The sequence below is a fragment of the Tachyglossus aculeatus genome, unplaced genomic scaffold (assembly GCF_015852505.1).
Source record: "Tachyglossus aculeatus isolate mTacAcu1 unplaced genomic scaffold, mTacAcu1.pri scaffold_75_arrow_ctg1, whole genome shotgun sequence".
NCBI classification, from domain to species: domain Eukaryota; kingdom Metazoa; phylum Chordata; class Mammalia; order Monotremata; family Tachyglossidae; genus Tachyglossus; species Tachyglossus aculeatus.
The window spans coordinates 945268-1017356 of record NW_024045092.1 but is presented as its reverse complement, the minus strand read 5'-3'; the positions used below and the strand labels follow the sequence as shown (position 1 = coordinate 1017356).

The 72089-nt window shown below is 48.2% G+C and overlaps 1 non-coding gene and 1 pseudogene across 1 annotated transcript; one reads left to right on the top strand and one right to left on the bottom strand.

Annotated features, from left to right (window-relative positions):
• The first annotated feature begins 19810 nt into the window (after positions 1-19810).
• On the top strand, positions 19811-20744 carry LOC119923980 (annotated as a pseudogene).
• Positions 20745-46934: 26190 nt separating this feature from the next.
• LOC119924008 lies at positions 46935-47072 on the bottom strand. The gene has a single exon (XR_005449022.1). It is a non-coding gene; the product is annotated as a small nucleolar RNA SNORA7 (small nucleolar RNA).
• Between the last annotated feature and the right edge of the window lie 25017 nt (positions 47073-72089).

Sequence of the window (72089 nt, the reverse complement as noted above, 5' to 3'; positions counted from 1 at the left end):
CCTGTTTATATGTTTGTACATATTTATTACTCTATTTATTTTATTTGTATATATCTATTCTATTTATTTTATTTTGTTAATATGTTTTGTTTTGTTGCCTGTCTCCCCCTTCTAGACTGTGAACCCGCTGTTGGGTAGAGACGGCCCGGGACCGTCTCTATATGTTGCCAACTTGTACTTCCCAAGCACTTAGTACAGTGCTCTGCACACAGTAAGCGCTCAATAAATCTGATTGAATGAATGAATGAAAGAGGGGCATCTGGGCTGGGAGACAGGTGGACTAGGGCCGGTAGGCAGAGGGGTACCTGAGCTGGGGGACAAGGGGACCAGGGACAAGAGTGAGAGGGGAACCAGGGCTGAGAGGCGGGGGGCGGGGGACCATGGCCGGGAGGTAGATGTGGACCATGGCGGAGAGGCAGAGGGGAATCAAGGCTAAGAGGCAGAGGGGTACCTGGATCCGGAGACGGGACCAGCGCTGTGAGGTAAGGGGATCTTCTAGACGGTGAGCCCGCTGTTGGGTAGGGACCCTCTCTATATGTTGCTAACTTGTACTTCCCAAGTGCTTAATACATTGCTCTACACACAGTAAGCGCTCAATAAATGCGATTGAATGAATGAGTGACCCAGGGCTGGGAGCTACAAGGTGACGAGGGCTGGGAAGAACCACAGCACCATGCCGGTAGGCAGAGAGGGATCAGGTACGGGTGGAAAATAAGGACCAAGGCCGGGAGGTAGAGGGGACCTAGGGCTGGAGGGAGAAGGGGGCCAGGAGGCAGAGGAGTACTAGGGCCGAGGGACAGGGGGACCAGGGCCAGGAATGAGAGAGTGACCAGGGCCTGGAGGTAGAGGGAGACCAGGGTCGAGAGGGCGGGGGCGAAAATGTCTGGGAGGTAGAGGGGGACCAGGGCCAGGAGGTAGAGTGTTACCCAGGTCCGGAAACAGGGGGACCAGCGCCTGGAGGTAGAGGGGACCCAGGAACGGGATAGAGAGAAGGGCCAGGGCCAGGAGGTAGAGGGTGACCAGGGCTGGCAGGCACAGGGCGACCAGGGCCCGGAGGTACAAGGCATCAAAGGCTCGAAGAATTAGGGCATCCTGCCCGTAGGCAGGGAGGGACTAGGCCCGGACAGAAGATGTGGACCAAGGCTGGGAGATACAGGTGAACCAGGGCCCAAGGGAGAAGGGGACAAGGGCCAGAAGGTCGGGGGCGATCAGAGCCAGATAGCAAAGTGGGACCAGGGCTGAAAGGCATCAAGGGACAAGGGCCGGGAGGCAGAGGGCGACCAGGGCCTAGAGGTAGAGGGGGACCAGGGCCAGGAGGCAGAGGGGTACCTGGGCCGGGAGACAGAGGGGGACCGGCCCAAGAGTCATTCTCAGTCTCTTTTGCAGGCTCCTCCTCCCCCTCCCATCCCCTTACCGTGGGGGTTCCCCAAGGTTCAGTGCTTGGTCCCCTTCTGTTCTCGCCCTACATGCACTCCCTTGGTGACCTCATTCGCTCCCACGGCTTCAACTATCATCTCTATGCTTATGACACCCAGATCTACATCTCTGCCCCTGCTCTCTCCCCCTCTCTCCAGGCTTGCATCGCCTCCTGCCTTCAGGATATTCTCCATCAGGATGTTTGCCCGCCACCTAAAACTCAACATGTCCAAGACTGAACTCCTTGTCTTCCCTCCCAAACCCTGCCCTCTCCCTGACTTTCCCATCTCTGTTGACGGCACTACCATCCTTCCCGTCTCACAAGCCCGCAACCTTGGTGTCATCCTCGACTCCGCTCTCTCGTTCACCCCTCACATCCAAGCCGTCACCAAAATCTGCCGGTCTCAGCTCCGCAACATTGCCAAGATCCGCCTTTTCCTCTCCATCCAAACCACTACCCTGCTCGTTCAAGCTCTCATCCTATCCCGTCTGGACTACTGCATCAGCCTTCTCTCTGATCTCCCATCCTCCTGTCTCTCCCCACTTCAATCCATACTTCATGCTTCTGCCCGGATTGTATTTGTCCAGAAACGCTCTGGGCATATTACTCCCCTCCTCAAAAATCTCCAGTGGCTACCAATCAATCTGCGCATCAGGCAGAAACTCCTCACCCTGGGCTTCAAGGCTCTCCATCACCTCGCCCCCTCCTACCTCACCTCCCTTCTCTCCTTCTACAGCCCAGTCCGCACCCTCCACTCCTCCACCGCTGATCTCCTCACCTTACCTCGCTCTCGCCTGTCACACCATCGACCCCCGGCCCACGTCATCCCCCGGGCCTGGAATGCCCTCCCTCTCCCCATCCGCCAAGCTAGCTCTCTTCCTCCCTTCAAGGCCCTGCTGAGAGCTCACCTCCTCCAGGAGGCCTTCCCAGACTGAGCCCCTTCCTTCCTCTCCCCCTCGTCCCCCTCTCCATCCCCCCATCTTACCTCCTTCCCTTCCCCACAGCACCTGTATATATGTATATATGTTTGTACATATTTTTTACTCTATTTATTTATTTATTTTATTTGTACATATCTATTCTATTTATTTTATTTTGTTAGTATGTTTGGTTTTGTTCTCTGTCTCCCCCTTTTAGACTGTGAGCCCAGTGTTGGATAGGGACTGTCTCTATATGTTGCCAATTTGTACTTCCCAAGCGCTTAGTACAGTGCTCTGCACATAGTAAGCGCTCACTAAATACGATTGATTGATTGATAAGAGCTGTGGGGCCGAGGCAGAGGTGAATTAAGGAAGCAAATCAGGGCAAGGCAAAAGGGAGAGGGAGAAGAGGAAATGAGGGCTTAGTTTGGGAAGGCCTCACGGAGGAAATGTCCCTTCAGTAAGGCTTTGAAGAGGGCAGGGTCATTGTCTTTTGGATTTGAGGAGGGAGGCTGTTCCAGGCCAGAGGCAGGACCCGGGGGAGAGGTTGTCGGTGTGACTGACGAGACTGAGGTACGGTGAGAAGGTTGGCGTTAGTGGAGTGAAGTGTGTCGGCTGGGTTTTAGTCCAGTGCTCAAGACAGAGTAAAGGAATATCAAATGCCCAAAGGTGGCAGATACAGGCGCGAAGATTGCAAAGAAGGGAGAAGGAGCTGGAGAAATGGGGGCTTAGTCGAGGAAGATCACTTGGAGAAGATGGGATTTTAATGAATCTTTGAAGGTGGGGAGGGTGATGGTCTGTTGGATATGAAGGGGGAAGGTGTTCTAGGCCAGAGGCAGGTTATGGGCTTAGCAATAATAATAATAGTGATGACATTTGTTAAGTACTTACTACGTGCAAAGCACTGTTCTAAGTGCCGGGGAGTTACAAGGTGATCTGCTGTGGGACTCACAGTCTTAAACCCCATTTTACAGATTAAATAATTGAGGGTCAGAGAAGTTAAGTGACTTGCTTAAGGTCACAAAGCAGATATGTGGCATGGTCAGGATTAGAACCCATGACTCCCAAGAACTCTGACTCCCAAGCCCGGGCTCTTTCCACTGAGCCACGCTTAGTACAGTGATGACGATGTGATAATGGTATTTGTTTAGCGCTTACTATGTGGCAAGCACTGTTCTAAGCACTGGGGCAGATAAAAGGTAAGGAGGTTGTCCAATGTGGGGCTCACAGTCTTCATCTCCATTTTGCAGACGAGGGAACTGAGGCACAGAGAAGTTAAGTGACTGGCCCAAAGTCACACAGCTGATTAGTGGCGGAGGCAGCATTAGAACATATGTCTTCTGACTCTCTGGCCCAGGTTCTTTCCACTGATCCACGCTGCTTCTCATACAGTGCTCTGCACACAGTAAGCGCTCAATAAATACGATTGAATGAATATGGGTGAGGGTTTGGCGGTGAGATAGGCAAGACCGAGAAACAAATTGTACTACTTGAATCAGTCAATCGGTGGTATTTATTAGTGCTTACTAAGTGCAGAGCACTGTACTAAGTGTTTAAGAGAGGACATTACAATAGAGGTGATACATATGTTCCCTTTCTACCACTAACTATCGTAATCTAGCAGGAGGGTATTTTTGTTTTTTATTGCAGTGCTTGACTCTCAGTAAATATGACAAGGGTTCTAATTCCGGCTGTGCAATTCGTCTGCTGTAAGATTTTGGGCAATCCACTTAACTTCTCTATGCCTCAGTTACATCATCTGTCAAATAGTGATTAAGACTGTGAGCTTAATTTACCCTAGTGCTTAGAGCAGAGACTGGCATTCATTCATTCAATCATATTTATTGAGCGCTTACTCTGTGCAGAGCACTATCCTTAGCGCTTGGGAAGTACACGTCAGCAACATATAGAGATGGTCCCTACCCAACAGCGGGCTCACATTCTAGAAGGAGGAGACAGACCACAAAACAAAACATGTAGACAGGTGTCAAAATCGTCAGAACAAATAGAATTAAAGCTTTATGCACATCATTAACAAAATAAATAGAATAGTAAAAATGTTCAAGTAAAATAGAGTAATAAATCTGTACAAATATATATACAGGTGCTGTGGAGAGGGGAAGAAGGTAGGGCGGAGGGGATGGGGATGAGGAGAGGAAAAAGGGGGCTCAGTCTGGGAAGGCCTCCTGGAGGAGATGAGCTCTCAGCAGGGCTTTGAAGGGAGAAAGAGAGCTAGCTTGGCGGATGTGTGGGACGGCATTCCAAGCCAGGAATATAGTAAGAGCTTAACAAATATCATTACAACAATTACAGCACTCAATAAATACGATTAATTGAATATCTGGGTGCCAAAATATTCAGATCGCACATATCTCTGTTCTCCAATGGATCAAATGAATGAGAAACACCGTGGCTAAGTGGAAAGAGTCTGGGCTTTGATGTCAGAGGTCATGGGTTCAAATTCCTACTCTGACTATTCCCAGCTGTGTGACTTTGGGCAAGTCACTTCACATCTCTGTGCCTCAGTTACCTCACCTGTAAAATTAAGACTGTGAGCCCGCCGTGGGACAACCTGATCACCTTGTAACACCCCAGCGCTTAGAACAGTGCTTTGCACATAGTAAGCGCTTAATAAATGCTATTATTATTATTATTATTATCTACGCTTGGTACAGTGCTCTGCATACAGGCAGCACTCAATAAATACTGATGATTGATTGGTAGATAGAGTCAATGCTGATCTTCCACTTTTGAACAGACTAAAGGTATTCCATTCTATGTGAAAAATTTCCACCTCAGGACCATCGCCAGGGCGGCCTTCATGTCCCAGTTCCTCAGGCTGTAGATGAGGGGGTTCAGGGCGGGGGTGCCACAGCGTAGAACACAGACAACAGCAGGTCCATCGTCGAGGTGGAGTCTGAGGGAGGCTTAAGATGGGTAGAGAAGGAAGTAGAGAGAAACAAGATGACGATGACGAGGTGAAGCAGGTAGGTGGAGAAGACTTGGGCCCGGACCTCAGCGGCCGACATCCTCAGCACGGCCCTGAAGATGTGCACCTACGAGACAACGATGCCGACGAAACAACCGAGACCCAGAAAGGCGATCTCCTCACTCTCGGCTTCAAGTGTCTCCATCACCTCACCCCCTCCTACCTCACTTCCCTTCTCTCCTTCTACAGCCCAGCCCGCACCCTCCGCTCCTCTGCCGCTAATCTCCTCACTGTGCCGTGTTCCCGCCTGTCCCGCCGTCGACCCTCGGCCCACATCATCCTCCTGGCCTGGAATGCCCTCCCTCCGCACATCCAACAAGCTAGCTCTCTTCCTCCCTTCAAAGCCCTACTGAGAGTTCACCTCTTCCAGGAGGCCTTCCCAGACTTAGCACCCTCCTTCCTCTCCCTCTCCTCCCGCTCCCCATCCCCCACGCCTTTCATCCTTCCTCTCCCCACAGCACCTGCATATATGTATATATGTCTGTACATATTTATTACTCTATTTATTTATTTATTTTATTTCTACATATTTATTCTATTCATTTTATTTTGTTAATATGTTTTGTTTTGTTGTCTGTCTCCCCCTTCTAGACTGTGAGCCCGCTGTTGGGTAGGGACCGTCTCTATATGTTGCCAACTTGTACTTCCCAAGCGCTTAGTACAGTACTCTGCACACAGTAAGCGCTTAATAAATACAATTGAATGAATGAATGAATGATCCCGTCGATGTAGCTTCTGGAACAGGAGAGCCGGATGAGGGAAGGGATATCGCAGAAGAACTGATGGATGACGTTGGTGTCACAGAGGAGGAGGGAGAATGTCACGGAGGAGTGGATGACTCCATTCAGCCCCCCGCCGAGCCATGAGGTGGCGGCCATATTCCCACAGGCCCCTCGGTCCATAATGACCTCGTAGCGTAGGGGAAGGCAGAAGGCGGTGTAGCAGTCGTAGGACATGGCCGTAAAAAGGAACATCTCTGAGACGACATGCAGGACCACCAAGAAGAGCTGGGTGGCACAGGCCAGGAAGGAAATGGATATACGGTCGGTCAGGGAGTTGTGGATGGATTTGGGGGCAGTGACGGAGATGTAGAAGCAGCGTGGCTCAGTGGAAAGAGCATGGGCTTTGGAGTCTAAAGTCATGGGTTCGAGTCCTGGCTCCACCACATGTCTGCCTTGTGACCTTGGGCAAGTCACTTAACTTCCCTGAGCCTCACTTACCTCATCTGCAAAATGGGGATGAAGACTGTGAGCCCCACGTTGGACAACCTGATCTCCTTTATCCCCCAGCGCTTAGAATGGTGTTTTGCACATAGTAAGAGCTTAACAAATGCCATCATCATCAGCATTATTATTATTATGTAGCAGAGGTCGAGGACAGACAGGTTCCTGAGGAAGAAGTATATGAGATTCCTGAAGTGCCACTTGAGGGCGGTGACGGCGACAATGTGGAGATTCACCATCAGGGCCGCCAGGTAGACCAGGAGGAACAGTGCATCCTGGACAAGGTGCAGCTCCCGGAAATCCGAGAATCCCAGGAGCAGAAATTCCCTCAATGTCGTGTGGTTGGCCATTTCTTCCTTGTGGGGAAATAGGAAACTGAGTCCTGTGGGATGGATGGAAGTGAAAATATTATGTTATCCAAGCAGTGTGGTCTAGTGACTAGAGCATGAGCCTGGGAGTCAGACGACCTGGGCTTTAATCCCGGTTATGCTAATTGCCTGCTGTGTGTCCTTGGGCTAGACACTTCACTTCTCTGGACGCCAGTTACCTTAACTGGAAAATGAGGATTAAATCCTACTCTTTCTTCCTTTGCATTTTCTCCTCTGCACCCAGGACGTGACGTCTACAGATGAAAGACATTCAATCAATATTATTGATTGATTGATGGATTAGACTTTTGGGAAATGCTTACCAGGAAGGGAAATATTTAAGAAAAATCCCAACAGCTTTAGTTTTTCTCCAAAATGAGGAAAGCTGCAACTACAGCTGAACCCAAGCTCCTCCAGTTTTCATTATAAAAATAATAATAATAATAATGGCATTTGTTAAGCGCTTACTATGTGCCGAGCACTGTTCTAAGTCCTGGGGTAGATCCAAGGTAATCAGGTTGATCCACGTGGGGCTCACCGTCTTAATCCCCATTTTACCGATAAGGCAAATGAGGCACAGACAAGTTAAGTGATTTGCCCAAAGTCACACAGCTGATAAGTGGCAGAGGCCGTATTAAAACCCATGACTTCTGACTCCCAAGCCCACACTCTTTCCACTAAGCCATGATGCTCGTCTTAATCAATCAATGAATGAGTCAATCGATCAACGACATTTATTGGCTATTTGCAGAGCACTGTACTAAATGCTGGGGAAAGTACAGTTCAACAGAATTAACAGACATGTTCCCTGCCCACAGTGGGCTTTCAGTCTAGCGGGAAGACAGACATTAATTTAAATAAAGAAATATGGTACAAGGCCCCCTATCACGGGCCACGGCAGGATGGAGGGCAGGTTAAGACTTCATTCATTCACTCAGTCGTATTTATTGAGAAAGGGGGTAGAGCAGAGGGAGGGAGTTGGGTCCATGGGGAGGGGAGGAAGAGCATAGGAAAAGGGGGGCTCAGTCCGGGAAGGCCTCCTGAAGTTGGTGAGCTCTCAGCAGGGCTTTGAAGTGAGGAAGAGAGCTAGCTTGGTGGATGTGTGGATGGGGGGCATTCCGGGCCAGGGTAAGGACGTAATAAATTATCTTACATTGGACTATTCCAATCGCTCATTCAGTGCTCTGTACACCGTAAGCGCTGGATAATATCACTGATTCTTTGACTAACGTCTGCCTCTAATTCCAGATCATAAACTCGTTCATCCCTTCATTCAGTCGCATTTATTGAGCGCTTACCGTGTGCAAAGCACTGGAGTAAGCGCTTGGAAAGTCCAATTCGGCTACAGACAGAGACAATCCCTACCCAACAACGGGCTCACAGTCTAGAAGGGGGAGACAGACAACAAAATAAAGCAAGGAGACAGGCAAAAGCAAACCAAGTAGCCAGGCAGTGGGCAGCGAACGTGTCTACCCACGCTGTACTAGTGTGCTCTCCCAAGGTCTAAGTGCAGTTCTCTACACCCAGTAAGACCCCATCGATTGATGGATTCCCTCCTTAGCTCTCACAGTTAGCCGGGTCCCAGCCACCGCACTCACGATGGCCAGAAAGTGCTCTAGATCTCTGATGGTCTTCCCATCTGAGCCCAGAACTGGTGGCCAATAAGCTCAGAACAATTGTTAAGCAATATTACTATTATTCTTATTATGGCATTTGTTAAGTACTCACTATGCCATTATTATGGCATTATGGAATTTCCTGAGCACTTACTATATTCTTATTATCGTTGTGAAATCTTCTTCGAGGATGAAGGACAATTATCAATCAATCAATGGTATCTACTAAGGAATGAAGTGCTGAGTGCAGTGCTGTGCACATGGTAGGCACTCAATAAATACTATTGATGATTATGATGATGCAGAGCACTGTACTAAGCGCTTGCGAGCATTCGATACAACAGAGTTGGTAGATGTGATTTCTGTCCACTTTTAGATTGTAATCTGTATGAGGAACAGGGACTGTGTTTAATTCCCCATCCGTGTATTTTCTCCTATTATTTATGACAATAATCATAATAATGATGGCATTTGTTAAGCGCTTACTATGTGCCAAGCACTGTTCTAAGCGCTAAGGAATACAAGGTCATCAGGTTATCCCACGTGGGGCTTACAGTCTTCATTCCCATTTTTCCAGACAAGGTAACTGAAAAGTTACCTAAGAAAAGTTAAGTGATTTGCCCAAAATCACACAGATGACATGTGGCGAAGCCGGGATTAGAAACTACGACCTCTGACTCCCAAGCCCGGGCTCTTTCCACTGAGCCATGCTGCTTCTCTTATTCATTCATTCATTCATTCAATCGTATTCATTGAGCGCGTATGGTGTGCAGAGGGCTATACTAAGCGCTTGGGAAGTACAAGTCTTCATTCAGCCGTATTAAGTGAGATTTTACTATGTGCAGAGCACTCCACTAAGCGCTTAGTACAGTGCTCTGCACTCAGTAAGCACTTAATACAATTAAGACTTCTACTACGTACCTATGAGAAGTACATAATACCTATGTACTATGAGAAGCAGCGTGGATAAGTGGAAAGAGCAGGGGCTTGGGTGTCAGAGATCATGGGTTCAAATTCTGCCTCGGTCACTTGTCAGCTGTGTGACTTTGGGAAAGTCACTTCACTTCTCTGGGCCTCAGTTCCCTCACCTGTAAAATGGTGATGAAGGCTGGGAGCCCCACATAGGACAACCTGTTTACCTTGTATCCTCCCCAGCTTTTAGAATAGTGCTTTGCACATAGTAAGCACTTTACAAATGTCATTACTATTATTGTTATCATTATTATTATTATTATTGTTATTCTTACCTGAACGTGAATCCCTGGACCACAGGTTAAGTGGATTGTCCAAACACTGCTTAGAATAGCGTTTGACGCCTAGTAAGCACTTAACAAATGCCATCAAAACAAACCAACAAAATTCCTGGTGTGCCAGGAGATTAGCGAAGGCCTGGCAGGAAGTGCAGTGTCCCAGGTGGTTTCACTCTGTCTCTGAACTCCTTGGCCTTCCCTAGACAAGCACCCCAACTAGTAAAAGCGGTGACGGGGGTGGACACAGTGATACAACGATGGCCCGCAACACCTCCCAATAGGAGAGGGATAAAATATCCCACTCCCTCCACGGCTCGGCTCGTTCCGGCTTCTAGTCGAAAGGAGAGGAGGTGACCAACAGATATTTGCTCTTGGGTTCCAGCTTTCGGAGAAGAGGAGGTGGACGTGATTGGTTTACTCAATCCCTCCCATCTCAGTTGGTGACCGGTACGTGAGAACTCTATGTGCCATTCTATCCTTTGTGGTTGTCAGGAAAAGTGTTTGGTGTGGGGTTTAGTGGGCACAGCGGAGAAGCAGTGTGGCCTATTGGAAAGATCCCGGGCCTGGAAGCCAGAAGGACCTGGGTTCTAATGCCGGCTCTGATGCTTGTCTACTGTCTGCCTTGGACAAATCACTTGGCTTCTCTGTGCCTCAGTGACCTCAACTGTAAAATGGGGATTAAGACTGTGAGCCTCATGTGGGACAGGGACAGTGTCCAACTTGATTAGCTTGAATCTATCCCAGCGCTTAGTATAGCACTGGGCACACAGTAAGAGCTAAACGTATACCATAAAAAATACATTTTTCCTGAAAGGAGACAGTCTCCATGCATCCCTAGACTGCATGCTCGTCTATTTGTTTATTTTTATTTATTTATTATTTATTAAGCACTCCCCATGTGTCAAGTACAGTTCTATGCACTGGGGTAATAATAATAATAATAATGATAATGGCATTTATTAAGCGCTTACTATGTTCAAGGTACTGGGGAGTCTACAAAGTTATCAGGTAAGCCCACGGGGGGTTTACAGTTAATCCCCATTTTACAGATAAGGCAACTGGGGCACAAAGAAGTTAGGCGACTTGCCCAAAGTCACACAGCTGACAATTGGTGGACCCGGGATTTGAACACATGACCCCTGGTTCCAAAGCCCGGGCTCTTTCCACTGAGCCACGCCGCTTCTCATGGGTCTTGTATATTCTCGTAGATACAATTTAATCTGGATGCAGTTCATATTTATTTATTTATTTTCTAATTTTTATTTATTTATTATGTATTACATTTATTATGTATTTATTGTGTATTAAGTGCTCCCTTAATATTTGTCAAGCACTGTTCTAAGCACTGGGGTAGATACAGGTTAATCTCTTTGGATGCAGTTCCGGTCCCACATAAGGCTTACAGTTTAAGTATGTGGTAAGACAATCTCAGTGAGGTCAGGGAATGTGTCTATCAATTCTGTTGTACTCTCCATGTGCTTAGTATAGCACACAGTGAGCTCCCAATAATTACCACTGGATGATCAATATTGATGTGGGGATAAATTGTGCGTACTAATGGAAAGAGCAGAGGGCTGGGAGTCACTTCCCTGTTGTGTGATCTTGGACAAATCACTTAAATTTTCTATGACTCAGTTTCCTCATCTATAAAATGGGCATAAAAATATCTGTTTTCCTTCCTCTTAGACTATGAGCCCCGTCTGGGACAGGAACTGCACCTGATCTAGTAATAATAATAATAATAATAATGGTATTTGTTAAGCACTTACTATGTGCCAAGCACTGGTCTAAGCACTAAGGTAGATAAAAGACAATCAGGTTGTCCCACGTGGGGCTTCCATTCTTAATCCCCATTTTACAGATGAGGGAATTGAGGCACAGAGAACTGAAGTGACTTGTCCAAAGTCACACAGCTGAAAAGTGGAAGAGCCGGCATTAGAACCCACGACCTCTGACTCTCTAGCCCGGGCTATTTCCACCAAGCCACGACTGGACCTTATCCATTCCAGGGCTTGGAACATAGTATGTGCTCACCAAATGCCACAAGTAATAATAATGATGGCATTTGTTAAGCACTTACTATGTGCAAAACACTGTTCTAAGCGCTAGGGGATGCAAGGTGATCAGGTTGTCCCACGTGGTGTTCACAATCTTAATCCCCATTTTCCAGTTGAGGGAACTGAGGCACAGAGAAGTTAAGTGTCTTGCCCAAAGTCACACAGCTGACAATTGACAGAGCCGGGATTTGAACCTGTGACCTCTGACTCCAAAGCCACTGAGCCACCCTGCTTCTCTCTGAGCCACACTGCTCTGGTGATTCGAACTTATTATTATTATTATGGTATTTACAGTCTAACAGAAAATGGGTAACCTCAAACACTGTATGTCATCAATCAATTGATCAATCAATGGTATTTATTGAGCCTATTAATTAATCATATTTATTATGATTGGCCCAGCCAGAGCACTGTACTAAGCTCTAGGGAGAGCATAGTACAACAGAGGTGGTTGAAATGTTCCTTGTCCACAAGGAGTTTATAGTCTAGAAGGGGAATCAACCATTGATTAATCCAGCCATCAATCAATGGCATGTATTGAGCGCTGACCATGCACAGAGAACTGTACTAAGCACTTGGGAGAGTCAAATACATGTCACCATGATCTTGCACATCAGAAGAAAGTAGGAATATTAGTAAATGTATTTACCAAGAGCTGACTGTGTGATGAATTGACACATTTGTAATAGCTAAAAATTGTCTTCTCCTACACAGCTAGGACATCTTATCTCTGGAAAGGAAATGGCCAACGGCACGGCAGTGTCGGGATTCCTCCTGTTGGGATTCTCGGTTGTCCAGGAGCTGCAGCTGGTCCCGGCTGCACTGTTCCTCCTGGTCTACCTGGCGGCCCTGATGGAGAAGCTCCTCATCGTCGCCGTCACCGCCCTCTATCGGCGCCTCCACACCTCCATGTACTTCTTCCTTAGGAACCTGTCTGTCCTCGACCTCTCCTACATCTCCGTCACGGTCCCCAAATCCATCCACAACTCCCTGACCGACCGCAGGGAAATCTCTTTCCCTGGTTGTATCTCTCAAGTCTTCTTAGTAATTTCTCCTGCGGGTATCGAAGTGACCCTGCTCACTACGATGTTCTATGAGAGTTATGCACTCATCTGCTGCCCCCTGCGCTTCGAGGTCATCATGGACCGAGGGGCCTGCGGGAAGATGGCCGTCGCCTCCTCGCTGGGTGGTACCGTGAGCGCCTCCATGCACGCGACCACCACCTTCTCTGTCTGCTTCGGCAGGTCCAACGTGATCCGCCATTTCTTCTGTGACGCTCCCTCAAATGATGGAACTTTCAAGCTCCAGTGGGAGCCTCCAGGAGATTGGAGTCACGGTCTTCGCCGTTCTGAACATCTCACGTCTCGTCTCCATCATCGTCCCGGATGTGCAAATCTTCCGGGCCGTGCTGAGGATGCCGGCCGCCAAAGGCCGGGCCAAAGCCTTCTCCACCTGCCTGCCCAACCTCGCCGTGGTGATTTTACTTATCTCCACGGAAACTGTCGCCAACCTCGAACCTCCCTCAGACTCCTCCTCCACGCTGGACCTGCTGGTGTCCGTGTTGTACACGGTGGTGCCCCCCGCCATGAACTCCCTCATCTACAGCCTGAGAAACTGGGATTTGAAGGCCGCCCTAAGGAGGGTGATACGAGTGAGATGATGGCTCTGAGAAACAGGGACACAGGGACGGGTACCTTTGGGGGAAACATCCTGTAGGAAACACATCACCTTCTTAATAATAATAATGTTGATATTTGTTAAGTGCTTACTATGTGCCAAGAACTGTTCTAAGCGCTGGGGTAGATACAAGGTCATCAGGTTGTTCCACGTGGAGCTCACAGTCTTATTCCCCATTTTACAGATGAGGAAACTGAGGTCTAGAGACGTGAAGTGACTTGTCCAAAGTCACACAGCTGGCAAGTGACACAGCTGGGATTTGAACCCACGAACTCTGACTCCCAAGCCCGGGATGTTTCCACTATGTTTCCACGATGCTTATCTTCTCTTCTTCTAGGGACGGCTCAGACAATCAATCACTAAATTAATCTACCAATTTTTTTAATGGTAGTTGCTGAGCACTTACTATTTGCCAGGTTCTGAACTGAGCGCCGGGGTAGATACAAACTCATCAGGTTGGACACAGCCCCTGTCCCACATGGTAATCACTCCCAGTTCGCTAGTGGAACCCTGAAACAAACTTCATTTAACGGTATAAATGGTACTTAGCGAGTACGTACTGCGCGGAGCACTGTACTAAGCACTCGGGACAATACAACACTATTGGTAGAAACGTTCCCTGCCCACATCGAGTTCACAAACTATGTAAGCAGGAACCCCTGAACTAAACCACCCAGACCTGCAATTCTAGAGCAAAGCATACAAGCCTGAGTAGCAGTGTGAAGAGTGGAAAGCGCACACGGCACGGTGTCAGAAGGCCCTGAGTTCTAATTCCGGCTCCACCGCTTCCCCACTGTGTGACCTGGGGCAAGTCACTTCCCTTCCCCGGGCCTCAGTTACCTCATCTGAAAAATGGGTATTAAGACTGTGAATCCAACGTGGGGCAGGGACTGCGTCCAACCCGACTAGTTTGCATCGACCCCAGCCCTTAGTACAGTGTCTGGCCCATAGTAAGGGCTTAGTAGCAACAACAAGAAGCAGGAGAAAGAATCAGAAGCAGTCAAGGGTGTGTCTGTAAACAGACTGGCCTTTGTCTCAGCAGAAACTAAAGTCGTAAATGGAAACGAGAGACTGAACACTTCGCATTGCACCCAGAACTCCACACAGCCAGCGCAGTTCTGCCAATGCCAGGCGAAACAAGAGCCAAGGAGGGAAAGCGAGCCTGAAGCCATAAGAATTGGGATAATAATAATAATGATGGCATTTATTAAGCACTTACTATGTGCAAAGCACTGTTCTAAGTGCTGATCTGGCGGGAGCAGTGGGGGTAACAATTCAGAAAGATGGAGGTCCAGCAAAAAGATGCAGATGAATAATATTAATAATAATTTAATAATTTTGGTATTTGTTAAGCGCTATGTGTCAAGCACTGTTCTAAGCGCTGAGTAGATACGAGGTAATCAGGCTGTCCCACATGGGGCTCACAGTTTTAATCCCCATTTTCCTGATGAGGTAACTGAGGCACAGAGAAGTGAAGTGACTTGCTCAAAGTCACACAACCGACAAGTGGTGGAGTCGGGCTTAGAACCCACGACCTCTGACTCCCAAGCCCGGGCTCTTTCTCCTAAGCCACGGTGCTTCTCTATGATGAAGGCCTTCCCAGACTAAGACCCCCTTTTTCTCAGCTCCCCATATCCACATCACCTCAACTCACTCCCTTTGCTCTTCCCCTCCAATCCACACCCCACAGCACTAATAATAATAATAATAATAAGAATGGCATTTGTTAAGCCCCTACTATATGCGAAGCACTGTTCTAAGCGCTGGGGGGATACAAAGGTGATTAAATTGTCCTACGTGCGGCTCACAGTCTTAATCCCCATTTTCCAAATGAGGGAATTGAGGCACAGGGAAGTTAAGTGACTTGTCTAAAGTCATACAGCAGACAAGTCACGGAGCCGGGATTTGAACCCATGACCTCAGACTCCCAAGCCCGTTCTCTTTCCACTGAGCCACACTCCTTCTCTAATTTATGTATATATGTATATATGTGTAATTCTATTTATTTCTTTGGCTGCCTGTATACTTGTTTTGAGGTGTACTCATCTATAATTTTATTTATTTATATTGATGCCTGTTTACTTGTTTTGATGTCTGTCTTCTGCCTTCTAGACTGTAAGCCCTGTGTGAGCAGGGATTGTCTCTCTCTATTGCTGAATTGTACTTTCCAAGCGATTAGTACAGTGCTGTGCACACAGTAAGTGCTCAATAAATGCAATTGAATGAATGGATGAATGAAGGATGAAGATCAAGAATGAAGACCCTTGTCACGCTATCCATGCCATTATTCATTCATTTACTCGATCGTATACAATAATAATCATATTAATGTTATCTATTAAGTGCTTACTATGTGCCAAGTGCTGTCCTAAGTGCTGGGGTAGATAGAAAGTTATCAGGTTGTCCAATGTGGGGCTCTCAGTCTTAAACCCCATTTTACAGATGAGGTAACTGAGGCACCGACAAGTTAAGTGACTTGCCCAAAGTCACCCAGCTGAAGTGGCAGAACCGGGATTAATGAATTTGCGAATGCTTTGAAGTGCTCGGAAGCTGATAGCTAAGGCATCTCTCTCCCCAAGTCTCTCTCCTGGGAGTCCCTGCCCTGGTCGCCTCTGTGCCAGACTAACTGTTCCAGCTGGAAGGTGGGAGAATCCCAGGGGGTCCTCCCCATCTGTGCCAACATCTCTCTCTCTTCGGCGATCCCGTGCTCCAGAAATATTGGTTCCCTCAATCCCCAAATGTGAAGAGCACCTGGAAAGACATTCCGGTCCTTATCTCCTGATTGCCTCTCTCAATTCCCCAAGATCCTACAGAAAGGACAGTAGGACCCTGGAGAGACAAAGAGATGTAGAGTAGAGGCGACGGGAGGAATTAAATTTCCTCGGACGTCGGCCCGACCCCTGACCGTCTTCCCACTGGCCACCTGCTCCTGGAGAGATTTGGAAAAAGGGGCTGGGGGATAATCCTTTCTCTGCCTCCCAGCTCAGCTGTTTCCAGCTCAGCTTCCTTCTCACCTCCTCACTCACGAGGTTGAGGATTGAATCTCTAACACTGAGTCCTACTCAGCCTATCCAGTGGAATCGTTTCTCCAGACCAGAGTGAGAATCTGTTTGCCTTTTCTTCACATCAGGACTGGTGATTAGGGGTGCAACAGAGACCCCCAAATTCCCCCCCAGACAATCTGTAGCCTCGATGGTATTTCGGGAAATGGAAATTGGTTTTATTTATGGGCTACTAATCCAGATTATTTATCGAGCACTCCTCTGTGCAGAGCAGGGGAAACTACAATACAAGGCAGGATCCCTACGCTCGAGGAGCTTAAGGTCCAGTCTGCCTTGTGTGGATTACTCCTGGCCCTGCCTCAAAACTGCAAAATCCAGGATGCCGAAGAAATCAGGGAGAAACCTTTGTCCATCACTAGCCCTGATCCAGCCAGAGATGACCCACTTCTAAATGTGAATGCAGGAGTGGCTTGGGAGAGAGTCAAGGGAACAAAGAGTGTGAACTGAGTTTCCCATCGACCTCGGGGAGCTGAGGGGTGGAAGGCTCTAAGGAAGAGCTGAGGGGTGAGAAGTAGCGTGGGCTAGCGGATAGAGCCGAGTCCCTGGAGTCAGAAGGACCTGGGTTCTAATCCTGGCTCAGCCACTTGTGTGCCGTCTGCTGTGTAACACTAGGGCAAATCACTCCACTCTCTATCCCTCTGTTTCCTCATATGCAAAATGAGGATTTAATCCATGTTCTCCTTCCTACTTATCTTTTGTCTACTCCAGCGTTTAGTACAGTGTTTGGGATATAGTAAGCATTTAACAAGTACTGTCTACTTGTTTTGTTTTTTTGTTATTGTTTTTTATGGCATTTACTAAGCACTTACTGCGTGCAAAGCACTGTTCTAACCGCAGGGGAGGTTACAAGGTGATCAGTTGTCCCACGGGGGGCTCACAGTCTTCATCCCCATTTTACAGATGAGGTAACTGAGGCCCAGAGAAGTTAAGTGACTTGCACAAAGTCACACAGTTGATAAGTGGCGGAGCTGGGTTTTGTTTTGTTGGTTGTCTCCCCCCTTCTAGAGTGTGAGCCCGTTGTTGGTTAAGAATTGTCTCCATCTGTGGCCGAATGGTACTTTCCAAGCGCTTAGTACAGTGCTCTGCACGCAGTAAGTGCTCAATAAATACGATTGAATTAATGAATGAGCAAACAAGTTAGAGCTAATCCATCAGTGGTATTTATTGAGACTTACTGTGTAGAGAGCATTGTATTAAGTGCTTGGGAGAGGCCAGTAGAGCAGTCCTGGTAGATATAATGGTCCCCAGAAAAAGTGGTAGAGAACAGAGAAGGATGAGAAGGAGGGACAAAGAGGGAAAGCACTAGAAAAATATACGGAAAATCGAGTTTCTCTCCATTTCTGTTAGAACCTGTTGGGATGCAAAATCCATATCCTATTTCTCCCTTTTCAGTGTTACATGACCAAAATTTCCTCCTAGGAATCTACCTTCAATCCCTCCTGCTTCAGGGTCAGCTACTGACTCTTATCCTGGCTCAAGAGGAGGCGGAATGAAAACCCTTCCCTTTCTGAGCTGAGAAGAACCCTTGGAAGATTCTACATTCCAGGGTAGGTATTCAAAGAGCTCAATGTTTCTTTGAGAGATAGAATTTTCTCCCCTTTCCTCGCCTCTCTCCACATTCTTCCACCTTTCTCTGGGCCAGAGTGTCCAAAAGAGGACCCAGGACAGCAGGGTGGCTCAGTGGAAAGAGCCTGGGCTTGGGAGTCAGAGGTCATGGGTTCTAATCCTGGCTCTGCCATTTGTCAGCTGTGTGACTTTGGGCAAGTCACTTCACTTCTCTGCGCCTCAGTTACCTCATCGGGAAAATGGGGATTAAGACTGTGAGCCCCACGTGGGACAACCCGGTTACTTTGTATCTACCCCAGCCCTTAGAACAGCCCTTGGAACATTGTAAATGCTTAAGAAATATCATCATTATCATTATTATCTTAGAATCGGAGCTCCTTGGGGGCCAAGGGCCCTATCTATTTCACTTCCAGACCTTAGTATAGTGCTTTGCGCATTGTAAGAGTGAAATAAATACAATTCCTACTACATCAGAATGTCACTGAATCTGCACAGGGGGCACGATCAATGCTACTGCTGGATGACCTTGGGTAAGTCACTTAACTTCTCTGTGCCTCAGTTACTTCATCTATAAAATGGGGATGAAGACTGTGAGCCCCACGTGGGACACCCTGATTATCTTGTATCTACACCAGCGCTTAGAACAGTGCTTGGCACACAATAAACACTTAACAAATACCATTAATATTGTTATTATTACTACTACTACTGACTTGCTTTTTCTCTGGTTCTCTTTCTCACTTGCTTTCCCCAGTTTTTCTCTCCCTTTCGTTCCTTCATGCGTTTTTCTCCTTTCCTCTCTTTTCCTCCTGCTGGCTCTCATTTTTTCTCTTGTCCTTTTGCTATTTTCCTCTCTATCACACTCTCCCTCTCGGTTTTCTCTCCCTATCACTTTTTCTTGCACTTTTTTCTCCCTCTCGCTCTCTTTACCCCACTCTCAATTTTTCTTTCCATCTCCCCCTCTATACCCTTGCTTTCTCCGTCTCTGGTTTTTCTATCTGTTGCTCTCACGCTGTTTTCTCCCTCTCACTCTGTCCCGCTTTTTCTCTACCTCTCCCTCTTTCCCCTTTCCCTCACCTTTTCTTCCCCTTATGCTCTTTCTCACTCCCTCTTGCTTTTCTCCCCTCTCACTCTTTCGTACTTTTTCTCCCTTTCACTTGCTTTCCCTCACTCCCTCTCTCTTGCTTTTTCTCTCCTTTATACTTTTCCTTTCACTCTCTTATTTTTCTTTTCCTCTCACTGTCACTCTTGCACCTTTTCTCCCACTCCGTCGGTTTCCTCCGTCTTTCTTTTTCTCTCCCTTTCACTCTCCCTTGCTCCTTCGTTTTTTCTCCCCCTCATGTTCTTTTCCCCTACCTCTCTGTCTAGTCTTTTCTTGCCCTCATGCTCTCTTTCCCTCATTTTTTCCTCTTGGTTTTTCTCTCCCTTGGACTCTCTTTACCTCACTCTCTCACTTTTTCTCTTCCTCTCTTCCTCACTCTCTCTCATTTTCCCCTCATTTTCCTCTTTCCCACTCCCTTTATCCATCATCCTCTCTCCCAGCCTCCTTCACTCTTTTTTCTCTCCCTCACTCTCTTATTTTTCGCTCCTCCTTCCTCTCTTCCCTCTCCCTCTTTCTCTCATCCTCTCTCTCTCCCTGCCTCCCTCACTTTTCCTACAAGGACGATGCCGATTGACACTTCTGGGGAGGACTTTGTCTTAGTGGGTTTCTCTGCTAAGCCCCAGTTAGAGAAGATCCTCTTCGTGGTTGTCTTGTACATGTTAACTCTGGTGGGCTACACCACCATCATTTTGCTGACCTGTCTGTATCTCCATCTCTATACTCCCATGTACTTCTTCCTGTCTCACCTCTCCCTCGTGAATCTCTGCTTCACACCAGCATCGTCCCCCAGCTTCTGTGGAACCTGCGGGACCCCTCCAAGACCATCACCGTGGTCGGTTGTGCGGTGCAGCTCTACGTCTCCCTGGCCCTGGGGTCAACGGAGCATATCCTTCTGGCTGTCATGGCCTTGGACCGTCATGCCGCCATCTGCCCACCCCTTAACTACACTACTGTCATTCACTCACGGCTCTGCCGGGCCCTGGTGGGATTGGCCTGGCTGAGCGGGGTGGGGGACACTGTGATTCAGGCCATTGTCATCTTCCGCCTGCCTCGCTGTGGACACCGGCGACTTCCCCACTTCCTCTGCAAGATGCCTGCCCTGCTCAAACTGGCCTGTGTGGATGTCCGAGCCAATGTGATCCAGCTCTTCGTGGGCACTGTGGTCCTGATTATCCTGCCCTTGAGCCTGATCACGGTCTCCTATGGGTCCATCGCCCGGGCTGTGCTGAGGATCAAGTCACGCTGGATCTCCTGGAGTAAGGCCCTGGGTACCTGCGGGTCCCACCTCCTGGTGGTCACTCTCGTCTACGGGTCCATCACGGTGGTCTGCATCTGGCCCAACGGCTCCTTCTCTGTGACTTTGGACACGTTCCTGACCCTCTTCTACACCGTGGTCACCCCCACCCTCACCGGCTCATCTACGCCCTGAGGAACAAGGACGTGAAGGGGGCAGTGAGGAGAATTCTGGGAAAAGACCAGAGTTCAGAAAAGGGCTAACATCTTGAATCAAATTGGTCTACAGTTCTGTAGAAGGGTAGGAAAGGTAGCATCTAAAACAGACAGTTATCTAGGGAATGAAACCAGACATCTGGACAAAAATCGGGCAGTGAGAATAATTAAGCGCTCACCACGTGCCTAGCACTGAACTAAGCGCTGGGTTTAGGTACAAGATAAGTAGGTCCCACATGGGGCTCACATTCTAAGTAGAAGGAAGGACAGGTATCGAGGGAACTGAGGTGCGGAGAAGTTAAGTGAGTTGCCTAAGATGCCCTTAAGTGGCAGAGTAAAGATTAGAGCCCAGGTCCTCTGACTCCCAGGCCCATGTTCTCTCCACTAGGCCAAGCTGCCTCTCTAAAATTCCCCCGGGGGCATGCATCCAAGGAATCCTAAGCTTCGTATTCTGAATTACACTCAGAGATGTATGTATCCATTGATGAGACACTCTATGCTACAGGATGTGTCTTAATCAACTTTCCCACCTTCGCTATGATTAATGTCTGCTTCCCTGTCTAGACCACTGGCTCCCTGTAGGCAGGAAACTTGTCTGTTGTATTATATTCTCCCAAGTGCTTAGTACAGTGCTTTGCACATAGTAATCATTCAAAAAATACCATTGATGGATAGATTAATTTCTGTCTCCCCCTTTCGACTGTAAGCTTTCTGTGGGCAGAGAAAATGTCTACCAACTCTGTTGTATTGTACTCTCCCAAGCGCATAGTACAGTGCCCTTCACACAGTAAGCGTTCAATAAATATGATTAACTGATTACTATACTCTTAATACTTTACTATTTCCCCATTCCGCAGTCTACTTTTATTCCTGTCTTTCCCTGAAGATTCTTAGGTCATTGTGGGCAATGAACTACGTGCCAAGCACTGTACCACGTGCTGCGATAAATACCAGACGGTTCAGTTGGACACAGTCCGTGTCCCACGTGGGGCTCACCATTTTCCTTCCCATTTTACAGATGAGTTAACCGAGGCACAGAGAAGTGAAGTGACTTGCCCAAGGGTCATCAAGGCTTCCTGGAAATCTGGTGAAGTGAGCCCGTTATTGGGCAGGGATTGTCTCTATTTGTTGCCGAATTGCACTTTCCAAGCACTTAGTCCAGTGCTCTGCACACAGTAAGTGCTCAATAAATACGACTGAATGAATGAATTTCATGAGAAGCAGCGTGGCCTAGCGGAAAGAGCCCGGGCTTGGGAGTCAGAGGATTTGGGTTCTAATCGCGACTCTGCCACTTGTCTGCTGTGTGACCTTGGCCAAGCCACATAACTTCTCTGTGCCTAAGTGACCTCATCTGTAAAATGGGGATTAAGACGGTGAACCCCACGTGGGACAACCTTGTACCTACCCGAGCGCTTATAAGAGTGTTTGGGACACAGTAAGTGCTTAGCAAATACCGTAATTGTTAATTATTATTATTATATTTAGGCAAGGGCACCGTCCATTGACAGCACACCTGCTCCCAAGGAGCTGACAATCTAAAGGAAAGTTCCCTGGGGCGGTTTCTTCCCTAAAAGTTTTTCCATGGCGGCCTTCACATCCCGGTTCCTCAGGATGTAGATGAGGCGGTTCAGGGCGCGGGGCACTGCGGTGTAGAACTCGCACACCAGCAGATCCAGCGGCGAGGGGGAGTCGGATATCGGCTTCAGGTAAACAGTGAAGAAAAGGGTGACGATGGCGAGGTGGAGCAGGCAGGTGGAGAATGCTTTGGCCCTGCCCTCTGTGGCTGGCATCCTCAGCACAGCCCTGAAGATGCGCGCTTACGAGAGCATGATGAGCACGAAGCAGAAGAAGGGTAAGCCGACGGTCACGGCTACACTCAGCTTTTTGGCGCCTTGGCTAGAGGAGCAGGCATGCCTCAGCAACTGGGGGCCGCCGCAGAAGAACTGGTGGGCGATGTTGGGGCCACAGAAGGACAGGGAGAAGACGCTGGTGGTGAAGAAGGGGGCGTTCAGACCGCTGCTGAGCCAGGACGCGGCCAGCATGGAGGCCCAGGTCCTGTGGTACATGATGGTATCATAGCGCTGGGGAGGCAGATGGCCACGAAGCGGCCGTGGGACCTGACGATCAGCAGGGCCATCTCCGTTCCTGCCAAGAAAATCACGAGAATTCCTCATCTATCTTCCGAATCACACCTCTCTTGGCTCCAAACTCCTCCCCTTGAATATGCAACTACCTTCTACTTGACATTTTGTTAGTGGTATTTGTTAAGCGTTTACTATGTGCCATACGCCCTTCTAAACGCTGAGGTAGATACAACGTAATTAGGTTGGACGCAGTCCTTGGCTCACAAGGGGCCCACAGTCTAAATAGGAGGGACAACAGGAGAACTAAGGCACAGAGAAGAGAATTGATTTGCCCAAGGTCACACAGTCAGCAATTGGAAGAGCCGGGATAAGAAGCCAGGTCTTCTGACACCCAGGCATGGGCTCCTTCCACTAGGCCACACTGCTTCTGTTTTAAAACCAAGCGACTCATCTTCCACCCTAAGCCCATCCCAATATCTAACTCTTTCCCCTCTCTGAAAATGACACTGGTTCTCTCTGTCCAAAAAACCTGGAGTCCTCCTCTGTTCCTCTTTCAAGGTGGAAATTGAAAGACAATTTACTGATAAATCTTGCCTATTCTTTCTCTTCATCAGTTCCCATAATCTGTCCTCACCCAAAGAGTTACCACCCCAATCCATGCTCTAATTATATAGCCAGTACACTACTGTATCAGCCCTCCACCACATCGTCTCTAGACTGTGAGTTTGTTGTGGGCAGGGAATGTCTTTTGTTGTTGTAGTGCACTCTCCCAAGCGCTTAGTACAGTGATTTGCATACGGTAAGCGCTCAATAAATAGGATTGAATGAATTGCCTCTGTCCTCATCCTTCTGCACTGTTTCATAGATCATTTTTATGAAGTGTCCAACCCAATTAGGATGGTCAGGTCCTGGGAACCAGAGATCCTATGTTCCAATCCTGGCTCTGCCACTTGTTTGCTGGGTGACCTTGAACAACTCACTTAAGTTCTCCGTACCTGTTTCCTCATCTGTAAAATGGCGATCAATACTTGTTCTCCTTTCTGGGCTCTGAGTTCCATCTGGCATGGAGTCTGTCTGACCTGATCATCTATATGTACTGTAGTGCTTGGTACCCAGTAACCACTTAATTAAATACCACAAGTATTGTTACATATCATTTCTCTTCTCTCTCTTTGTTCCATGCAACCTAGCTGCCTAATTGTACTTCCCTTTTAATCCTCTCTCCTGCATTCCCAGCCTCACAGTGTCCTTAATTTGAAAGTCCCGTCCCTCAAAAATCCACCAGACTTCGGTTTCCCTAAAATCGCACCTCTTCTAATAAGCCACCAGTATTAACTTCTATATTCCTTCCTATCAACTCCAAACGGCTTTTACAGAAGAGGGAACTGAGACACAGATAAGTGACATGACATTACTTGCCCAAGGTTCCCCAGCAAACAAGTGGTGGAGGAGGGATTAGAATGCAAGTCTCCCAACTTCCACACCTGGGCTCTTTCCACTGAGCCAGGCTGCTTGAATAACCACCCAATACGATACATATCATAACCAACTTATCAACCTCTCACTCTCCAGATTGTAAGCTCGTTGTGGGCAGGGAATGTGTCTACCAACTCTGTTCTGTTGTACTCTCCCAATCGCTTAGTACAGTACTCTGTACACACTAGGCGATCAATAAATACTATCTACGATGGCTAACCTTGCTTATCTGCTGTAGTTTGGAGTCTTCTGGTCTCCGCTGCTTTCTCCTTTTCCTTGCCAAACGGTTGGTCTTACATCCATCAATCCTGGCTCTCTGTGATGGAGGACCGGAAAATAACTAGGATTTTAACCATGGCGGAATCTCCCTGGGGCAGTACTGTTCTCTAACTGGACCGGTCTTGTCCACCGAACAGCTCTGGAGGTGTGGGGTCCTTGGGAGGGTCCCACAAACAGGGTCAATCCTGAGTCCGCCCCAAGGAGCCTCATTAAGGCTCTGCATATCTCCGGCCCCGGGCCAACTGGGCTACCCACCTGTTTCAGGCCACGGGCCCTCCCCAAACAGGAAGGGAACAGCATCGCCTAATGGTTAGAGCCCACACCTGTGACTCCGAAGGACCTGGAACATATCTGCAACATATCTGGAACATATATGGAACGGCTCTGCAACATATCTGCTGTGTGACCAGATTTCTCTGGGCCTCTATTTACCTCATCTGTAAAATGGGGATGAAGACCATGAGCCCCATGTGGGATGTGAATTGTTTCCAACCAGCTTGTTTCTACCTCAGTGCTTAGTACAGTGCCGGAAGCCTAGTAAGAGCTTAAGAAATACCACACTCAGTAAGGCCTGTGACATTTCTGAAACCTGCAGTCTGCTCTTCTGATATTGCCATGTCTTGCCAAAGGCATCTTTAATTAAAAATAATAATAATAATAATGGTATTTGTTAAGCGCTTACAATGTGCCAAGCATTGTTCTAAGCGTTCGGGTAGATACAAAGTAATCAGGTTGTCCCACATGGGGCTCACATTCTTCATCCTCAGTTTACAAAGGAGGTAACTGAGGCCCAGAGAAGTTAAGAGACTTGCCCAAGGTCACACAGCAAATTAGAAAAGCAGCGTGGCTCAGTGGAAAGAACGTGGGTTTGGGAGCCAGAGGTCATAGGTTCTAATCCTGGTTCTGCTACTTGTCAGCTGTGTGACATTGGGCAAGTCACTTAACTTCTCTGTGCCGCAGTTAATTCATCTGTAAAATGGGGATTAAGACTGTGAGCCCCACGTGGGACAAACTGATCACCTTGTATCCCCCTCCAGCGCTTAGAAGAGTGATTCTCACATAGTAAGCGCTTAACAAATACCATTATTAATATTGTTAGAACCCGGACCTGGAACACAGAAGGACCTCTATTGTAATCCCAGCCGCTACTTGGTGTTTGTCCTGTACAGACAACCACAGGTGGGCCCGCTACGTCCACGGCCCCAGATGCTCCCCCGGGGAGATGCCCGAGGTCAGGGTGGCCAAGAGGTTGGTGTTCTTTGCCACTCTCTATGGTCTCTTTTATGTGCGACCGTCCATCATGCTGAGTGACATACACAACATGACAGAAAAATCTCCTCTGCTGGTGAACTGCCAAATGGAGTTAGGGTTTACCTTTCCTTCTGCTCATTTTTAATTACTGAGAGCGACCGGAGGATAAATGCAATCTGGAAAAAGGAATCACCTGGTTCCAACATAGATTTTCCATAAAATCCCGGGGAAGCTGTCTGGCCTCCACTCCAATTAAGCCCCGGTCGGTTAATGAGACCGGGTATCTTGATCCCAGAAAGCCAAGAGAAGCAGTGCGGCCTTGTGGATAGAGTACGGAAGGGCCTGGGTTATAATCCTGGCTTCCCCACTCATCTGCTGTGTGACCTTGGGCAAGTCACGTCACTTCTCTGGGCCTCAGTTCCCTCATCTGTAAAATGGGGATTGTGATGTGAGCCCCAGGGCAGATATGGACTCGGTCCAATCTGATTATCTTGTACTTCCCAAGCGCTTAGTTGAGTGCTCTGCACACAGTAAGTGCTCAATAAATACGATTGAGTGAATGAATGAATTAGCTTATATCTATCCAGCACTTAGTATCGTGCCTGATATACAATAAGCCCTTCCCAAAGGCCAGAAGAAAAAGTTACAGTGGGCTGCTTGACTGACCTATTGAGTGTCTCAGGTTGGGAATTAGACAAAGGTGAAACCATTCACAGTGGCTAAAGACTGTTGGTGAAAGCAGGAACCGTTGGGACGCTGGGATGCAGATGCCCCTGTTTCCATGGGAACTCTGGGGGCCGGCACCATCGCTGATGCTGGAGGAGCCGGGCCCTCGTCTCCCAGGAGCCTCTGGAACCTCATGACCAAAGGGTGTTTGGCTCTTTCACGTCACGAGGTTCCCTCGGCAGGGCCCCGAGCCATCCTCCAGGGATCCCCCTCAGAGCAGCTCCTGCTTTATCTACAATGATGAGGGCCCAACTGGAGAGCTTGTCAGGGTCTGAAGCAGAGCAGAGAGGGACAGAGGGCTCCTCTCTGCTCCTTCCTGGCTGACCGAACCTATGAATCAAAGGGAAAGAAGGGACCAGCCCAGTCCTGCAGGGGTCACCGACCCCCAGACCCACGCTACCCCGGTGAAAGTGCTCCGAGATGAGTGGGATGTTGGGGCGGGGGGGACGAGACTGAGGATAGAAGAGATAGCGACAGTCTGGGCCGTTGTTGGGTTTCGGACCAGGGCCCCGGTCCCAACGGGGCAGGGGTGCTAGCAGGAGGGTAGGGGTTTTCCAGTTCAGTAACCCCCAACCGTCACACCCCTCTCCTCCTTCCTCCTCAAATCTCCCTACCACGCCAACTACCCGCCGGGCTACAGTGCTCCAGGACAGTGTCAGCACTGTGGACAATCACTTTGACCTTCAATGGGTCCCAGAATCCCTTGCACAGCATCAATGACAGCCAGGGCTGAGAGAGCGTGGCCAGCTTTGGACAGCCACTGACACTATCAGTAATTCCTCCCTGTAAGAGTTGTTCCCAAATGTTGGGAGAAGACAAATAGTGGGAAAGGCTGTAATCCCTGACCTCAAGAACTTTCCAGCCTACTGGGCTATGTTGACAAAGTATAATTTATTATCGATCGATTAATCTTGAATCATGTTTATTGAGTGCTTATTGTGTGCACTAAGCATTTGGAAAGTAATAACAATAATAGTTGTACTTGTTAAGCTCTTGTCCCAAGCACTGTCCAAGCAATGGGGTAGATACAAGTTAAGCAGGTTGGTTACAGTCTTTGTTCCACATGGGGCTCACAGTCCTAACCCCCATTTTACAGATGAGGTAACTGAGGCTCAGAGAAGTTGAATGACTTGCCCATGGTCCAACAGAGACGTGAGTCGGAGCCGGAAGTAGAACCCAGGTCATTCTGACTCATTCTGACCCCCAAGCCCATGCTCTATCCTCTTTAGAACACCATTACAGACATATTCCCTGTCCCTTCTAGAAGGAAAAAAGAATGGAAAGATGAATATGCAATTATTGGATGCCATTTTACAGATGAGGAAACTGAAGCCCAGAGAAGTGAAGTGACTTGCCCAAGGTCCCACAGCAGCAAAGGGACAGAGGCAGGATTAGAACCCAGGTCCTCTGACTCCCATTAAGCTATGCTTGGGAGACTACAATAGAACAGAGCTGGGAGATGTGCATGCTCCCCTCAAGGAGCTCACAGTCATGAAGAGAACTCCTGGCCCGTGCTTTTTCCACTAAATGAGGATGGAAATGAGTCGATTCGCGCTTGAGTTAGGTGAAGTGGATTTAGATGGATGGGAAATGAACCGGGGAAGTTAGTTGGAGGAAGGGGGGATTTTAGTAGTGCTCAGAATTCGGAAAGAACTGTGCTCGCTCTGACTTTGAGCCGATAAGAGAGGGAGTTCCAGGCTAGGTTGGAAACGGGAGAGTCGATTGCGAGTAATAGCTAGAACATTGCTTTGAGAGCTGAGAAGACGAGTTGAACAATGGTAAGGGGATGAAGTGCAGTCGCAGGGCAGAGAGCCTTCAAGCCGATTGTGAGTTTTTGTTCCTTGTGAAAAGACACAACTTGTCACAAGACTAAGCTGAGGAGAGGAGAGATGTAGGCTGAGGGACGCTTTAGGAAAGGACTAGATGAATGATGAAGTATGCCTGTGCTTGTGTGAGTTCAAATGTGAATGCAGATGTTGAGCCAATGGAATCATCTTGGTGTATACGTGGGTTTTATTTTGGCTGTTTGTTTTATGGTATCGTTAAGTGCTTGTTACGTGCCAGGTACTGTACTAAACACAGGGGTGGATACACACTTAGCAGGTTAGACAAGGTCCATGCCCTACATAGTGCTTTCAGTCATAATCCCCAATTTACAGATCAGGTAACTGAGGCACAGAGAATGTAAGTGATTGGCCCCAGGCCATAAAGCAGACGATGGAAGGCGACAGGATTAGAATCCAGGTCCTTCTGTCTACGAGGCCCGTTCTCTGTCCACTAAATGGATGAATCTATGTGTAAAGGCACTTCTTTTTTGACTTCTTTTTTTGACAGCAAAAAAATTTCACAAAAGTCATGAACATATCTTTATGTTCTCTGACCTCTGCTATTCATTTTCGTTTCATTCTCCTCAACACAAAATAATTATCTTGATATGGATTAAGTGCTTGCTACGTGCCAAGCGAAGTATTAAGTTCTGGGGGAGATTCAGGGCAACCCGGTATACACAAGACCGTGTCCCACGAGGGATTCACAGACTAAGTAAGAGGGAAACGGGTATCGAATCCTCATTTTACTATTGAGAAAACTGAGGGTTGAGAAATTGTCATTTTCCCATGGCCTTGCAGCAGAGAACTGGTAGAAGTAGGATTAGAACCCAGGTTCTCTGACTCCCAGGCCTGTGTTCTTCCCAGTAGCACTCTGCGTCTACACAGTTCGAAGCTTGGTGCTTCCAATAGAATGGAAGCTCCCTGGGGGCAGTGATTATATGTATTAATAACGCATCCCCTGTAGGTATTCAATAAGTAGAATTGATTTATTTAATCCTATTCCTTCACTCCCAACATCAACGTCGCTGAATTGATGTCTCCCCTTCCTCTTCCTGTGCAGTGAGTCGACATCATTCCCCAGAATTGTTCAGTGTCCCCACGGTGAACTCAGAGATCATTTTGAATTCAATAACTGTCTAACTGTCTCCTCTCCATAAAGACTCACCATTAAGTATCCCGTCAGTTTCTTCACTCATCCCATCAATTGGCTCTATCTTTGGCTCTTCCCTCATCCACTGCAGAAAGTCAATGCTGTCTCACCAAAATGCCCAACGTCTCCACGGTGACGGGATTCCTCTTCCTGGGATTCTCAGAGGTCCGGAAGCTGCAGCTGATCCACGCCATGCTGCTCCTTCTGATCTACTTGGTTGTCCTGATGGGGAATCTCCTCATCATCGCCATCACCATCCTCGACCGGCGCCTCCACACCCCCATGTACTTCTTCCTTAGGAGTCCTTGACCTCTGCCTCATCACCATGATCGTCCCCAACTCTGTCCTCAACTCCTTGACCAAGTGCAACTCCATCTCCTTCTTGGGCTGTGCCACTCAGGTCTTCCTGGTGGTTCTCTTTGCCGGTTCAGAGTTTCTCCTTCTTGCGGCGGTGTCCTAATATGACTAAACCGCCATCTGCCTCCCCCGTGCGCTATGAGCTCATCATGAGCAACACGGCCTATGGAAAGATGGCTGCCACCTCCTGGCTCACCGGGGTGATGTTTGGGGTCTTATATTCAGCTTCGACTCTCTTCCTGAGCTTTTGTGGGTCCAACTTCGTCCAGCAGTTCTTCTGTGACGTCCCCTCCCTGAGGAAGATCTCCTGCTCCGAGTAGCACATCGCCATCGACATGAGCGTCACCGGTGGGATAGCTTTACGTGTCGTCTGATTCATTCTCATCATCATCTCGTACGTGCACATATTCCGGGCCGTGCTGAGGATGCCGGCGTCCGAGGGCCGGGCCAAAGCCTTCTCCACCTGCCTGCCAGACCTTGTCATCGTCACTCTCTTTGTCATGACTTGTTTCTGCGCTTAATTGAAGACTCCGTCAGGTTCCCCCTCGACGCTGGACCTGCCGTTTTCCATGTTCTACACCGTGGTGTCGCCGGCCCTGAACCCTCTGAGGGGCTGGGACATGGAGGCCTGCCCGGGGAGAGTCCTAATGGGGAGATTCCTCCTCCCTCCTCTAAGGGACAAAATGTCTGTTTCCTTTTGCTGACTAAACCATTCCTCATCAGGATTCTAACAGTGTGGGTAGCCGTATAAAGAGCTGTCCAAAGAGAAAGCCCAGTGCCTGTGGATTTGTCAATGTCTGGGACAGAGGCTGATAAAATGTGTGTGAATGTAAGCCTGGTGTGGGGAGGGATTGTTTCTCTTCATTCTGAATTGTACTTTCTAGGCGCTTAGTACAGTGCTCTGCTCACGGTAAGCACTCAATAAATATGATTAATGAATGACTAAATAACTGACAAGTGATTGTTTGTGCGACATCATGGTTTAGTGGAATGAGCACGTGGTTGGGAGTCATGAGATTCATTCATTCATTCATTCATTCATCCAATCGTATTTATTGAGCGCTTACTGTGTGCATAGCACTGTACTAAGAGCTTGGGAAGTAGCTTAGATTAGAAATGTTTACCCAATTCTGCCACTGGCCTGCTGTATTACCTTGGTTCGGCTACATAACCTCTCTGGGTCTCTCTGTAAAATCGGGATTCAATATGTGCTCTCTCTTTCCCTTACAATCTGAGCCCCCGTGGGTCGGAAAACGTGTCTGATATGTTTAGTTTGTTTCTACTCCAGCTCTTGGCAGGCTTTTGCAAGTAAATTCTTAATAAATTCAATAACGATAATGTTGATACTACTATTGATAATAACAGTAATTCTATGATTTTAAGGTTACGCTTGGTGGTTATGAAAACCAGAAAATCGGAGGATGACAAGGGAGAAGGGATGCAATCATGGAAACTTTTCCCCACATTTGACTGCCTCTTTACTTGTTTTGATGCCTGTCTCCTCCCTTCTAGACTGTGAGTCCGTTGTGGGCAGGGATGATCTCTATTTGTCGCTGAATTGTACTTTCCAAGCGCTTAGTACAGTGCTCTGCACACCATAAGCATTCAATAATTGCGATGGAGTCAATGAACGAATGAATTTGACTGATCAAATCCTTGCCTCGAATCCACTCGTTCATCCATCCATCCATCTGTCTGTCAGTTTACCCATCTGTCTGTCCATCGATCCATCCATCCATCCATCCATCCATCCATCCATCCATCCATCCATCCATCAATCCTTCCGTCCATCCGTCCGTCCATCCATCCACCCATTCATCCATCCATCCACAAGAATAGTGGTATTTGATAAGCGCTTACTATGTACCAGGTATTGTACTACATGCTGGGGCATTTACAGGCTAATCAGGTTTTACACAGCCCCTATCCCACGTGGTGCTCACGGTCTCAATTCCCATTTTACAGATGAGATAACTGAGGCATAGAGAAGTGAAGTGCCTTGCCTAAGGTGACACATCAGATAATCCACCATCCATCCATCTATCTATCCATCCATCTACCTACCCACCCTTCCACCCACCCTTCCATCCATCCATCCATCCAACAACTCATTTACGCATCCATCTATCAGTTCATCCATCCATCAATCAATGATATTTGTTGGATGCATCATGGGTGTGAAGCACTGTAGTGAACCCTTCAGAGAGATCAAAATAAATTAAACACCATCCCTGCTTTCCAAGAGCTTAAAATCTAACAGGGGAGATAGACATATAATTAGTTAATGAGAGGACAAGGACGAGAATGGAAAGAGTGGTAAACAGATGACTATGTGCTTCGAGAGTATATTTTATAAAAGCCACTACGTACAGAACTTTAATGGTGGGTGTGAGTGCAAAAATGGAGAAGTGGTCTTAGATGCTGATTGATAGTTGGGAGAAGATGACTTAGGGAGAAGAAAAGTGAACCATGTGAGGCACCCTGGAAGTGGCGGGGTGACAGAGGGGCTTTGAAAATGGAGAAAGCTGTGTTCTGATGGAATGGAAGGGAGGAGGAGGAAATGTGGGCTGACAGATTATTTCTCCATTTTCCATCACTGAGATATTTTGATAGGGTGCAGGGCCATTCAGAGTAGAGAATGCAGTGACCACCTCACCTTAGTTTGGTACAGTGTCTCAGCTCTGAGATAGAAGAGGACGCCTTTAGTCTACAACCTATTCCTATTCCTATTTCTTCTGAAACCAGGGATTTTCCCACCGTGTCCACCCTTCCAGTATCGGTGATGCCTTCCCATCATCCCGTTCTCAGAACCCTTCAGTCCGTCCCAAGCTGATATTGATAATCGTTGCATTTGCCAAGCACTGTTCTAAGAGGTGGGGTAGATGCACCGTAATCAGGTTGTCCCACCCGGGGTTCACAGTCTTAATCCCCATTTTCCAGATGTAGTAACTGAGGCCCAGAGAAGTTAAGTGGCTTGCCCAAAGTCACACAGCAGACAAGTGGCAGAGGCGGGATTAGAACCCATATCCTCTGACACCCAAGCCTGTGCTCTTGTCACTAAGCCATGCTGCTTCTCATGCTGCTTCTCTGGGTTGATCCCCCATGCCAGCCCGGGGGAGGGGCTTAGGATGGATTTGGCGTCATTTCTCGTTCTGTCTAGATTTGCAATCAGGAGATGTCAGAAAATACAACTGATTAAATAGCCGATTGCTTGAGGTCATTAACAAGATGAAACACAGAGAAGCAGCATGGCCTAGTCGATAGAACGTGGACCTGGGAGTCAGAATGACCTGGGTTCTAATCTCTGCTCTGCTATCTTTCTGCTGTGGGACCTTGGGCAAGTCTATTCACTTCTCTGGGTTTCAGCTCCCTCATCTGGAAAATGGGGATTGAGACTGTGAGCCCCATGTGGGACAGGGACTGTGTCCAACCTGATTAGCTTGTATCGCATCCCAGTGCTTGGTCTAGTGCCTGGACCATAGTAAGCTCTTAAGAGGCGTCACTGAAGTAAAAAAAGAAGCTGAAGCGCCCACCCATTGACCCAGATCGTCACTAACAGAGGGAACCGTTGGGATGCCATTGCCATGGGAATGCCATGCCATCATCGGATCCTCATCTCTGTGGGGACTCAAGGACTGCGGGAACGAGTCCCCAGGATCTGGTCCTCTGGGGACGCCCCCTCGGGGTAGCGATGGCTTTATCTAGGGAGACGGGGGCCTTGTATGGAAAGAGCGTCTCAGTGTTCGCGAGAGAGCAGAGAGGGGATGACGGCTCCTTGTCGTTCCTCTGTAACCGCTGCATCCAGGAGTCCTAGGAGAGAGGGGTTCCAGACCAGCCCAGAGCGGGTCAGGGTTCCCCCAGCCCCACGCTGGCCTGGTGAGAGTGACGGAGGGTGGGGAGGGATGGGGAAGAATCATCAGACTAATCAATATAAGTGTGAGGGTCATTCTGGGAAGACGTTTGTACCCGTTGTCCAGGGTGGAGTTGGAACCAGGACGTTGTACATAAGCAGAGAGAAAACATTTGCCCCTATGGTAGCCCCCTGGCCGCCTCCATCCACCACCCAAACCCCGGCTACTGTGGCTGCCGGGCTAGGGCGTTATGGCATGGTGTAAATCCCGGGCCATGGTGACTTCAACCATCCAGGCAGGGACAAGAGGTTATGACTGAGACTGCACCAGCCAGATGCTTCAGCACCAATTCCTCTTCGCAGGACTTCCCCCCCAGATCGTTGGCAGATGCAAAGAAGAGAAGCAGTGCGGCCTAGAGGTTAGAGCATGGGCAGGGATTCAGAGGCCTTGGGTTCTAATAACGGCTCCCCGTCTTTTTCATTTTTAATGGTATTTGTTATGCGCTTACTATGTGTCAAACATTGTTCTAAGCACTGGGCAAGTTAATCAGGTTGGACGCAATCCCTATATCTCATGGGGCTCACAGACTGAGCAGCAGGGAGAAAAGGAGAACTGAGGCACAGAGAAGGTAAGTAACATGCCCAAGGTCACACAGCAAGCAATTGGCAGAGCTAGAAATAGAGCCCAGGCCCGTGCTCTTTCCAGTGGGCCAAGCTGCTTCTCTTCCGGGTGATTTGGGGTACGTCGCTTCGCTTCTCTGTGTCTCAGTTCCCTCATCTGTAGGATGGGGACTGAGACTGTGAGCCCTGTTTGGGATGGCGACTGTGACCCACCCAATTTTCTTGTGTTCATACCAGATCTTAGTACAGTGCCTGGCACACAATGTGCGCTTAAGAAATACCATAAAAAGAGAGGTGAAAGTCCTGATCCTTGCTCTCGAAGACTTCCCAATCTAATAGGCTAGATAGGCAAAATTTAGTTTACAACTGGGAGTAGAAAAGAATGGAACAGTGGATATGTGGATGACAAGCAGCATGGCTTAGTGGAAAGAGCGCAGGCGTGGGAGTCAGAGGTCGTGGTTTCTAATTCCGGCTCTGCCACTTGTCAGCTGTGTGATTTCGGGCAAGTCATTTAACTTCTCTGTGCCTCCATTACCTCATCTGCAAAATGGGGATTAAGAGTGTGAGTCCCACGTGGGACAATCTGATTACCTTCTATTCCCCCCCAACGCTTAGAACAGTGCTTAGCACATAGTAGGCGCTTAGTAAATGCTATTGCTATTATTATTAGTGGTTTATAATCATACTTTTGTGTGCATAAAATGTCCAGAGTACGAAACTGAGTACTGAGGAGAGTATCCTATAAAAGAGTTGGTAGACATGTTCCCTGCCCACAAGGAGCTCACCGTCTAGAGGGGAAGCAGACATTAATCAGTCAACCAATCTGAGTCATTTTTTGAGCGCTTACTGTGTGTATTCATTCATTCAATTGTATTTATTGAGAGCTTACTGTGTGCAGAGCACTGTACTAAGCGCTTGGGAAATACAAGTCGGCAACATATAGAGACGGCCCCTACCCAAGAACGAGGTCACAGTTTAGAAGGGGGAGACAGACAACAAGACAAAACATGTAGACAGGTGTCAAAATCGTCAGAACAAATGGACTTAAAGCTATATACACGTCATTAACAAAATTATTAGAATAGTAAATATGTACAAGTAAAAAATAGAGTAATAAATCTGTACAAATATATACAGATGCTATAGGGAGGGGAAGGAGGTAAGGCGGGGGGATGGGGAGGAGAAGAGGAAAAAGGGGGCTCAGTCTGGGAAGGCCTCCTGGAGGACTTGAGCTCTCAGTAAATGACACATTCGGGGGTTTGGGATAGGAATGGTAAGAAAGGGATGGAGTGATCAACGGGTGGGATTGTGGAATACAGGGCAGGGTTCTTTGTTGTTGTTGTTTAAAACCGGGGACATTTGGGCATGTTTGAAAGCTGAGGGGAAGGAATCGATTCAGCAGAGTAATTGGTTGAAGATGCCAAACAGAAGGGGAAGAAACATGGATACAAGTGTTCAGGCAGTGTGAAGTAGGAGCACTTTGAAGCAAAGTTTGAGGGGACTGATTTTGAAATCAGGCAGATGTGAGGTGGCTGGGAAGGATGGGCATGGATGTGGGGTGGGTGGGGAAGATGTGGGGGCAGGGTAAATCCAGTGGCTTCAGTGTCACTACAGTCTTTGATAGTAGGAGGAGTATTTTGTACAAACTTCCTAATTGCAGAGCATGGTATTAAGCACTGACAGTTGCCTCAGTGACAAGGATGGAGTTGGGGGCACTGGAATTTTAAGGAAGGACTTAAAAGTACAGAGTAGATGGTAGAGGCATTTGGTTTGGGAGTCCATAAGGGAGGGGAATCACTGTCGCTGAGCAAACAGAGAGCAAAGTTTAATTCCTTCTCAAGGGCACTGAGACGGTTGAGGTTGTCCTACTTCCTGGATTCCCCCCAAAAGCACTCCGTGGCTTGAGTGGTCTGATGGTGCTCCTTCCAGTATAATTACTGCAGAGCACTGTACTAATGCTTGGAGGAATACAATATAAAACGTTGGTAGACATGTTTCCTCAAGGAGCTTACCATCTAGAGTAATGAACCTTACCTTCAGCATCAAGATCTGCGGATGCATTATGTCTGGGGATGGTCACTGACAGATGGTGGGAAGAAGTGAATTAGCTAAATCCACCTTGGGAAGTTGGAATTCTAGAGGGTTTTCTAGGGTGGGATATCTTCGTGCTGGGGAATTGAAAAGGGTGAATTTCCAAGCCAAAGGAAGGGTGGGAGCCAGAGGTGGGAGGAGGAAGCGTCGAAAGCGAGTCACGGTAAGAAGGTTCTTTTTGGAGGGTTGGTTGAAGAGAGCGGATAATGAGAAGAGTTAGAACAGGTGGATGGCACTGAGGCTAGTAATCAGACATTCACTGAAATCAACCCAACTACAATCTATTATTCCTCTAGACTGTAAGCTCGTTGTGGGCAGGGACTGTGACTGCTTATTATTCTATTGTACTCTCCCCAGCATTTAGTACAGTGCTCTGCACACAGTAAGTGCTTAATAAATATTACTGAATGAGTTCATTTTCCACTTTACGGGAGCTGCTGCAATCAGTTTCCCTGTGCTAGAAGGGGTGTGTGTGTGTGTGTGTGTGTGTGTGTGTGTGTGTGTATGTGTGTGTGTGTGTGTGTGTGTGTGGGCGCGCGCGCATGTGTGTGTGTTCAGCAAAGTATTGGGTAGTGGAAGAAGCGAACACGTTCAACCAGCGGGGAGGGTTGAAGATGAAGATAGAAAAAGATCTCCCTCCAGACTGTAAGCTCGATGTGGGTAGGGAACGTGTCTACAAACTCTGTTGGGGTGGCGGTTGAAGGGGTACAATCTCAGGGATTCCCTTTAAATCGACCAAAATCATGTGGAAATGTGGATATTTCCTTATCCCTGCTGGATATGAAACTCAAAGATCATTTTGAATTCAATAACTGTCTCCTTTCCATAGAGAATCACTAACAAATGTCTTGTCAGTTTCTTCACTCACAATGGACTCTAACTTTGGCTCTTCCCTCATCCACTGCAGAAATTCAATGCTGCTTTCCAAAAATGCCCAACATCTCCAAGGTGAAGGGATTCCTCCTGCTGGGATTCTCGGAGGTCCGGAAGCTGTAGCTGGTCCACGCCGCTCTGTTCCTCCTGTTCTTCCTGGTGGCCCTGACGGGGAATTTCCTCATCGTCGCTGCCACCGTACTCGACCGGCGCCTTCACACCCCAATGTACTTCTTCCTCAGACACCTGTCAGTGGCCGATCTCTGCTACATCGCCGTCACTGTTCCCCAATCCATTCACAACTCCCTGAGGGACCGTAGATAAATCCCCTCCTTATGCTGTCAAGTACAGGTCTGTCTGGTGATTTTCTTTGCAGGTGCAGAATGTTTTGTCCTCACGGTGATGTCCCATGACCGCTACGCCGCCATCTGCCTCCCCCTGAGCTACGAGGTCGTCATGAACAGACGGGCCTGTGGGAAGATGGTGGCCGCCTCGTGGCTCAGTGGGGGCCTGTTTGCAGTAATGTGTTCAACTGGGATGCTCTCCCTGTCCTCTGTGGGTCCAATATCGTCCAGCAGTTTTTCTGTGACATCCCCTCCCTGCTGAAGATCTCCTACTCCAAGGACCACGTTGCCGTCGACTTGAGCGTCACCGCTGGGATAGTGTTAGCCATCGCCTGCTTCATTCTCATCATCGTCTCGTACGTGCACATCTTCCAGGCCGTACTGAGGATGCCGTCCTCTAAGGGCCGTGCCAAAGCCTTCTCCACCTGTTTGCCTCACCTCGGCGTCGTCTCTGTTTTCCTCTCTGCGAGGGTATTTGTCTACATTAAGCCGCCCTCAGACTCCTCCTCGATCGTGGATCTGCTGGTGTCCGTGTTCTACACGGTAGTGCCCCCCAACCTGAACCCCCTCATCCATAGCCTGAGGAACCAGGAAATGAAGGCCACCACGTACAGGATCCTAAAAAGGTCACTCGCCCTGCCTCTGCTCTGTGATAAAATGTCTCCTTCCTTGTGCAAATCATCTTACCCCACCACTTAACCAAGGAATTGCCCTTGGACCTAGCCAGATACCTAGCTGTCCTACAGGGTTCACAGAAAACGCTGGACGTCTATGAAATTTCAAAGCCGCCTGTGAGGGAGGCGGCTGAGACTGAAGTAGAACTGGCAATCCAGTTTTGGGGAGGCATCATGGCCTGAAGGAAGGGGAGTACCTGTAGACTGTTATCTCACTGTAGGCAGGGAATGTGTTTAACAACACTGGTAAACTGAACTCTCCCATGTGCTTAGTACTTCCTCAAGCAGTAAAGCCTGTTTGGGGGCAGTTCTAAGCCCTGCTCTGCCACTTGTCTTCTGTGTGACCTTGGGTAAGCCACTTAACTTTTCTGTGCCTCAGTCACCTCATCTGCATAATGGGGATTAAGACTGTGAACCCCACGTGGGACACCCCTTTATCTCGTATTTACCCCACAGTCCTTAGAACAGTGCTTGGCACATAGCAAGTGCTTAACTAATACCACAATTTTAAAAAAAATTTTATCAAGGCCTAAAGGAATGGGAATCGCTCTAGACTGTAAGATCATGGTGGGCAGGGAATGTGTCTGCCAACTCTGTTATATTGAACTTTTCCAAGTGCTTAGTACTGTGCTAGGCCCAGAGAAAGTGCTCAATAAATATGATTGATTGATTGATTGAGACTTGAGTCTAATGCCAGCTCTGCTACTGGCTTGCTTTGTGACCTAGGGTCAGTGACATAACATCCCTAGGATCTCTCTTCCTCTTATACTCTGAGCCCCTGTGGGACAGAAATTGTTTCTGAACTGATTCTTTTGTTTCTATCCCAGCAAGTGGACCTATTTAGGCACACGACTTCTTAATAAATACGATAATGATATCATTATTAGTAATGACCATGAAAATATGATGATACGCTCTTTAGCATGACACTGGGGGTGGGAATCAAAGTTGGAAAATTGGAGGTGGTATGGAAGAAGGGAAGAAAGGATGACTGCAGCTCCGTCTGTCTTGTTAAATCCATCCTCTCTCATGAATCCATCTTTCCTTCCTTCCATCCATCCATCCTTCCTACCATTTATCTATCTATCCATATATCCATCCATCCAGAACGTGGGCTTGGAGTCAGAGGTTAAATTCCAGTTCTGCTACTTGTCTGCCATGTGACCTTGGGCAAGTTTCTTCACTTCTCTGGGCCTCAGTTCCCTCAGCTGTAAAATGGGTGTTGAGACTGTAAGCCCATGTGGGAAAGGGACCTGTCTGACCCAATTTGGGTGTATCCACTCCAGCGGTTGTACAGTGCCCGGCGCATAATAAACGCTTATCAAATACCACGATTATTATTATTGTTAACATTATTATTAAGGATGGGGAGGGGGCTTTTCACACAGGCCCAGGACGAGACAATTAAGCACCCTGAGACAGGGGAGAACAGGGTAGCAGCATAGCCCAGTTGATAGAGCATGGACCTGGGAGTCAGACGACCTGGCTTCTAATTCCGCCTCCACAGCTTGTCTGCCATGTGACCTTGGACAAGTCATTTCACTTTTTGTCTCAACTACCTCATCAATAAAATTGGGATTAAGACTGGAAGTCCTATGCGGGACAGGGACTGTGTCCAACCTGATTAGTTGGGGGGTACTTCAGTGCTTAGAACGGTCCCTGGAAAATAGTAAACACTTACCACGTACCATTATGAAGAATATAATCAGGGAAGGTCCCGTGGATGTAATAGAGTTTCAGGAAGGAGTTTGGAAGATGGGAAGCCCTGTGGTCTGGTGGATATGAAGGGAGACGCAATTGCAAGCGGGGGAAAGGTGGTGAGGTAGGGGTCTGAGTCGGAGGAGTTGGGAACGAGGCATAGTGAGATGGTGAGCATAGGAGGAATGGAGAATGTAGATAGGGATTCAATAGGGGGAAATAATGTGCATCAATCAATCAATCATGTTTATTGAGTGCTTACTATGTGCAGACCTTGGTAGTAAGCGCTTGGGAGAGTACAATATAACAATGTAACAGGGTTGGTAGCCATATTTCCCTGCCGGTGATGAGCTTACAGGCTAGAGGGGAATGTCTAAGTTGGATTGTTGCAGATTTCAGATGGTCCCGAGCCCAGGCATGGGATAAGGCTCCAAACCTCAGAGTTTAACTTGAACGCTATTATTAATCACAGAAAGGGAATGATGATTAGTCTGTTGGTGTCCTAGGAAGGAGTCCCCAAATGGGGACTACATGGGACTGGAAAGTTATTTATTTTGTGAGGGCCGGGACAACAGGGAGCCCACGATCCCGGCCTTCCGAGATTCCCGGACAGTCAGCCATCTCAGCGAAGCCCCGGGCCTGTCCTCCCACGAGGAATCCCCCAGGAAATAACCCGGCCGTCGTCTGAGGGGACGTTGCAGCCAGCCGGAAAGCTGAGAGGGGGAGGAAGGATCCTGACAGCTCTCACCCCGCGCCCAGTCCTTCCTGTCATCGCCACCCGCATCGAGAACCGAGGAGATTGAGTGAGCCTCTCTCTCAGCAGAGGTCGGTGCTCCCCAGCCCAGGACAGGCTCAGTGAGTCCGGAGAGGAACAGGGCAAAGGTGAGGGAAATTTCAATAGGGAACTGGGATGACCAGGGTCAGAGTCACAATTTCTCTCCATTAGAAGCAGTGTCGCTTAGAGGAAAGAGCACGGGAAAGAGTCAACAGGACCCGATTGCTAACTCATTCATTCAATCGTATTTATTGAGCGCTTACTGCGGGCACAGCACTGTACTAAGCGCTTGGAAAGTACAATTCGGCAACAGATAGAGACAATCCCTACCCAACAACGGACTCACAGTCTAGAAGGGGGAGACAGACCACAAAACAAAACAAGTATACAGGCATCAGGGCTTTGAATAGGGGAAGAGAGCTAGTTTCAGGGAGACGTGTGCTTCTTTGAAGGTAGAGGGGAAGTGCTCTATCCACTTTATCACACCGTAACAGACACATTCCCTGACCCTTCTAGAAGAAAAAAAATGAATGAATAGATGAGTATACAATTTTGCATGCTATTTTACACATGAGGAAACTGAGGCCCGGAGAATTGAAGCGACTTGCCCAAGGTCCCACAGCAGCAAAGGGAAAGAGTCAGGATTAGGATCCAAGTCCTCTGACTCCCACTAAAGTATGCTTGGGAGAGTACAATGGAACAGAATTGGTAGATGTGCATGCTCCCCTCAAGGAGCTCATAGTTGAGAAGAGAATTCCTGGGTCTATGCTTTTTCCACTAAATGAGAGTGGACTTGAGTTGATTCACGCTTGAGTTAGGTGAAGTGGGTTTAGAGGGCTGGGGAATGAATTGGGGAAGCTGGATGGAGGAGGGGGGATTTTAGCAGTAAATAATTCAGAAAGAACTGTGCTCTTTCTGATTTTTGAGCTGATAAGAGAGGGAATTCCAGGCTAGGGTGGAAATGGGAGAGTCGATCGTGAGTAACAACTAGGAAGTTGCTTCGAGAGCTGAGAAGACGAGTTGAACGATGGAAAGGGGGTGAGGTGCAGTCATAAGATGGAAATCCTTCAAGCCGATTGTGAGTTTTGTTGCTTGTGAAAAGACACAACTTATCCTGAGGGGAGGTTGAGGAGAGGAGAGATGTAGGCTAAGCGGTGCTATAGGAAAGGACTAGATGTATGATGATGTATGCTTGTGTTTGTGTGTGTACAAGTATGAATGTAGATATGTGAGCAAATGGAATCAGTTTGGAGTATACGTGGTTATTTGTTGTTGTTTGTTTGTTTTATGGTATTTTTAAGTGCTCATTATGGGCCAGGTACTGTACTAAGCACTGGAGTGAATGCAAGCTGATCAGGTTGGACATAGTCCATGCGCCATAGTGTGCTCACAGTTGTAACCCACATTTTTCAGATGAGGTAACTGAGGCACAGAGACGGTAAGTGACTGGCCAAGTGTCACACAGCAGACAAGAAGCGAAGACTGGATTGGAATCCAGGTACCACTGTCTACCAGGCCCATTCTTTCTCCACTAAATGGATGAATTTATGTGTGAAGGCATTTCTTATTTGATTCTAAATCCACCGAAAAAAATTCACAACAGTCTTGAACATATCTTTATGTTCTCTGACCTTTGCTATTTGCTATTCATTTTAGTTTCAGTCTCCTCAACCAAATATAATTCTCTTGACACTCATTAAGAGCGTACTATGTACCAAGCAAAGTTTTAAGTGCTGGGAGATTCAGGACAATCTGGTAGGACAAGGTCTGGGTCCCACAAGGGATTCACAGACTAAGTAGGAGGGAAAACAGATATTGAATCCTCTTTTTACTAGTGAGAAAACTGAGGTGTAGAGAAATTGTCACCTTCCATGGCTACGCAGCAGAGAACTGGTAGAGGTGGGATTAGAAGCCAGGTCGTCTGAGTCCCAGGCCTATGTTCTTCCCGATAGCACCCTGCTTCTTCACAGTTCGAAGCTTGGTGCTTCCAGTAGAATGGTAGCTCGCTGGGGGAAGTTATTATATGTATTAATATCCCGTCCTCTGTAGGTACTCAATAAATAGAACTAATTGACTTAGTCCTATTCCTTCACCCCCAACATCAGTGTCTTTAAATTGAAGTATTCCCTCTTCCTGTGCAGGGAGTCGACATCATTCCCCAGAAATGTTCGGTGTCTCCACCGTGAACTCAGAGATCATTTTGAATTCAATACCTGTCTCCTCTCCATAGAGAATCACCAGCAAGTGTCCTGTCAATTCCTCAACTCACCTCATCAGTGGACTCTAACTTTGGCTCTTCCCTCATCACATGCAGAAAGTCAATGCTGCCTCCCCCAAATACCCAACGTCTCCACGGTGAAGGAGTTCCTCCTGCTGGGTTTCTTGGAGATCCCGGAGCTGCAGCTGGTCCTCGCTGTGCTGTTCCTCCTGGTCCACCTGGCGGCCCTGACGGGGAATCTCCTCATCACTGCCATCACCGTCCTCGACCGGCGCCGCCACACCCCCATGTTCTTCTTCCTCCGGGACTTGTCCGTCCTCGGCCTCCACTACATCTCTGTCACCATCTCCAAGTCTGCCATCATCTCCCTGACCGATCGTGGAGCCATCTCCTTCCTGGGCTGTGCTGCCCAGGTCTTTCTGGTGGTCATTTTGGCCACTTCAGAGTTGGTCGTCCTGATGGCGATGTCCTCCGACCACTACACTGCCATGACTGCCATCTGCCGCACCCTGCGCTATGAGCTCACCATGACCAACAATGCCTGTGGAAAGATGGCAGCGGCCTCCTGGCTCACCGGGGTGCTGTTCGGGGTCCTGTATTCAGCTTCGACTTTCTTCCTGAGCTTCTGTGGGTCCAGTATCATCCAGCAGATCCTCTGTGACGTCCCCTCCGGCCGACGATCTCCTGCTCCGAGGACCACGTCGTCATCGACTTGAGCATCACTGGTGGGGTAGCTTTACTTGTCGTCTGCTTCGTCTCCATTGTCGTTTCCTACGTGAGCAATTTCCAGGCCATGCTGAGGAGGCCGGCCGCCGAGAGCCAGGCCAAAGTCTTCTCCATCTGCCTGCCTCACCTTGCTGTCGTCATTGTCTTCCCCTTGACCAGAACTTTCGCCTACCTCAAGTCCGTGTCAGACTCTCCCTCGACCCTGGACCTGCTGGAGTCCATGTCCTACACCGTGATGCCCCCCGCCCTGATCCTCGTCATCTACAGCCTGAGGAACCCTGACATGAAGGCTGCACTGGGGAGAGTCCTAAAGGGAGATTCCTCCTCCCTCCTCTAAGGGACAGAATGTCTGTTTCGTTTTGCTGACTATCCCATTCCTCCTCATGGTTCTGACCTTGTGGGTAGCCGTGCAAAGGGCTGTCCAAAGAGGAAGTCCAGTGCTTGAGGATTTGTCAATGTCTGGGACAGAGGCTGATAAGCTGGTATGACTGGAAGGCCGGTGTGGGCAGGGATTGTCTCACTTTATTCTGAATGGTACTTTCCAAGCGCTTAGTATAGTGTTCTGCTCGCGGTAAGCACTCAATAAATATGATTCAATGAATGAATAAATGATTGGCAAGTGATTGTTTGGGCGACATCATGGTTTAGTGGAATGAGCATGTGGCTGGGAGTCATGAGATTAGAAATGTCTGCCTGGTTCTACCACAGGCCTTCAGTATCACCTTCCTTCATCTACGTAACCTCTCTGGGTCTCTCTGCAAAATCGGGGTTCAATATGTGCTCTCTCTTTTTCTTACAATCTGAGCCCCCGTGGGTTAGGAAACATGCTGATCTAATTCGTTTGTTTCTACTCCAGCACTTGGCCGTCTTTTGTAAGTAAGTTCTTCATAAATTAAATAATGATAATATCTATACTACTAGTGATAAGAACAGTAATTCTATGAATTTGAAGATCACTCTTGGCGGTTATGAAAATCAGAAAATCAGAGGGTGACAAGGTAGAAGGGATGAAATCATGGAAACGTTTCCCCACATGTGACTGCCTGTTTACTTGTTTTGATGCCTGTCTCCCCCCTTCTAGACTGTGAATCCTTTGTGGGCAGGGATTGTCTCTATTGGTTGCTGAATTGTACTTCCCAAGAGCTTAGTACAGTGCTCTGCACATAGCATTCAATTAATACGATTGAATGAATGAAGGAAGGTCTCCAGATACTAACTAAGCTTGCCAATCTGTCACTCCCTACCTCTGTGCTGAGGCTTCTGATTCTCCTTTCTTTACTCTGAGTAACCAATCGTACTCCCCCAGTGAGAATATGAGGATCTATTCTCTTTTTGATATGGTATTTGGTAAGCACTTACTTCATGTCAAGTACTGGTCTTAGCGTTGGGATAGATACAAATAAATCAGGTTGCACACAATCACTGTCCCACATGAGGGTCACAGTCTATGTAGGCGGGAGAACTGGTATTGCATCTCCATTTTACAGCTGAGGAAAATGAGTCCCAGAGAAGTGAGGTGACTTGGACAAGGTCACCTGGGAAGCATTCGGGAAAGCTGGGACTCTCATGCTCAGGTTCTTTCCACTAAATCATGCTGCTTCTCCTATTCAGAACCATACCACTCTCTCCCTGTCTGTCTCTCTGGAAACGAGTATACCTATGTAGAAGAAGATGCTGCTGTTGCCAAGGGAATATCACAGGCCAGGACCGTTGCTGCAGTTGGGAGTGTCAGGTTCCTATCTCCAGAGGGTTCTCGCGTCGCGTGGCCCATGAGATCCCTCCAAAGGGGCCCAGGCCAGTCCTCTGTGGATCCCCCTCAGAGCAGCGACTGCTTTATCTTCGGGGACGGGGCCCGCTTGCAGAGCAGATCGGCATCCATGGGAGGGCGGAGAGTGGCTGAGGGCTCCTGGCCGTACCGTGTGGCTAACCGAACCCAGGAATCCGAGGAGAAAAAGGAGACAAGCCCAGTCCAGAGTAGGTCAGTGCCCCCTGCCAGCCCCAGCTGCCCTGGTGAGAGTGAGAGAGAGGCAAGATGAAACCAGAAGGATGAAGCCAGAGATGGAGCCATTCTGGGGAGGTTCTCGCACTCGTGGAACAGAGTTCACTCATTCATTCTGTTATATTTAATGAGCACTTTTACTGTGTGCAGAGCACCGTACAAAGCACTTGGAAAGTACAATTCAGCAACAAATAGAGACTATCCCTGCCCACAACGGGCTCACAGTCTAGAAAGGGGGAGACACCAGTTCAGACCAAGACCATACCCCAAACAGAGCAGGCTTGTAGGAGGGGAATGGCTTGCCAGCAATAATAAATCATCAATAATCTTGGTACCTGTTAAGCGCTTACTGTGTGCCAAGCACTGTTCTTAGCACTGGGTTAGTTACAATTTTATCAGGTTGGACACAGTCCCTGTCCATCATGGGGCTCACACTTGAAGTGACTTGCCCAAGGTCACACAACAGACTTGTGTGGGAGCCGGGATTAGAACCCACATCCTTCTGACTCCCAGGCCCGTGCTCTATCGACCAGTGGCCCCATCGCCGACATAGCTCTTCCCCCTCCAGCATCCCTACCCTGGCTACCAGGGCAACCGCCCGCCAGGCTCAGATTCTACAACCGAGCTTCAGCACGATGCTGCAGTCACTTAGGCTGTCAGTAGTTCCCGTATGTCAAAAACGTTTTCCGTGGGAACGTGATTGTCATGGATGAGAGAGCGTGACAGATTCGGGGAAAAACCCCGGTACCATCATCAATTCTTCTGAACGGAAGCTCTCTTACGAATCAATGCCTTACCGTGGCAGGAGAATTTGCGTACGCCAATGAAGCTTAGAGCTATGCCATTGAGAGATACTGTTGCTAGGGTTACCTATAATGGCAAAGTCTAAGCGGAAGCGTCAGACAAAGTTGGTTTACCTGCGCTGGGCAGCCGGGGAATGGGAAAGAGTCAAAGGCAGATGGACAAATGATCAAAATGTGGATCAAGGACAACGGCGGAGACTCAGATTTTCACTGCATGAAAGGAGGCGATGGTAACCACTTTTTTATGTTTACCAAGAAAACTCTATGGATACACATACCAGAATGACTACTCCATGAAATCTTGTTGGTAAACACATGGCAGTGGTTTACCATTGCCTTCTTCCATGCGGTAAATTTGAGTCTCCGCCCTCGACTGTTTCCCGCACCATTGCTGCCCAGCACAGGTGAGTTTTGACTTGTAGCAGATTACCTTCCACTCGCTAGCCACTGCCCAAGCTAGGAATGGAATGGGTGGGCCTCTGCTTGACTTTCCCTCCCGTAGTCGAGAATGGTAGAGGACTGGAAAGTCTCCAGGTGCGATCCCGAGAGGGGCTGAAATCACTTCTAGACTATAAGCTCGTCGGAGGCAGGGAACGTACCTACCGACTCCATTATTTTGGACTCTCCCAAACATTTAGTACAGTGCTCTGCACACAGTCACTGCTCAATGAATACGTTGATTGACCTACAACATTTCACAGCAGCCAAGGTGCTCCTACCTGCAATTTAATTTAGTTTCTGTCTCCCCCAATCATAATGATACTTGTGGCACTTGTTAAATGCTAATTATACACAAAGTACAGTAGTATGTACTGGGGTAGATGCAAAGTAATCAGGTAGGACACGGTCTCTACTTAACACGGGGCTCACAGTTTAGGCAGCGAGGAGAAGAGGCCTTGGGTTTCCATTTTAAAGATTAGGAATCTGCAACCCAGAGAAGTTAAGTATGCTGTCCAAGGTCACACAGCAGGCAACTGGTGGAGCCAGACTTAGAACCCAAGTCCTCCGACTCCAAGGACTGTGCCCTTTCCAATACACTATTCCACTCCTATGAGACCGTGAGCTTGGAATTCCTTGGCAGCAGGAATCATTTTTACTAATACCTTTGAACTCTGTAGGTGCTCAGTACGTACAAAAGACTGATTTAGTCATGCGGGAATTAATGTTGATTCCTTTATCGACGCCACCAAGTTCCGTAAATTGAAGTCTTCCCTCTTCCTGTGCAGAGAGTCGACATCATCACCCAGAAATGTCCAACATCTCCACGGTGAGGGAATTCCTCCTGCTGGGATTCTCGGAGGTCCAGGAGCTGCAGCTGGTTCACTCCCCGCTGTTCCTCCTGGTCTACCAGGAGACCCTGACGGGGAATCTCCTCATCGTCGTTATCATCGCCCCCGAACGGCGCTTCCACACCCGCATGTTTTTCTTCCTCAGGAACCTGGCCCTCATCGACCTCTGCTACATCTCCATCACCACCCCCAAATCCGTCACTACCTCCTTGACTAACTGCCGAGTATACTTCAGGCTGCTGCCCGGATCATCTTTGTGCAGAAACGCTATGGATGTGTTACTCCCCTCCTCAAAAACCTCCAGTCGCTGCCAGTCAACCTACACATCAAGCAAAAACTCCTCACTCTCGGCTTCAAGGCTCTCCTCGCCCCCTCCTACCTCACCTCCCTTCTTTCCTTCTACAGCCCAGCCCGCACCCCCCGCTCCTCTCCTGCTAACCTCCTCACTGTGCCTCGTTCTCCCCTGTCCGGCCGTCGACCCCCGGCCCTCGTCCTCCCTCTGGCCTGGAATGACCTCCTCCCGCCCATCCGCCAAGCTATCACTCTTCCTCCCTTCGAAGCCCTACTGAGAGCTCACCTCCTCCAGGAGACCTTCCCAGACTGAGCCCCTTCCTTCCTCTCCTCCTCTTCCCCCCCCATCCACCCCGCCCTACCTCCTTCCCCTCCCCACAGCACCTGTATATATGTTTGTACAGTTTTATTACTCCATTTATTTTACTTGTACATATTTACTATTCTATTTATTTTATTTTGTTAATATGCTTTGTTTTGTTGTCTGTCTCCCCCTTCTAGACTGTGAGCCCACTGTTGGGTAGGGACCGTCTCTATATGTTGCCAAGTTGTACTTCCCAAGCGCTTAGTACAGTGCTCTGCACACAGCAAGTGCTCAATAAATACGATTGAATGAATGAATGAATGAATGAATGGAGAGGAAATGGCAGATTTTAGCGATGTTGTGAAGGTGGGACAGACAAAAGTTTGTGATGGATTGAATTTGTGGGTTGAATGAGAGAGAGGAGTCGAAGGTAATGACAAGGTTATGGGCTTGTGAGACAGGAAGGATGATGGGTCATCTACGGTGATGGGAAAATAAGGGGCGGATGGGGTTTGGAGGGAAAGATAAAGAAAATTGTTGGTAGGCACTTTTCCTGCCCAAAAGGAACTTACAGTCTAGAGGTGATTGATCAGGCAACCGGGAGCCATGACACGAGTTCTAACGCCAACCCTGTCACTGACCAGCTGTGTGACCTTGAGTGACCAACTTAACCTCTTTGAGCCTTTCTTTAACATGAGGATTCCATATGAACTTTCTCTCATATTCTGAGCCTCTTACGGTCAGGGACTTATTCTGAGCTAATCGTTTTGTTTCTACTCAGCACTTGCTGCAGCCTTTTGCATGTAAACTGCTAATAAAGACTATAATGATAATGTTGATAATTATAATTATGATAATTAATTATGATTATAATCAGGAACGCATGAATTTATACTTCCTGGGTTAGATGCAGCAACCCACTGCAGAATCTTGCAACAGTATATTTAGAGGGATCTTGTAATTGCTTTCTTGGGTATCTTCCAGGTACATTGATAATAATAATAATAATTTTCATTATTATTATTATGTTTGTTAAGCACTTTCTTTGTGCCAGGCAGTGTACTAAGCACTGGAATGGATACAAGCAAAACGTTTTGGACACAGTCCCCTGTCCCACGTGGGGCTCACAGTCTTAATCCCCATTTTACAGATGTGGTAATTGAGGCACAGAGAAGTTAAGTGACTTACCCAAAGTCCCACAACCGACAAGTGGCAGAGCCGGGATTAGAAACCATGACCTCTAACTCCCAAACCCGTGCTCTTTCCACTGAGCCACGCTGCGTTCTCTAGACTGCTAGTCTGTTATGGACAGGGAACTTGCTGGTTGATTTTGTTGTATTGTACTCTCCCAAGATTTTAATAGAGTGCTATGCACATAATAATTGCTTACTAAATACTTTTGACTGAAGATGATCATGATTAATAAAAATAATTTAGGATTCAGTCAATCGTATTTACTGAGTCCTTATGGTCTGCAGAACACTGTACTAAGCACTAGGGAGAGTATAGTATAACAATATAACAGACCCATTCTCTGCCCACAATGAGCTTACACTCTGGAGTGGGAGCAGGCATTATGGATATGGGCATAAATGATGTGGGGCCGGCAGGGTGTTTTGCCTGAGGAAGCAGAGAAGATTTTGGGAAGCAGAAACAGCTGGAGCCTTTTATTAAGATTAAAGGCTTTGTTATAATCAATAAGCAAAGCACTAAATACTAATCCATAACAAATTATAATCAATAAGCAAAGCACAAAATACTAATCCATAACAAATTATAAAGAACAAGAACAAGAAAGGGGTTCATGCATCACCGATCCTAATTCATCTGCTACATCCAGATCAACAACAGTTCACCTGGAGTTTCTAGAATCTGGAAAGTCAAAGGGGTTCATACATCACCGATCCTAATTCATCTGCTACATCCAGATGAACACTTCAGCTGGGAAGCCCCGGGACAGCTCACCCGGAGTGTCTAGAATCGGGAAAATCCCTGAGCAGTGCGTCCATTCCCAGGTGAGGCTTCGAGTGAGTTCAGGGACTTTGCCAGTTTTACAGTCCGAGACAAACAGCTTATCTAACTTAGTTTACACAAGCTTTGGTTATTTTTTGTATCCGTGTTGACACAAGGGCCGTTGTTCCCAAGGGTCTGCCCCGCTCCAAGGAACTGGCCAGGTGCCCGGTGCGGGGTGAGCCTCAAGAGCAAGGACATCCATTTTTTACAATACTTTCACCTACGTGACTAATCAACCGTCCTTTAACCCCTAACAAGAAATAGGTGTAGAAGTTATAATCATCCTTCGCGGGAGTTGTAAACAACCCTAATCAAACCATTACACAGGGGGATGAATAAAGACAGTAAGTCAGGGCGACAGAGAAGCGAGTGGAAGAAAAGGAAAAGAGGGCTTAGTCAGGGAAGGACTCTTGGAGGAGACGTCCTTCAGAAAAGCTTTGAAGAGGTGAAGAATATGGTGCACTCTTAGGGTACGACCGTTGGAAGAAGGAGAGTAAAAGATGGATACAGATCCCATCCAACTGCTCAGATCCATCTCTTCTCATCCAACCATCTATCCATTCATCCATCCAGTAGTCCATCACCGCAATTTATCGAGCACATCTTGTGTGCCAAGTGCGGTAGCCAGCTTTTTGGAGACTTCATTATCAGCCCCACCCAGAAGACCAAGGGGCGATGGAGGTCAGGGCCTCTCAGACCCACGTTGCCCAGTGAGAGGGACTTTGGTGGAGGGGGGTGAGGGGACAGGAAAGACAAGGAGGTGGATGGAAGAGTCGAAGTCAGTTTGGGGAGATGTTCACACTCAGGAACTATGTTGGGGTTCCAAACAGGGCCGCGTCCCCCGACCGAGAAGTGGGCTTGCAGGAGGGGTGCATTGTCCACTGCAGTGACCCCAGCCATCACAAGCGCCTCCAGCCTGATTGGCTTGTATCCACTCCAGTGCTTTGTACAGTGCCGGGAACATAGTAAGAGCAGAACAAATACAAATAATAATTATTATTATTATTATCCACTGCCCAACCATGGCTAACAGGCAGCCACCTGCTGGGTTTTGGCACTGTGGCACAGCCTTGGCAGTTTCAATAAAAATAATAATAATAATAATAATAATAATAATAATAATGGCAATTGTTAAGCGCTTACTATGAGCAAAACATTGTTCTAAGCGCTGGAGGGTGATACAAGGTCATCAGGTTGTCCCACGTGGGGCTCACAGTCTTAATCTCCATTTTACAGATGAGGTAACTGAGGCTCAGAGAAGTTAAGTGACTTGCCCAAGGTCACACAGCAGACATATGGTAGACCTCTGACTCGCAAGCCCATGCTGTTTCCACGGAGTCACGCTGCTTCCCAAGCACTCTGACAGTGCTCTGCACACAGTAAGTCCTCAATAAAACGATTGATTGAATGAATGAATGGATCTTAGGCCCATGCTGTTTTCACTAGATCACGCTACTTCACAAGTCACAGCACTGATAAAACGTTCACTCTCAGAAAGGAAAAGTAGCAATTCGGACAGATAAATTTTATTCCCAAGAAGACATCGATATTAAGGAATGCAACACAAGGAGGGAATTTTTCCACATCACGTGAGACTGATAGATTTTGGAGAGTTTCAGTGGTCTGGGAAGGAAAAAAATACTTTTGTAAGTTATGAAGATTAAGTGATTTACCCAAGAGAAGCAGCGTGGACAAGTGGATAGAGCTCAGGCCTGGGAGTCAGAAGGACCTAGGTGATGATCCCGGCTCCGCTACTTGTCTACTGTGGGACCTTGGACAAGTCACTTCACTTCTCTGTGGTTTCCGTTCCCTTTTTCGTAAAATCGGGATGAAGACTGAGCCCCTTGTGGGATATAAACCTGGTCCAATCTGTTATCTTGTATCGACCCCAGCGCAATGTCCTCTGAAGGGGGATTGTCCATCACACACTGATCTTATCAGACGTCCCTCTGGAACCTGAGAATGCCTCCTTTCATCCAGAAAAGACAACTGTTCACGTGCACCCCTCTGTAAGTCGCCTTATTGAGGTGAGTGATGCCAATATCAACACAAGGAGACAGTTTTTTTTCCAGAGAAAAGGGTGGGGTAATCTCCCCTTTATGACTCTCCCGATGGAGGCCTTCATGTCTCGGTTCCTCAGGCTGTAGATGAGGCGGTTCAGGGTGGGGGAACCACAGTGTTGAACACGGACACCAACAGGTTCAGCGCCGAGAGGGAACCTGACAGAAGCTTCAGGTAAGCACAGAAACCAGTCATGATGAACAGAGTGATGACGCCGACGTGACACAGGCATGTGGAGAAGGCTTTGGCCCGGCCCTCGGCAGCCGGCATCCTCAGTACAATCCGGAAGATGCTCACATACGAGATGACGACAGGGACGAAGCAGACAACTGCTAACGCTATCCCAACGGTCACGCTTATATCGATGGCGACGTGGTCCTCGGAGCAGGAGAACTTCAGCAGGGAGGGGACGTCTCAGAAGAACTGCTGGACCCCGATGGACCCGCAGAAGGACGGGGAGAAGGTTGAAGCTGAAAATAAGACCCCTAACAATCCTCCGCTGAGCTAGGAGGTGGCGGCCATCTTCTTACAGGCCCCTTGGTCCATGATGGCCTCGTAGCGCAGGGCGTGGCAGATAGCGGCGTAGCAGTCGTAGGACAGCGCCGAGAGGACAAAATACTCCGAAGCGGCAAACAAGATCACCAATAAGATCTGAGCCACACAGCCCAGGAATGAGATGGAGTTGCTATTAGTCAAGGAGGTGGTGCCGGATTTGGGGGGTGTTTGTGACGGAGATGAGGCAGAGGTCGAGAACGGACATGTTCCTGAGGAAGAAGTACATGGGGATGTGGAGGCGCCGGTCGAGGGCAGTGACGGTGACGATATGAGGAGATTCCCCGTCAGGGCCACCAGGTAGACCAGAAGGAACAGCGCGGTCTAGACCAGCAGCAACTCCCGGACTTCCGAGAAACCCAGTAGGAGGAATCCCGTCACCGTGGAGACGTTGGACATTTTTGGGAGGCACCATTGACTTTCTGCAGTGGATGAGGGAAGCGTCAAAGATAGAATCCATTGATGGGATGAGTGAATAAACTGACAGGACATTTCCTGGTGATTCTCCATGGAGAGAAGACAGTTATTGAATTCAAAATAATCTTTGAGTTCCTTATCCAGCAGGGATAAGGAAAGATCTAGATTTTCACGTTATTTTGGTTGATTTAAAGGGAATTCCTGAAATTGCCTCCCCTCTGCCACCCCAACAGAGTTGGTAGGCACATTCCTTGCCCATATAGAGTTTACTGTCTAGAGGTCGATCTTTTCCTATCTTTGTCTTCAACTCTCCCCACTGCCTGAACATGTTCGCTGTTTCCACTACCCAATACTTTGCATGCACACAGATACACACACAGCTTCTAGCACAGGGAAACTGATTGCATCAGCTCTTGCAAAGTGGAAAATGAATTCATTTAGTCGTAGTTATTGAGCACTTACTGTGTGCAGAGCACTGTACTAAATGCTGGGGAGAGTACAATAGAATAATAAACAGTCATAGTCCCTTCCCAAAACGATCGTACAGTCTAGAGTAATAACGGATTGTAGTTGGGTTGATTTCACTGACTTCAGTGCCATCCACCTGCTCTACCTCTTCTCCTCATTATGAGCTCTGTTCAACCAACCCTCCAAAGAGAACCTTCTTATCGTGACTCATTTTCGACACTTCCTCCTCCCACCTCTGGCTCCCAGCCTTCTTTTGACCTAGTAATCCACCATTTTCAATTCTCCAGCCCGAAGATATCCCACCTTCGAAAACCCTCTGGAATTCCACCTTCTCGAGGTGGATTTAGCTAATTCACTTCTTCCCACCATCAGTCAGTGACCATCTCCAGACTTAAGGCATCTGCAGACCCTCAGGATATTGATACTGAAGGTACAGTTGATTACTCTAGACTGTAAACTCCTTGAGGAAACATGTCTACCAATTCTTTTATATTGTATTGCTCCAAGCATTTAGTACAGTGCTCTGCACACAGTAAGTGCTCAATAAATGTCTCCGATTGGTTGACTGATTAATGTCTTCTTCCCCCCTAGATGGTGAGCTCCTTGTAGGCAGGGAACATGTGTACCAACTCTTTTATTGGGTGCTCTGCTCAGCACTCAGTTTAGTGCTCAGCACACATTAAGCATGCAAAAATATAATTATCAAGCGCTACTAATGATAACGGTAGTATTTATTAAGCGCTTCCTATGTGCCAAGCACTGTTCTATGCATTGGGGGAGATAGAAGGTAATCAGGTTGTGCTACCTGAGGTTCCCAATCCTAATCCCCATTGTACAGATGAGGTAACGGAGGCCCCAAAAAGCGAAGTGACTTGCCCCAAATCATCAAGAAGAGAAGCAGCCTGGCCCAGTGGAAAGAGGACGAGCCTGGGTTCTAATTCCAGCTCTGCCAATGCTTGCTGTGTGACCTTGAGCATATCACTTATCTTCTCTGTGCCTCACTTCTCCTGTTCTCCCTCCTGCTCAGACTGTGAGCTCCATGAGGTACAGGGATTGTTTCTAACCTGATCAACCTGCCCAGTGCTTTGAACAATGCTTGACATATAGTAAGCACATAACAAATACCATTAGAAAAATTAAAAAGAGGGAGAGCCGTTATTAAAACGCAAGGCCTCTGACTCCCAGCCCACGCTCTATCTGCTAGGCCTCATTGCTTCTCTCTTGAATCTGACCAAGATTGGTGGGGGGAAGGCCTGTGATGAGGAATTGGTGATGAAGCATCTGGATGGTGCAGTCTCAGTCATATCCTCTTGTCCCTACACGGATTGTTGAAGTCACCACGTCCCGGGGCTGATGCCATCCCATAACACCTTAGCCAGGAAGCCACAGTAGCTGGGGTTTGGGATGTGGATGGAGGGGGCCAGGGGGCTACCGTAAGGACAAATGTGTTCTCTCTGCTTGTGGAAGCAGTCCTGGTTCCAACTCTACCCTGGACCCCGGGTATGAACGTCTTCCCAGAGTGACCCTCACACTCACATCGATTAGCCTGATGCTTCCTCCCCCCCCCCTCCGCAACTTCTTTCACTCTCACCGGGCCAGCGTGGGGCTGGGTGACACCTGACCCGCTCTGGGCTGGTCTGGTCCCCCCTCTCTCCTCGGACTCCTGGATGCAGCGGCCACGGAGGGACGGCGAGGAACCATTAGCCCCTCTCTGCTCTCCCGTGGACACTGAGATGCGCTTTCCAGAAAGGCCCCTGTCCCCTTAGATAAAGTCACCAATGTACTGAGGGGGGTCCCCGGAGGACCGGGTCACGGCAGCCCGTCCCCACAGTCTTTGAGTCCCCAAAGAGATGAGGATCCAGTGATGGCATTTATCGGCAGGGTTTTCCTGACAACGGCACCCTAACGGGTCCCCCTCTTAGTGGCCACTTGGGCCAATGGGTGGGCGCTTCAGCTTCTTTCATTTCTCTTCAGTGGTACCTGTTAAGTGCCTACTATGTGCCAGGCACTGTACTAAGTCCTGGGACTCGATACAAGCTAATCAGGTTGGACATAGTCTCTGTCCCACATGGGGCTCACAGTCTCAATCCCCATTTTCCAGACTAGGTAACTGAAGCTCAGATAAATGAAGAGACTTGCCCTAGGTCTCACAGGAGAAGGGTAGCAGAGACAAGATTAGAACCCAGGTCATTCTGACTCCCAGGTTCACGCTCTATCGACTAGGCCATGCTGCTTCTCTGAGTTTCATCTTGTTCATGACCTCAAGCAATCAATCCGTCACTTAATCAGTTGTATTTTCTGACGTCTTCTGATTGCAAATCTAGAGAGAATGAGAAATTACTCTAAATCTATCCTAAATCCCTCCCGCGGGCTGACATGGGGGATCAACCCAGAGAAGAAACTTGAGAAGCAGCATAACTTAGTGGCAAGAGCCCGGGCTTGAGAGTCAGAGGATGTGCGTTCTATCCCACCTTCGCCACTTGTCTGTTGTGTGACTTTGGGCAAGCCACTTAACTTCTCTGGGCCTATGTTACCACATCTGAAAAATGGGGATTAAGACTGTAAACCCCAAGCTGTACAAACTGATTAGCTTGTATCTACCCCAGCGCTTAGAACAGTGCTTGACACATAGTAAGGAATCACCGGTTCCTAATCATCATCATCACATAGGAATCACCGATACTGGGTGAGTGGACACGATGGGAAATTCCCTGGTTTCAGAAGGAATATGTCTAGTAGAAAGCCTAAGGGTCAGCCTCTTCTATCTCAGAGTTGAGACACTGTACCACACTGGGGTGAGGCGGGCATTGCATTCTCTCCTCTGAATGGCTCTGTCCCCTTTCGAAATATCTCGGTGATGGAAAATGGAGAAATAATCGGTCAGCCCACATTTCCTCCTCCCCACCTTCCAGTCCAACAGAGCACAGCTTTCTCCATCTTCAAAGCCCCTCCATCATCCCGCCACTTCCAGGATGCCTCGCAAGGTTCATTTTTCTCCTCCCTAAGTCATCTTCTCCCAAATACCAATCAACATCTTAGACTACTTCTCCATTTTTGCACTCACACCGACTATTGAAGTTTTGTACATAGTGGGTTTTATAAAATTTACTCTTGAAGCACATAGTCATCTATTTACCATTCTTTCCATTTTATTCTTCATCCTCTCATTAAATAATTAATTCTGTGTCTATCTCCCCTGTTACATTTGAATCTCTTGTAAAGCAGGGATGGTGTTTAATTTATTTTGATCTCTCTGAGGAGTTCACTACAGTACTTTACACACAGGATTCATTCAACAAATATCATTGATTGATGGATGGATGAATTGATAGATGGATGCATGGATGGGTTGTTGGATGGTTGAATGGATGGAAGATTGGGTGGGTAGATGGGTGGACAGGTGGATGGATGGATGGGTGGATTATCTGCTGTGTGAATTTAGGCAAGGCACTTCACTTCTCTGTGCCTCAGTTATCGCATCTGTATAATGAGAACTGGCACCGCGAGCATCTTGTGGGATAGGGACTGTGTAACACCTGATTAGCTTGTATCTTCCCCAGCAGGTATTACAATGCCTGGCACATAGATAGCGTTTAGCAAATACCACTATTATTATAGATGGGCGGATGGGTATGGATTGATGGATGGATGGATGGATAAATTGACAGACAGATGGATAAACTGACAGATAGAACTATCATCTCTAGGCTGATGACAATCAAATCTACATCTCTGTCCCTGTTCTCTCTCCCTCTCTTCAGGCTCGTGTCTCCTCCTACCTTCAGGACATCTCCATCTGGATGTCTGCCCGCCATCTAAAACTCAATATGTCTAAGACTGAACTCCTTATCTTCCCTGCCAAATCCGGCCCTCTCCCTGACTTTGACTTTCCCGTCACTGTAGACGGCACTACCATCCTTCCCATCTCACAAGCCCGCAACCGCGGTGTCATCCTTGACTTCACTCTCTCGTTCACCCCTCACATCCACTCTGTCACAAAAACCTGCCGGTCTTACCTCCGCAACATCGCCAAGATCTGCCATTTCCTCTCTATCCAAACCGCTTCCTCGCTGGTTCCATCTCTCATCTTATCCTGACTGGATTACTGCGTCGGCCTCCTCTCTGATCTCTCATCCTCTTGCCTCTCCCCACTGCAGTCTGTACTTCATGCTGCTGCCCGGATCATCTTTGTGCAGAAAGGCTCTGGGCATGTTATTCCCCTCCTCAAAAATCTCGAGTGGCTGCCTTTCAACCTACGAATCAAGCAAAAACTCCTCAATCTAGGCTCTCCATCACCTCGTCCCCTCCTACCTCACCTCCCCTCGCTCCTTCTACAGCCCAGCCCACACTCTGTGCTTCTCTGCTGCTAAACTCCTCACTGTGCTTCGTTCTCACCTGTCCCGCCTTCGACCCCCGGCCCACGTCCTCCCCTTGTTCTGGAATGCCCTCCCTCTGCACATCCACCAAGCTAGTTCTTTTCCTCCGTTCATAGCCCTACTGAGAGGTCACCTCCTCCACGAGGCCTTCCAAGATTGAGCCCCCTTTTTCCTCGCCTCCTTCCCATCCCCCCCCCCACCTCCTTCCCCTCCCCACAGCACGTGCATATATGTGTGTACAGATTAATTACTCTATTTACTTTACTTCTACCCATTTATTATTCTATTCATTTTGTTAATGATGTGCATTTAGCTTTAATTGCATTTATTCTGACGGATTGACACCTGTCCACACGTCTTGTTTGGTGTCTTTCTTCCCTTTCTAGACTGTGAGCCCGTTGTTGCATAGGGACCGTCTCTATATGTGGCCAACTTGTGCTTCTCAAACGCTTAGTATGGTGCTCTGCACACAGGAAGCGCTCAATAAATACGATTGAATGAATGAATTCGAGGCCAGGATTTGATCAGTCAAAATCATTCGTTCATTGATTCCATCACATTTATTGATCGCTTATGGTGCTGCAGAGCAATGTTCTATGTGCTTGGAAAGTACAATTCAGGGACAAATAGAGATAATCCCTTCCCACAACGGGCTCCCAGTCTAGAAGTGGGGAGACAGGCATCAAAACAAGTAAACAGGCAAATGTGGGGAAAAGTTTCCATGATTTCGTCCCTTCTCCCTTGTCACCCTCCGATTTTCTGATTTTCATAACTACCAAGAGTGATCTTAAAATTCATAGAATTATTGTTATTATCAATAGCAGTATCAACATTATCATTATTGAATTTATGAATAATTTATTTACAGAAGACTGCCAAGTGCTGGAGTAGAAACAAACGAATCAAATCAACACGTTTCCTGACCCATGGGGGCTCAGATTGTAAGAGAAATAGAGTAAACATATTGAAGCCCGATTTTACAGCGAGACCCAGAGAGATTACATAGTTGAACCAAGGTCATACAGCAGGCTGGGAGCAAAATCGGGCAGACCTTTCAAATCTTATGACTCCCAGCCACATGCTCATTCCACAAAGCCATGATACCGCCCAAACAATCACTTCTCATTCATTCATTCATTCATTCCATCGTATTTATTGAGTGATTTCCGTGTGCAGAGCACCGTACTAAGCGCTTGGAAAGTACCATTCAGAATAAAGAGAGACAATCCCTCCCCACACCGGGTTTACAGTCACACACGTCTTATCAACCTCTGTCCCAGACATTGATATATCCTCAGACGCTGGACTTTCTCTTTGGACAGCTCTTTATATGGCTACCTCCATGGTCAGAACCCTGATGAGGAAGGGAACAGTCAGCAAAAGGAAACAGACATTTCGTCCCTTAGAGGCGGGAGGAGGGATAGCGCTCAATAAATACGATTGATGATGATGCTCCCCAGGGCGACCTTGATGTCTATGTTCCTTAGGGACAGATGAGGGGGTTCAGTGGGGGGGGGGGGGGGGGCACCACGATGTAGAATACGGACAACAGCAGGTCCAGGGTCGAAGGTGAGTCTGACTCGGACTTATAGTCAACCGCTCCAGCCGTGAGGAAGATGGTGACGATGGCAAGGTGAGGCGGGCAGGTGGAAGGTGGAGAAGGCTTTGGCCCGGCTCTCAGCGTCTGGCATCCTCAGCACGTCCCGGAAAATGTGCACGTAGGAGATGACGATGGAGACGAAGCAGATGACACCAAAAACTAGCCCACCAGTGATGCTCACATCCGTGGCGACATGGTCCTCGGAGCAAGAGATCTTCAGCGGGGAAGGGACGTCACAGAAGAACTGCTGGACGATGTTGGACCTACAGAAGCTCAGGGAGAAAGCCGAAGCTGACTACAAGACCCCAAACAGCACCCCGCTGAGCCAAGAGGCGGCCACCATTTTTCCACAGGCCGTGTTGTTCATGATGAGCTCATAGCGCAGGGTGCGGCAAATGGCAGCGTAGCGGTCATAGGACAATGCCCTGAGGAGGAACAACTCTGAACCACCAAACAGAACCAGCAAAAAGACCTGGGCGGCACAGCCCAGGAGGGAGATGGCTCTACGATCAAACTGGGAGATGACGACAGACTTGAGGACGGTGACGGAGATGTACCAGAGGTCGAGGACGGACAGATTCCTAAGGAAGAAGTACATGGGGGTTTGGAGGCGCCGATCGAGGGCGGTGACGGCGACGATGAGTCGATTTCCCATCAGGGCCGCCAAGTAGACCAGGAGGAACATTGCAGAGTAGACCAGCTGCAGCTCCCGGCCCTCCGAGAATCCCAGGAGCAGGAGCAGGAACTCCCTCACTGTGGAGTCGTTGGGCATTTTTGGGAGACAGCACTGACTTTGTGCATGTGATGAGGAAAGAGCCAAAGTTAGAGTCCACTGATGGGATGAGTGAAGGAATTGAAGGATATTGCTGGTGATTCACTATGGAGAGGAGACAGTTATTGATTTCAAAATGATCTCTGAGTTCACGGTGGAGAAACTGAACAATTCTGGGGAATGATGTCGACTCCCTCCACGGGATGAGGGAAGACTTCAATTCAGAGACATTGATGTTGGGGGTGAAGGAATAAGACTAAGTCAATCGGTTCTGTTTATTGAGAACGTACAGAGGACGTGGTATTAATACATATAGTCACTGCCCCCAGGGAGTTTCCATTCTACTGGAAGCACCAAACTTCTAACTGTGTAGAAGCAGGGTGCTATTGGGAAGAACACAGGCCTGGGAGTCAGAGGACCGGGGTTCTAATCCCACCTCTACCAGTTCTCGGCTGCAAAGCGATGAGAAAGTGACTTAATTTCTCTACACCTCAGTTTTTACAATTGTAAAAAGAAGATTTGATACCTGTTTTCCCTCCTACTTGGTCTGTGAATCCCTCGTGAGACACAGACTGTGTTCTGCCAGATGGTCCTGAATCTCCCCCAGCACTTAATACTTTGCTTGGAACATAGTAAGCACTTAAAAATGTGAAGAGTATTGTTTTTGGTTGAGGAGAGTGAAACTAAAATGAATGGCGGATAGGAGATGTCAGAGAACATAAAGATATGAACATGACTGAAGTGAAATTATTTCGGTGGTTTTAGAGTCAAACAAGAAGGGCCTTTATACATAAATTCATCCATTTAGTGGAGAGAGAATGAGCCTGGTAGACAGAAGGACCTGTATTCTAACCCTGTCTGCTCCCCTTGTCCGCTGTATGACCTGGGGCCAGTCACTTACGTTCTCTGTGCCTCCGTTACCTCATCTGTAAATTGGGAATTTTGACTGAAAGCACTGTGTGGGGCATGGACTGTGTCCAACCTGATAAGCGTGTACCCACCCCAGTGCTTAGTACAGTACCTGGCATATAATAAGCACCTAATGATATTATAAAACAAATAACAAAAATGAAACCCACATATACACCAAGCTGATTCCATTTGATGACGTATCTACATTCCCACGCGTACACACACAAACACAAGCATATCTCATTTAGTCCATTCCTAAAGCATCGCTCAGCCTACATCTCTCCTCTCCTCAACCTCCCCTCAGGGCAAGTTGTGTCTTTTCACAAGCAACAAAAACTCACAATCAGCTTGAAGGCTCTCTGCTCTATGATTGCACTTCACTCCCTTTCCATCGTTCAACACGTCTTCTCAGCTCTCAAAGCAACTCTCTAGTAGTTACTTATAATCGATCCCTCCGTTTCCATCCTAGCCTGGAACTCCCTCCCTTATCTACTCAAAATCAAAGAGAGCACAGTTCTTTACGAATTCTGAGCACTGCTAAAATCCCCTCTTCCTCCAATCAGCTTCCCCGATTCATTGCCCAGCACTCTAATCCCACTTCACCTAACCCAAGTGGGAATCAACTCATTTCCATCCTCAATTAGTGGAAAAAGCATGGGCCCAGGAGTTCTCTTGAGTGTGAGCTCCTTGAGGGGAGCATACACGTCTATCAATCAAGCAATCAATCAATCAATCATATTTATTGAGCGCTTACTGTGTGCAGAGCACTGTACTAAGCGCTTGGGAAGTACAAGTTGGCAACATATAGAGACGGCCCCTACCCTATAGTGGGCTCACAGTCTAGAAAGGGGAGACAGACAAGAAAACAAAACATATTTGCAAAATAAAATAAATAGAATAGATATGTACAAGTTAAATAAATAGAGTAAGAAATTTGTACAAACATATATACATATATACAAGTTCTGTGGGGAAGGGAAGGAGGTAAGACGTGGGGATGGAGGGGGGAGAGGAAGGAGGGGGCTCACTCTGGGAAGTCCTCCTGGAGGAGGTGAGCTCTCAGTAGGGCCTTGAAGGGAGGAAGAGAGCTAGCTTGGCAGATGTTGGGAGGGAATCAGCTCCATTCTATTATACTCTTCAAAACATAGTTTAGCGGGAGTCAGTGGACTTGGGTTCTAATCCTGCCTCTGTCCCTTTGCTTCTGTGGGACCTTGGACAAGTCGCTTCACTTCTCCGGGCCTCAGTTTCCTCATCTGTAAAATGGAACCCAATAATTGCATATTCATCTTTCCATTCTTTCTTTCCTTCTAGAAGGGTCAGGGAATGTGTCTGTAATGGTGTTCTAAAGTGGATAGAGCATGGGCTTGGGAGTTAGAAGGACCTGGATTCTAATTCCAGCTCTGCCTCACGTCTGCTGTGTGACCATGGGCAAGTCATTTAACTTCTCTGAACCTCAGTTACCTCTTCTGCAAAATGAGGGTTATGACTGTGAGCCCCATGTGGAACAAGCACTGTGACACACCTGTTTAACTTGTATCTGCCCCATTGCTTAGGACAGTGCTTGGGACAGAGTAAGAGCTTAACAAGTACTACTATTATTGCTATTACTCTCTAAGTGCTTAGTGCACACAATAAGCGCTGAATAAATATGATTCAAGATTAATCGATCGATAATAAATTATATCGTGTCAACCTAGCCCAGTAGGCTGGAAAGTTCTTGAGGGCATGGATTACAACCTTTCCCACGATTTGTCTTCTCCCAGTATTTGGGAAGACCTCTTACAGGGAGGAATTGCTGATAGTGCCAGTCGCTGTCCAAAGCTGGCCACGCTCTCTCAGCCCTGCCTGTCATTGACGCTCTGCAAGGGATTCTGGGACATACTGAAGGCCAAAGTGACTGTCCATAGTGCTGACACCGTCCTGGAGCACTGTAGCCAAGCGGGTAGTTGGCATGGTAGCTTGGTTTGAGGAGGAAGGAGGAGAGGGATGTGAGGGTTGGGGTTTACTGAACTGGAAATCACGTCCCCTCCTGCTAGCACCCCTGCTCCACTGGGGGCCGCGGCCCTGCTCCAAACCCCAACTTCGGCCCCAGACTGGCTCTATCTCTTCCGTCCTCATCCTCGTTCCCCCGCCCCTCCATCCCACTAATCCCCGGTCACGCTCACTGGGGCAACGTGGGGCTGGGGGCCGCTGACCTCTGCAAGACTAGGCTGGTTCCCTCTTTCCCCTCAGACTCCTGGGTTCAGTCAACCAGTAAGGAACAGAGGGGAGCCCTCTATTCGTCTCTGCTCTGCCTTAGACCCTGACAAGCTCTCCAGACGGGCCCCCGTTCCTGTAGATAAAGCAGGAACTGCTCCGGAGGTAATCCCTGGAGGATGGCTCGGGGCCCTGCCGAGGGACCTCGTGGCCTGGACAAGCCAAGTACCCTCTGGTCATATGGTTGCTGAGACTCCTGCCAGAAGAGGTTCTGGTCCCTGCACCGTCAGCGATGGTGCCGGCCCTCGGGGTTCCTGCGGAGACAGTGGCGTCTCCATCTCAGCTTCCCAACGGTTCCTGTTTTCATTGACTGTCTTTAGCCACTGTGAATGGTTTCATCTTTGTATAGTTCACAACCTGAGACACTCAATCTGTCAGTCAATCAGCCCACTGTAACTTTTTCAGCTGGCCTTTTTGAAGCGCTTACTGTATATCAGGCAATATACTAAGTGCTGGAGTAGTTCCAAGCTAATCAGATTGGACAGAGTCCATGTCCCCGCTGGGGCTCACATCTCAATCCCCGTTTTATAGATGAGGGAACTGAGGCAGGGAGAAGCTAAATGACCCTGCCCAAGGTCACACAGCAGACATGTGGTGGAACCGGGATCAGAACCCATGTCCGTTTGAATCCCAGGCCTGCGCTCCACACACTAGGCCACGTTGCTTCTTCTGACTTGCCCCGATCGCAAATCCGTTGAAGCTGTACTCATACTGACAATATAAACAATACTCTTGATTCAAGCGTTCATCCTCTTTCTCACCTCTCCCTTCTCTCCTCCCTCCTCTACGTAATCTGTTGTTTGTCTGGCTCGCCCATTAGATCATAATCTCCTGGAGAGCAGGAACAATGCAATTTTATCTGTTTTCAACTCTCCTGAGAGCTTACTACTGTGCTCTGCACCTAGGATGTGGTCAATAAATACGATTGATAATAATAATAGTAATACTTATGGTCTTTGTTAAGCGCTTACTATGTGCCAAGCACCGTTCCTAGTACTGGAGTAATCATGTTGGACATAGTTCCTGTCACATATGGGGCTCACAGTCTCATTCCCCATTTTACAGATGAGGGAATTGAGGCCCAGAGTAGTGAAGTGACTTGCCCAAGGTCACATAGCAGACAAGTAGCAGAACTTGGATTAGAACCTGCGACCTCCGACTCCCAAGGCCGTGCTCCGGATGGATGGATGGATGGATAGATGAATGGATGGAATGAAAGATGGATTTCTGAGAGAGGACGGATTTGACAAGACAGATGGAGCTGCAGTCATCCTTTCTTTCCTTCTCCCCTACCACCTCCCATTTTCCAACTTACATTCCCACCCCCAGAGTTATGCTAAAGAGCGTATCATTATATTTTCATAGTCATTACTAATAATGATATCATTATCGTATTTATTAAGAAGTTGTGTGCCTAAATTGTTCCACTTGCTGGAGTAAAAACTAAGGAATCAGTTCAGACACAATATCTGTCCCACAGGGGCTCAGAGTGTAAGAGGAAGAGAGATCCTAGGGATGTTAAGCCACTGCCCCCAGGTCACACAGCAGGCTAGTAGCAGAGCTGGCATCGGAACTCAAGCCTCAATCAATCAATCTAGCAATCAATCCTATTTATTGAGCACTTATTCTGGACCCAGCACCGTACTAAGCACTTGGAAAAGTTCAATATAGCAGAGTTGTTAGGCACGTTCCCTGCCCACATTGAGTTTACAGCTAGAGCGATTCCTATTCCTTTAGGCCATGATAAGATTTTAAAAATACGGTATTTGTTAAACGCTTGCAATGTACTAAGCTCTGTTCAAAGCACTGGGGTAGATACAAGGTAATCGAGTCGTCCCACTTGGGGCTCACGGTCTTATTCCCCATTTTACAGATGAGGTAACTGAGGCACGGAGAAGTTAAGAGACTCACCCAAAGTCACACAGAAGATAAGTGGTAGAGAGGGGATTAGAACCGCCCCGCAAACTGGTTTTCGTGTACTAAATACATGGGAGAGTTTGGTAAAACAGAGTTGCTAAATGCATTCCCTGTACACAGGGAGTTAACAGTCTACAGGGACTCCCCTTCCTTTAAGCCATGATGCCTCCCCAAAATTGGATTGTCAGTTCTTCTTCAGTTTAAGCTGCCTCCCTCCAGACTTTGACAATTCGTCGATGTCCAGCGTTTTCTGTGAACCCTGTAGGACAGCTAAGTATCTGGCTAGGTCCAAGAGCAATTCGTTGGTTAAGTGGTAGGGTGAGATGATTTGCACAAGGAAGGAGACATTTTGTCCCAGAGCGGAGGCCGGGCGACTGACCCTTTTAGGATCCTGCCCATGGTGGCCTTCATTTCCCGGTTCCTCAGGCTGTAGATGAGGGGGTTAAGGGTGGGGGGCACCACCGTGTAGAACACGGACACCAGCAGATCCACGATCGAGGAGGAGTCTGAGGGCGGCTTAATGTAGACAAATACCCCTGTAGAGAGGAAAACAGAGACGACGCCGAGGTGAGGCAGACAGGTGGAGAAGGCTTTGGCCCGGCCCTCAGTGGCCGGCATCCTCAGGACATCCCGGAAGATGCGGACGTATGAGACGATGATGGAAATGAAGCAGACGACACCTAAGGCTGTCCCAAGAAACACAGTCGCATCGATGGCGATGTGCTTCTCGGAGCAGGTGATCTTCAGCAGAGGGGGAACGTCACAGAAGAACTGGGGGACAGTGATGGATCCGCAGAAGGACAGGGAGAACGTCCCAGCTGAACACATTACTGCAAACAGGCCCCCGCTGAGCCAGGAGGCGGCGGCCATCTTCACACAGGCCCCTCGATTCATGATGACCTCGTAGCTCAGGGGGAGGCAGATGGCGGCATAGCGGTCATAGGACATCACCGTGAGGATGGACAGCTCTGAGCCGGCAAACCAGGACACGGAGAAGACCTGGACGGCACAGCCCACTAGGGAGATGGATCTCTTGTTTGTCAGGGAGTTGTGGATGGAATTTGGGACGGTGACGGAGATGTAGCACAGGTCGATGAGGGACAGGTTCCTGAGGAAGAAGTACATGGGGGTGTGGAGGCGCCGGTCGAGGACGGTGATGGCGACGATGAGGAGATTCCCCATCAGGGCCGCCAGATAGACCAGGAGGAACAGCGCGGCGTGGGCCAGCTGCAGCTCCCGGACCTCCGAAAATCCCAGGAGCAGAAATTCTGTCTTCCCGGTGACATTGGTCATTTTCTGGGAATTGACGTTGATTGCCTAAGGACATTTAGAAAAGATAGGGTTGAGAATATTCCAGAGAAAAGTGCACAGAAGAGGAGAAAATCTTTGGGTTGGAAGGAATCCCGGGTGTTTTAATGGTAATTTTTCACACTCACTATGTACCAGACACTGTACTAAACACTGGAGTAGATAGAACTCATCACACCCAGCTTCGAGGCTCTCCATCACCTCGCCCCCTCCTCCCTCACCACCCTTCTCTCCCTCTATAGCCGATTCCGCACCCTCTGCTTCTCTGCCACCGCTAACCTCCTCACTGAGCCTCGTTCTCGCCCGTCCCACTGTTGGCCCCCGGCCCACGTCCTTCCCCTGGCCCGGAATGCCCTCCCTCCACACATCCGCCAAGCTAGCTCTCTTCATCCCTTCAAAGCCTTACTGAGAACTTACCTCCTCCAGGAGGCATTCCCATACTGAGCCCCATTTTTCCCCTCCTCCTCCCCCTCCCCACAGCACTTGTATATATTTATACTGGTTTATTATGTTCATTTTTCTTGTACATATTTAATATTCGACTTTGTTAATGATGTGCATTTAGCTATAATTCTATTTATTCTGACGATTTTAACGATTTTGAAACAAAACAAAACGGTTTGTTTCGTTGTCTGTCTCCCCCTTCTGTACTGTGAGCCAGTTGTCGGGTAGGGATCGTCTCTAGATGTTGCCGACTTGTTCTTCCCAAGCGCTTAGTACAGTGCTCTGTACACAGTAAGCACTCAATAAATACGATTGAATGAATGAATGAATAGTAGCTAATCAGGTTGTTCATCTCGTCCAATCAACCTGCCTTGTTCAGGACGACACTGAAACCATTCCTGACTCCTAGAAGCCTATTCCGTTTGCAAACGTCTGCAAGGATTGTGGTCACATAATTCTAAATAATTGGAGAAGCAGCACAGCTAAGTGGAAAGAAGACGGTCCTGGGAGACTAGGGGACCTTGGTCTTAATCCCCCCTCTGCCACTTACCTGCTGGGCGACCTCGGGCAAGTCACTTAAATTTTCTGTTCTTAGGTTCCCTCATCTGTAAAATAAGGTTTAAGAAGATGAGCACCATGTACGACGGGGACACTGTCCAATCCGATTATATAATATCTGCTCCAGAACTGAGTATGGTGCTTGGCACATGGTAAGCACTTAACAAACACCGCAATTATTAGTATTAAGAAAGAACAGGAAAATTACTGTTGTTTTCTGGGCTGATATTGAAATTTCCCTTCCCTGCTCATCACCTTTTCCCTGCTTCTTTCCGGAGTCACCGGGCCCGTTGCTAGGGAGCATCGAACTCTACTGAGAGAGGCTCACTCCATCTCCTCGGTTCTGGACGCGGGTGGCGGTGACAGGAAGGTCTGGGCAAAGGGTGAGAGCTGTCACGATCCTCCCTTCCCCTCTCGGCTCGCCGGCTGGCTGCGCTGTCCCCTCAGGCGACGGCCGGGTTATTTCCTGGGGGATTCCCCGTGGGATGACAGGCCCGGTGCTCCCTGAGACGGCTGACCGTCCGGGAATCGGAAGGCCGGGATCGTGGTATCCCTGTGGTGCCGGCCCTCACAACTTAAATAACTGCCCATTCCCATGTGGTTTCCACTCTGGGACTCCTTCCTAGAATGACGTCAACGAACTAATGATCACTCCACAGGTGGACCTGAATAGAAACTCGCAATAATAGTATTAATAATGATGGTATTTGTTAAGCACTTACTAAGAGCCAGGCACTGCTCTAAGCGCTGAGGTACATACAAGGTGATCAGGGTGTCCCACGTTGGGCTCGCAGTCTTCATCCCCATTTTACAGATGAGGTAACTGACGCCCAGAAGATGTTAAGTGACTTGCTCAAAGTCACTCGGCTGATCAGTGGCGGAGTTGGGATTAGAACCCATGATCTCTGACTCCCAAGCCCGGGCTCTTTCCACTAAGCCACGCTGCTTCTCCATGAGGAGAATAATGAAGCTGGGGTCCCAGGCTTACCAGCCGCACCCTGTCAAAGCTGTTTAGTTTGGTATTCATTCATCCATTCATTCAATCGTATTTATTGAGCACTTACTGTATGCAGAGCACTATACTAACCTCTTGGGAAGTACAAGTTGGCAACATATAGAGACGGTCCCTACCCAACAGTGGGCTCACAGTCTAGAATGTCTGTCACTGACCTGAAGACATCAGCCAAGTCCGAAGGAGGAAGCTAGGAAAAGCAGCGTGGCTTAGTGGATAGAGCCTGGGTTTGGGAGACAGAGGTCATGGTTCTAATCCCGACTCCGCCACTCGTCGGCCATGTGACTGTAGGCAAGTCACTTAACTTCTCTGAGCCTCAGTTACCTCATCTGTAAAATGGGGATGAAGACTGCGAGCCCCACGTGGGACAACCTGATTACCTTGTATCCCTCCTCAGGTTGTAGAATAGTGCTTGGCACATAGTAATCGCTTAAAAATGCCATTATTATTATTATTATTATTATTACTATTATTATTATTATTATTATTGTTATGAAAGCGGAAAAGAATCCTCATTCCTCCCCCAGTTCTTGTCCAACTCTCCTGGCTGGGTCGTCCTTGGCCTCCCATCCGGTAACCCTGGAAGTCCCTCAGGATTCAGTTTGGGGTCCCCTTCTTCGTTGACTGCTTGATTAATTTCCTTCCAATCTCTCTCTCTTCTCTTTCCCTGTCCTCTCCCAATTCTTCCCCTATAGCATCTCCATAATCTTCCCTCTCCTCTGTATCCAAACTGGCTTTATGCTGGTGCAAACACTGGTCATGTCCCCTCTAGACTACTGCATCAGCCTCCTCGCCGACCTCCATGCCACCAGTTTCTCATCTCTCTGGTTCATACCAAGCCCTGTTTGTATCACTGTTTCTAAAACATCAACCTGCATATCTCTTTCGCCACCCCCGTGAAATTCTCACTGGTTGTCCATTCCCATCTGCAGGAATTTCTGATCATCGGTTCTTTCTCCACAATTCATCCTCTACCTCCTCCACTACATCCCAACAACCACACTTTACTACTCTCAATTTGACCTGCTCACTGTGACTTATTCTCATCTCTTTCATTACCAGTTGCTTTTCCACACATTCCCTTTTGCCTGCCCCGCCCCTGCCCCAACTACCACATCAGTACTTCCCTGTCACCCCAAATGCTTGGATACCGACAATCACCCTCATTATTCTTATATTCGTGTCACTGTACTGTTTTGCTTTTCCCTCACCTGCATTTTATTTTAGTGTTTAAGTCCAACACTAAATTATAAACTCTCTGAGAGCAGGGCTCACGTCTACTAACTCTATCATACTTTTCTATGAGCTTAGTATAGTGCTCTGCAGAGAGTAACCACTCAATAAATGCTACTGATTGGTTGATTGAGATTCAGACTAAGGGCGTTCATTTTTAAGCATCTGAGGGGACTGTCATGTGCAGGTGGTTGTTAGGAAACGAGTGGATCAGGGCGGAAATAATCATTCATTCATTCAATCCATTGTATTTATTGAGTGCTTATTGGGTACCTTGCATTTATCCCATGAAAATCTAACAGGGATCGAGGGAAGATCCCTAAATCCTGATCGTGAAGACGGGCCTTCTCAGCCACAGCAGCATGCATCTGAAAACCTTCCCTGTCGGGATTCGGTCTTTAGAGCCAGAAGATGACTGTAAATCTGAGCAAATCCGTGGCCAGTCCCTCTGACGAAGGCTGGGCTCGATATTTTATGCCAGAGAGGGAGCTGGGAGAGTGAACCATTTAGGACCCTCCCCAGGGCAGACTTCACATCTTTATTCCTCAGGCTGTAAATGAGGGGGTTGAGGGTGGGGGGCTCCACGGTGTAGAACGGAGACAGAAGAAAATCCAGCGTTGAGGGCGAGTCCGAGGGTGGTTGGAGGTAGGCGGAAGACCCGGTAGAGAAAAAAGTAATGAAGACGACGAGATGGGGCAGGCAGGTGGAGAAGGCTTTGGCCCAGCCCTCGGAGGCCAGCATCCTCAGCACGGCCCAGAAAATGCAGATGTACGAGACGACGATAAACATGATGAAGACGACGGCAACCACTATCCCTATGGCCACGCTCACGTTCGCAGTGATGTGTTCATTCATTCGTTCATTCAATCGGATTTTTGAGCGCTTACTGTGTGCAAAGCACTGTACTAAGCGCTTGGGAAGTACAAATTGGCAACATATAGATGCGGTCTCAACCCAACAACAGGCTCATACTCTGGAAGGGGGAAACAAACAACAAAACAAAACATGTGGACAGGTGTCAAATCATCAGAATAAATAAAAGTAAAGCTAGATGCACATCATTAACAAAATAAATAGAATAGGAAATATGTACAAGTAAAATAAATTGAGTAATAAATCTGTACAAACATATATACAGTTGCTGTGAGGAAGGTAAGGAGGTGGGGGATGGGGAAGAAGAGAGGAAAAGGGGGGCTCAATCTGGGAACGCCTCCTAGAGGAGGTGAGCTCTCAGTAGGGCTTTGAAGGGAGGAAGAGAGCTAGCTTGGCGGTTATGTGGAGGGAGGGCATTCCAGGCCAGGGGGAGGATGTGGGTAGGGGGTGGACGGTGGGATAGGAGAGAACGAGGTACAGTGAGGAGATCAGTGGCAGAGGAGCGGAGAATGCGGGCTTGGGTGTAGAAGGAGAGAAGGGAGCTGAGGTAGGAGGGGGCGAGTGATGGAGGCTTTTGCCAGGCCCTCGGGGCCTGACACCCTCAGCGTGGCCCAGAAAATGCAGACGACGGCAACCACTACCCCTGTAGCCACGCTCACGTCCGTGGAGACGTGTTTCTCGGAGCAGGAGATCTTCAGCAGAGCGGGGACGTCACAGAAGAACTGGAGGATGATGTTGTACCCTCAGAAGGACATGGAGAAGGTCAAACCTGAAAACAAGGCCCCAAGCACTCCCCCGCCGAGCCAGGAGGTGGCGGCCATATTCCCACTTCCCATCTTCTAGACTGTGAGCCCACTGTTGGGTAGGGACCGTCTCTATATGTTGCCAACTTGTACTTCCCAAGCGCTTAGTA